At 44.4% G+C, this 72,089-nt stretch overlaps 1 long non-coding RNA gene across 1 annotated transcript; it reads left to right on the plus strand.

Annotated features, from left to right (window-relative positions):
• The first annotated feature begins 19,448 nt into the window (after nt 1-19,448).
• Nucleotides 19,449-41,244, plus strand: LOC120935331. Its single transcript, XR_005748421.1, has 3 exons — nt 19,449-19,513; nt 21,129-21,178; nt 40,790-41,244. It is a non-coding gene; the product is annotated as an uncharacterized LOC120935331 (long non-coding RNA).
• The last annotated feature ends 30,845 nt before the right edge of the window (nt 41,245-72,089 follow it).

A 72,089-nucleotide genomic window follows, 5' to 3' on the forward strand; every position in this document is an offset into this window, starting at 1 on the left:
TCATCGTAAACGTTTTAAACTTCCATTTATATTGTAGTGAGGATAAAGTAGTTACGTTTTTGTCTATCCATAACGAAAAAAGTCTCCTATTGGTGTATGCCTGGTTAAATCTGGTGTCGCCCAGGAATGAGGCAAGAGGGGATATAGGTGAGGAAAGAAGATGAGTGTCATTTATTTTCATCCATAATTGAAAGAGATGGGCCACAACTAAGTTAAGTTTAGAAAGCTTCCTATAAAGTACATTTTTGGACCATAATATGCCCTGGAGGTGGTATGGGAAGATAGAAGTAGTTTCAAACCTCTTCCATGGTATATTTTGCATCGGGGAGAACCATTGTGACAACTGGGAGAGTTTTGTGGCCAGATAATAATGACAAAGGTTGGGAAGGCCTAAGCCGCCCTTTGATTGAGGGCGGTGTAGGAGAGCATAGCTATATCTGGGTTTTTTACCTGCCCAGATAAATTTGTTGATAGATCTCTGGATCTCAATCCTAGTTTTGGGAACCAGTATGGGAAGGGAACGAAAATAATACAATAATTTAGGGATAATACTCATCTTAACAGCACAAACTCTGCCCAGAAATGAGATGTGGTAAGAGGACCAAGAGTTCATAAGATAGTTGACACGTGCGATGATTGGGGGGTAGTTAGCTTTGTATAATTGAGTGTATGAATGGGTAATATTGACTCCCAGGTATCTGAATGAGTCTGGACACCAGATGAACTGGAAGTTGTTGCTTAATCTAGTCTGTAATTCGGAGGGCAAGTTAAGTGATAGTGCTGAACATTTAGAAGGGTTAATTTTAAGACCTGAGATAGTGTGGAAAGTGTTCAAAGTGTCCAAGAGCACTGGGATGGTAAGGAGGGGTTCCGTAAGGAACACTAGTGCGTCGTCCGCGTATAGGCTAATCTTGAACTCCGAGTCCCCCTTGGTGTATCCACGTATGTCAGTGTTATGTCTGATGGCTTGAGCAAGGGGCTCTATGGCTAGCGCAAAAAGGAGGGGGGAAAGGGGACAGCCCTGTCTGGTTCCTCTGCCCAGCTGGAAGAACTCCGAGTTATTACCAGGGATTTTGATACGGGTCTTAGGGGCATGGTAAAGGGCATTAAAACCTTGTAGAAATTTGCCTGTGATTCCGAATTTAGGGAGAAGTTTGTTCAAATAGGACCAGCTCACACTATCAAAGGCTTTGTGGATGTCTAAACTTAAGAGGCAGGCCTGTTTGGAGTTCAAATTAGCATCCTGGATAATATTTGTCACCAATCTTATATTGTCCACTATCTGTCTTCCTGGGATAAAGCCTGATTGGTCGTGGATGATTAAGGGGGAAATAACTGTGGCCAGTCTGTCTGCAAGGATTCTACCAAATATTTTAAGATCATTATTTAAAACCGATATGGGCCGAAAATTTTGAGGGAGAGTGTGATCCTTATCTGGTTTTGGGATCAAGGAGAGGTTTGCCAAAAGCATCTCCTCTGGAAATTGATTACCCTCCAGGACATGGTTGAAAAGTTTCATGAGATTAGGGGCTAATAGGGGGGAGAATTTTTTATAGTAGGATGTTGTAAAACCATCCGGGCCCGGGGCTGTGGATACTTTAAGAGACTTAATTACTTGGGAGATTTCCTCTGTGGTACAGGGTCTGTTTAGGGATTTAGTTTGGTGGGGGTCTAAAGAGGGAAGACTCAGGTTGTTTAACCAGGAATTTGCTAATGCATCTGAGTTCGTGCCTGGGTCAGATAGTAGTTTTTTGTAAAAGTCTGTGAAAATATTAAGAACTCCTCGTGGATGTGTGACTAGGTTACCCTGAGTGTCACGCAATTTTTAGATATGAGTGGGATTAATATCTTGATTTAGCTTCCTGGCGAACATTGCCGATGGGGAGTTACTGTGTAGTAAAAATTTGGCCCTTGAAAACCTCAAAGATCTTTCTGTGTTGGCTGACAGGATAAAATCCAGGGCCTTACGTTTGGATTGGATCTGTTGTGTTATTTCCTGTGAAGTTGAATGTTGTAGTTTATTGTATAATTGATTTAAATCATTTGTCAGACTTTTAATGTCAGCCAGTCTTTCTCTGTTTTTAGTCGCTGTTATTTGGATGATATGACCCCTTAGAACCGCTTTATGGGCTACCCAGACTGAGGTAGGGGGAGTGTCTTCGTTGATATTGTCATCAAAATAATTATTGATATGGGTAGCAATGGACTCTTTATTTACTGAGTCTGTCAGTAAGGCATCATTAAGTCGCCAATTAAATGTTGAGGGGGAAAGGCCTATGTGAGATGTATCGAAAGATATAATGTTGTGGTCTGACCATGGGCATGGATGTATATGAGCGTGGGATGAATTGGCTAACAGAACAGGGGTGCAAAAGATGTAGTCCAACCTGGCGTAACAGTCATGTGGGTGAGAGTAGTGTGTAAAGGCTTTGATTCCTACATTATGAGCCCTCCAGGAGTCTATTAGTTGATTTTTATTGATGTGTCTATTAATTGTTTTAGAGAACGATTTTGAGGAGGGCGAGACTTTACTTCTGTCCAGTGCTGGATGAGCTGTCAGGTTAAAATCACCACCCAGGATTATATGGGGCGAGTGGTACCTTTCAAGAATATTAAAAAAGTTTTGGAAGAAAGTCGTTTGTGATTCATTTGGTGCATAAATAGATGCTATAGTAATCCCCCTATTATTGATAGTACCCTTTAGGATTATAAAACGGCTATCTGGGTCTTTAAAAATATGTTGTATGTCAAAAATAACTGAATTACGGATGAAAATTGCTACCCCCCGTGTTTTGTTAGAGAATGTGGTGTAGTGGTGCTGACCATATGTTCTATTAAAAAAGGTGGGGTGGTTGGCCGAAGCAAAATGCGTCTCTTGGAGTAAGATAATGTCCGCTCCTATTCTCTTGTAATGTTGGAATGCTTTCTTACGTTTATGGGGTGAGTTAAATCCCTGTGTGTTGTGGGAAATTATTCTAAGACCCATGAGTAAGCAATATATGGACTATCAACAGAGCAAATTTTTTCAGTACATTCAACCACAAGTTTTGAATCAGGCAATAATACAAAATTGTTATGGAAATAATTATGATCTCCGACCAGGGTATAACTGTAGGGACCAAGTGAGTCAGGCTTTCATAATCAATATAGAGCAACGAAATCATAACGAGTATCATGCATAAGCAATAAGACAATAAAAAGGTTTTGAACAGGTAACTGTCATTGTATGGATTTATCCATGTAGAGAGGGCCCTATTGGCCCATAGCATAAACCATAAAATTATCAAAACAACAGAACAGATTTTGGGGACAGGAAAAAGCCTGTCAAACATTTTACAACTGCTAGTTGTAAGAAGTGGGACAAAAATGTCCCTGGACCGCAAACCGCCCGAGTGGTGCCCCATCCTAGAACGGAGCAGCAGTCGAGAACAGTCGCGGAAGTGGGGTCAATCTTGCGACGACGGATGCTCCAGGCATCTTGAAAAAAAAAGAATAAACAAAGTGCAAATACTGATTAGTTAGTGCAGGGAAAAACAAAATAAAAAAAAGGAAAAAAAAGTGTGCACAGGGTGGGAGCCCCCACCCAAATGAACTGTACTATGAAGCGGGAAAAAAAAAAAATGTTACTCCAGGGCGTATAGAGTGTGATCAAAAAGTACTGGGGCAGAGTTATAGTCCTATCGAGCTCACGTTAGTTGGTGTTGGGACACAAGTGTGAACTTATAGAAGATATGTGGACCTACTTCATTATGGAATCTCTGCTGGTAGGTATTCAATAGCAGTTTTAAAGAACGAGTTCAAGGTGGGAGTCTGAAAAGTGGGATGATGAGTTGTCTTGTGTTGATGTCAAACTCTGAAAAATGTGAGAAACAACAGAAAAAAAACACAACAAAAATAATGACCAAAAACCAAGAAGAAACAGCGCATCAAAATAAGAGACCTCTCAGGATCCAATGGGGTTAATTCTGAAAAGCTTGGATTAATCTTCTTTGGTCTCTTTGGCTGCGTCTGGAGGACGGGGTTGACCAAATCGGTGAAGGTCTGGGAGTAGCAGGGGGTCTATTAGGAGGTTCTTGGTTAAGTAAGCCCAATTTCACCAGCAGTTCCTTTCCCTCTATGACGTTGTAGACCGTGTAAGTAGATCCATTATGTGGGATTGTTAGCTTAAAGGGGAATCCCCAGCGGTACCTGATCCTAGCTGCTTGTAAAACAGTGGTGACTTCTTTCATCCTGCGTCTCCTGTCTAGAGTCGCAGGGGAAATGTCCGGATATATTTGGATTCTTTTACCATCCATGTTAAGATTAGGGGAATTTCTGGAGGCCCGCATGATATCCTCTTTTATAAGGAAGTCTCTCATGCACATCACAATGTCCCTGGGTGGACCTTCAGGGGGAGGCTTGGGACGCAGCGCTCTGTGGATTCTGTCACAAAGAAAGGCAGATGGAGGTTTGTCTGGTAAAAGGTTTTGAAAAAATTTAGTTACTGCAGGCATCAAATCTATGACAGTTTCAGGGACCCCACGCAGCCTAATATTATGGCGGCGATTTCTATTGTCAAGGTCCTCAACCTGCGCCTGCATGAAGGCAAAGTTGTCAGCTAAATTTTCATAATCCTTTCTGAGATCATTGTGAGCCAGGGAGAGCTCATCGTGCTTTGTTTCCAGGAGATCAGTGCGGCTGCCAATGCTGGCAATCTCCTGGGATAGGGCTGCTGTGGATTTGTGCACTTCATGCTCGATTTTTTCCACAAGCTTATTAAATACAGCTGTCAGGCTATCATCCAGGTCCGCCTTAGATAAAGGGGGTTGTACTCACTGTTATTGTGTTGTGAGGGAGCGGTCATAGGTAAGTTAACGTCCGTGCAGGCTTGTGTCCACATGTGCTGCTGGTCGGCGCCATCTTGGGACGCCTTCTTGTTCCTCTGCTCCATTGTAAGGAGAAAGTTTGTTATGGAGTGCCCGGAGCCCCGATTCCGCTTCTTCCTAGCGGATGGCATACACTGAGTGTTCCCACGGGGGTGCTAGGTGAAACCACCAATAAGGGTGCTAAAATGCCCTGGGAAATCCGCCTAGAAGGCCCGGGTCTCGTGGAGCACGGCTCAGGCGAGTCTGGTCAGCATCGCGCCGCGCATGCGCCCCCTATACAGCCTTCTTAAGGGACACTAATATAGAGGACTCTTTAGCAGGACTAAGACTGGCCATAGATTATGCAATTTTCTTTCCTTCAACACATTCAGTTTTATGGTAGAATCCCTCCCGCTGCACTATTGTATTCTGACAGTGGGAGGTTTCCCCTCCAGCAGAAAAAAATGATTGCTGCTGCTGGCTATAGCCGGTGGCAGTTATCATACAAAAAAAAACGTCAGGCTGGTTGTACTAAAGGAAAGGAAAAGGTGGAACTCTGCATTGTTTATCTGCTGTTTATCACAACATGATCTTCTAGATCAGGGGTGTCAAACTCAATTTCATCATGGGCTGGATCAGCATTATGATTGCCCTCAAAAGGGCCGGTTGCACCTGTAAGATTAGATGTCCAGCGCATTCCCTCCCCTTTACATTAGATCTCAAGAGCCATCCCACCATCAGAAGTTGAGTCCCCCACTCTCCTAAAAGAGCACCCCCCTTTCCTTATGCTGCTGCTGGGAAGAAGCTGGATGCATTGTTTGAAAGCAGAAAGTAAGGGTCTGGAGTAGGACCAGAGGAGGGCTGGAGCTTTCCTGCAACTGCAGGAGAGGTGCGAGGGCCACATGAAATTGCCTTGTGGGCCGGATTTGGCCCGTGGGACTTGTGTTTGACACCTGTGTTCTAGATCCTCTTGATCCGATGGCTACAGTAAGCGGCGGAGGGCACCAGGGAGTGACCGGAGTGGGGGCCCTCTCCCTGCTGATAAAAGTGATCTTGCGGCGAATCTGCTGCAGAGACCACTTTTATCTTGAAGCGGACTGCCCGCTCTTGAAGAGGATATTGGGGTTGTGGTAGCTAGCTGCTACCAAACCAACGGTATTCCTCTTCAAAGTAGCCGCGTAAAACGACGGCGATCGGTCCGGAAGCGGTTAAACTGGTAGTTAACCCACTATAAAAAAACCTGCAAGACAAAGGCATAATAAGCTACTGTGCATAGCATAGTAGCTCATTATAAAAAACTCACTTTAGATCGAAGCCCCCGCAGTGGTCCCGGCACACTACTCTGCCCGGCGACATGTCTCCCAGAGTGATTTCTGGGTATCGCAGGCTCCGGTGCTGTGATTGGCTGGAGCCACGACGGCGTTACTCCCGCGCATGTGTGCGGGAGCTGCCAGTAACGGGACATCAGCTGATACAATTGCACAAACAAACCGTTGCTTCAGTGCGCATGTGCCGATGACGTTGACACATGCTGATACATGGGGATATCGCCTAAACTGCAGGTTTAGGAGATATCCATGGTAGCTACAGGTCAACCTTAATTTGACATGATTTCAGTTTCTTTCTGTCTCCTATACAGCACAAATAGGGGAGAGAAAACCTTGCTGCTAAAGACAAAGAGGGCAGCTGCTAGCACACAACATACAGATAATATGTGAGAAAAGTAAAATATTAAATTGTGCTGCGCTAATGAATACATCTAGACCTGTGTGGTCATGATGTGAACATGTACAAAAAAGGTGTGACCAAATATGCACAAAATATATAAATAGTGTATAAACACTATACTTGCGTGAAAAACCAAGTGACAATAAATGCATTCCAATATTAAAAAATATTATGAAAAGTGGTCATGAGTCACTTCAGAAAAGGGTCCATGTAAACGGGTAATGATGTCAATCAGGTGTAATCCTCGCCAGCAAGGTGAGATATGAGGCATGGAACAGTGATGATGATGGCAATCTTGATGATAAAACCAATATGTAAATAAACATAAATCCAGAAAAGGTATAAGATGGGTACTCTTACCGTGTGGCGTGGACCCAAAACCTCTCAGAAATGGGTCAACTAAGCAAAGGTAAGAGTGATGGTATCTCCAGCACCTCCAAAGGTCATCTCTGGTATAATCCGGAAGTTCCTCCCATCTGTTCCCCGATATTTTCCAGAAAAAAGCTCCAAACTCAATCACTGGTTCCCAGCAGCTCAATATTGTGGATAGCAAGGATCCAAAAAGAAGTATTATCCCTCCAGGGATTTACGTTATGGCATAAAAAGGAACAAGAAAAAAAGGCAGTGTAAGCATCAGGCAAACGGCCGTAGTTGAACAGCCAGTCCCTCACAATTAGGGCACAGCATGCCCAGCGCTTCCACATCTCCACTGGTGTATAGGATGAAACACCCATGCAGCTTCATTCGGATGCCCGTATCCATCAACAGGGTTCTCGTTGGTGTAACACTCGCACCGACATTAATAGGGAACATACTAGGCCCTGACACGGACTGTGCCAACTAGTACAGCGACATGGCTTCTTTTCTCTGTGATCTTGCAGCTTCTTTTCAGCTTCTTTCTTTTCTCACACACCCGTCTCACGCAGGAGGCAGGAACTTCTCCCCCCTTGGTCTTTTTTTGGTACGTAGCTTTGGCACACAGTTACCAAAGTGATCTGCACACTTAACCCCTTTCTTTCAAGAACACAGTCCAGCGCCCTCTTAATTGCAGACTCTCAGTAGAACAAAAATCTTTCAGTCCATTTGCGAGAAGGAAACGTCAAATCCCAGACAAGCCCCCACGTGGCGCACTACCACCGTAGGAGCTGCTGGTTTAAATTTGGGCCTTGCACGTTACCTCGCTCTTCGTTGTCTAGGGGATGAGATGAGAATCTAAGAAACTTCAATGTCCACACAAGTTGTAAATCCCTTTTCTGTCAGGTTTTATTTCACACAAACTTGTATAGATAGAGGGATGGGAGGTCAGGGGAAGGTTCAGGCACACAATGCAGATCACTGGGGAACTTCGAAATTTCCAAAGTCACACTCACCACTTTCCTCAGAGTGGGTATTGCTCACCCGGATAGGTCCCTCTCACTGGCCTAGCAGCCGGGATGATGCACGGACAAAAAAGAATACAGTCTCTGCCACAGACCTTTCTTTGAAAGTAGAAATAAACTGTTCCAGAATCCTCTGCCACTGGATTTAGTACCTGGATTTCCAGCCGTACAGTTTAGAGCCTTTAAGCCGACCCCGCAACACTGTAAGTCATCATAGAATACGGTGCATCCTCCAATAAAGTTACCAGGCCTCTCCCAAAATACCAGCCTTCCACTTGGTCCTCCCCAGGACAGGTCCTCCCCTGGTTTCCTCCATTGAGTGGCTTCCTCCAACAGGACAGACAGCACAGGATCACCTTCAAAGTGCTGAAAATGGACCATCAAATACCTGGAGAAAGGAGGGCCACGAGGCAAAGAGCTTAGAGAAAATGACATCTGCCCCTTAAGTATCCTTTCCCAGCATGCCCAGTGGGGAGACCACTCCCACTGGGCTGTTCCTGGGGGAAAAACACCCAATACACTCTGGCCTGCCTGTTTTCTAACATTGGCCTGTGGTGGTAAAAACAATGGGAAAACCCTCCAAGCACAGCCATAGCTGGAAAAGAGGCTGATTTAGCCTTAATCATCAGAGTCTGAGATAACTACCAGCTCAGACACCCACTAAATTTAATCATAGCGCCTGGTCATCAGGAGCAGGGCACTACAAGAGTGAAGGGGGTTAAAGACAAATGCATGCCACACTTTTCAGATATTTATTTGTAAAAAAAATTGAAAACCTTTTAACATTTTCCTTCCACTTAACAATTATGTACCACTGTGTTGGTCAATCACATAAAATCCCAACAAAATACATTTTTGGTTGTAACATGACAAGACACTGTACCTTTAACTCAGCTGTGAATTTGCACCAGGAAATAGACACAAGACCCTTTACTGGTAAATAAACTCTGTGGGCCAGATTCACAAAGAGATACGACGGTGTATCTCCTGATACATCGGCGTATCTCTGACTTAGGCCCGTCGTATCTATGCGACTGATTCATAGAATCAGTTACGCATAGATATGCCTAAGATCCGACAGGTGTAACTGTGTTACACCGTCGGATCTTAACTGCAATTTAAAAATGGCCGCGGGGGGGGGGGGGGGGGGGCGTTCTCGCTGATTTACACTGAGAAATATGTAAATCAGCGAGATACGGCAATTCACGAACGTACGCGGACCCGACGCAGTGTTGTTACGACGTTTACGTAGCGGTTTTCCCGGCGTATACTTACCCCTGCTTCTATGAGGCGCAGCCAATGTTAAGTATAGCCGTCGTTCCCACGTCAAATTTTGTTTTTTTTTACGTCGTTTGCGTACGCCGATTCTCAAACCCGATCGTCGAAACCACTGACGTCCTAGTGACGTCAGTGGGAGCAATGCATGCCGTGAAATTTTGCGGACGGCGCATGTGCATTTAAATCGGCGCGGGGACGCGCCTGATTTAAATAGTACACTCCCCCTAGCCGTGGAATTTGAATTCCGCCGGGGGATTTACGATCCGCCGCCGCAAGTTTGGAGGTAAGTGGTTTGTGAATTACCCACTTGCCTCTCAAACTTGCGGCAGCGGATCTTAAATCACATAGATCACGCAGATCTAAAGATCCGCTGATCTATGTGAATCTAGCCCAATGTATTGGTACTGGTTAGAATAAATAGTGGTTTGCGCATAATTGAACACACAGGCCCAGATTCTCAAAGGCGTTACGACGGCGCAACACCATTTGCGCCGTCGTAACTCCTCATCTGGCCCCGGGTATCTATGCGACTGATTCTTAGAATCAGTTACGCATAGATACCCATTAGATCTGACAGGCGTAAGGCTCTTACGCTGTCAGATCTAAAATGCAATTTTGTTTCCCGCCGCTAGGTGTCGCGGACGTCGTTTTCCCCGTCGCTTATGTAAATTAGCAAATTACGGCGATTCCTGAACGTACGCGCGCTCGACGCAGAGAATTTACGTCGTTTCCGTAGCCATTCCGACGCGTAAAGTTGCCCCTGCTATTATGAGGGGCAACCAATGTTAAGTATGGCCGTCGTTCCCGCGTCGAAATTTTTAAAAATTACGTTGTTTGCGTAAGACGTCCGCGAATGGCGCTGGACGCCATTTACGTTAACGTCTAAGCAAATGACGTCGGTGCGACGTCATTTAGCGCAATGCACATCGGGTAATTTACCCGACGGAGCATGCGCAGTACGCTCGGCGCGGGAGCGCGCCTAATTTAAATGGTGCCCGCCCCATTTGAATTGGGCGGGCTTGTGCCCAGCGATTTAACGATACACCGCCGCAAGTTTACAGGTAAGTGTTCTGAGAATCAGGCTGTAAACCTGTAAACCTGCGGCGGTGTAACGTAAATCACATACGTTACGCTGCCCAGGAGCAACGTAAATGTATGAGAATCTGGCCCACAGAAGGTAGGTTCAGACACATTCTGCTAGACAGTATAATTACTAAAGCCTAGGTAACTTAAAATTTAGTTCTTTACCACTAGACTGGGATTAACTCATAAAACAGCAAAGTTAGCAATAAACAGTGCATATAAGCATGAACTGTAACTTGAATAATAATACTATAACTAGTCTAGAGTGCACTCTCTAGAAGAATGGTTGGATATGCTGCAGTGTTCCCTAAAAGGTACCTTAAAGGATCACTAAAAGAAAATATCTTTTTAGCTAAATAGCTTCCTTTACCTTACTGCAGTCCTGGTTTCATGTCCTCATTGTTCGTTTTTGCTTTGAAGTTGCTGTAATTCTGCTGTAATCTCCACACTTCCTGCTTGTCTGGCTCCTTATAAAAAATCTCATGGGAGCTTCTCACTGTGGTCCAAGCTGTGTGTCTAAAACTCCTCAGAACCAATCAGATTCATTTAAAAAACAAAACACTGCCCTGGATTTGTTTGTTTTTGTTCTGTGTCTCTCTCTACTTCACAGAAACATGAAACCAGTTTAAAAACGAAAGTGAAACTGCAGGCACATTATATGATTGATTTTTTATCTATTTTTAATCATTTTTAAAAGGAATCAGTTAACTTTTATGTCTCTATACCCTGTAAACAGTAATTTCAGCAAAAAACATTTTTTTCCTTTAGTGACCCTTTAAGCATAAGCAATAGGTGAAGCTCTCCCTGTAGGAGCTACTAAGGGGCAGTCTTTAGTCCTAACTCTTCAACCGCCTAGCGTTGGGACCCAGTTGTTACAGTGGTGCACATGAGAATAGTCCCAGTCAAACCTGGGGGTAGCAATAAAGCTACTAGATGGCTATATGGTCAGTTCCTAAAAGGCTCATTCTCTCTAGCAGCAGATAGTAAATCCCCACAGCAGCAGCTCACTAGTCCCAGCGTTATTGCAGCTCACCTTCCAGTAACACACAGCAATTAGTCCACTCTCTGCTCTGCACCCAAGGATGTCAACACACCTGGACTCAGCACTCTGGATCCCTCTCTGGCCGATGTTATGCACTGCACACTGGCCAGTAATGTGCAATCACCATGCTTGTGCAGTCTCTGTAGAGCTTGAGAAAATGCTTGAGAAAATGCAGGTCCTTCCCCTACCCTTGGGAAATGCAGCTCTTGATTACAGTAGAGTCTCTCTCTCTCTCTCCTCCGGACTACAGTTCTCACAGTGCAGTGCTGCCTGGCTCAGTCTATTGAACTCTTACATCTCCTGTTCTTGTTGAGATAGCTGTTAACTAGTTCAGTACCATAGGGCAGCAGCTACAGAGAGCAGCGGCAGCCAGTGTCTCTCTCACTCTCCACTCTTAGCCAAGCACCTGGCTATACTTTAATTTGCTGCATGCTTGTTTTAGGTCTGAGATTTAAGGGTATTGTAGCCAAACACAGCCAGCTAAATAGCAGTAACCGATGGAAGCAGGTTAGCAAAGGTAAATTCTACATTTTTCTCCTGACATGTGAATTTAAACTAAAAATAAGATCCTAGGAAAATTTTTGCTACATAAAGTTGCAAAGCAGCATTGATCTGAAAAGGTGGAGGTCTCTGAACTGAAAGACATATACAATATATATATATATATATTAAACAACATTTTATGGCTGTCATATACAGTCAGTCATTGGAGGAAAATTACTTTAATTTGGGTTCCTATACTTCATAAGTAGAAATACCAGCCTTTAACTAAGTTGGACACTCCCACATACAGAAATGTGTTTACAACACACAAGGGAGTGTTGAATAAAACATTAACAAATGTCAAGCGTTTACTATATTAATCCTTGTGATGTGCAGAGTTCAGTGCTCTGCACCTTACTTGTACAGTGTCACTCTAATCTCCTGTTGATTTTTTTACTTGAGGTGAGAGTCTGTATATCATAGTATGGAGCAAGGGTTAGTCTTAAAGGAACACTAAAGTAATTTTTTTTTGTAAAAAAACAAACATGTTATACTTACCTCCACTGTGCAGCTCATTTTGCACAGAGTGTCCCCGAACCCTGTCTTCTGGGGTCCCTCGGCTCCTCCTCGCAAGAGCTTTCCACCTTCATGCGAGCAAGCTTGCATGGTGGAAAGCTTTTGCGGGCAGGCTCCCGTGATAAAGTGGCGGGCATAGCCGCTGACTGTATCACTCGGCCCCACCCCCTGGCACGCCGCGTCAATGGCTGCACTGCTATCAATCCGTCCTGCCTAGCCAATCAACGGTCAGGCTGGAAAACAAAGAGGATCACGGGGACGCACGCAGGACTTTCGAGGGGTGAGGTAAGTAAAACTACCGTACACTGCCTCCTGTGTCACAGGGATATCCACCTCCTACTCACAGAATCGCTGTGTATGGAAAGTGCAAAGCAAATGGCTGAAAACCCCTTGGAAAGGGGTATCTTTTACGGGAGCTGTGGTTGCACGAACCATATGCATAGCCTGTGCAAGACGACATCCAAGGACGCAAAATCCCCAGTCGGGCAGTCTCCAGGGTGTGACTGTGTACTGTGTTTGTCTTGGGGAAATCAGCCAGCCATTAACAAACCATATGGACTGCTTGCCTCATCTAAAGTCCCATTCTGCTCCTCTTCTCTTTCTCCTTGTAGAATAGTGATGGTACCCCTGAATTTTGGGAATTACATTTTGATTTCTGATGTTGGTAGACATATCACAATTTTTGGGGGACAATTATGATCATTTGGAAATACTAAACAACACACAAAATTGTGACTCATTTAAAATTTGCATCAGCAATGGTATTGTTTGTGGTTTGTGAAGACACCTGTGGGAGATTTTTGTGAGATGGACAACAACAAGTGAAAGAGACAGAGAAAAATATATTTTACCAAAACATGAAAACATTACACATTACTTGCATTCCTAAAAAAAAAATAAAAGAAGAAGAAGCAACATTGTTGCAAGGACAATTATTATAGAAATAAAATAAACAGTTCATCTCAAAATGTGTGCTGGTAAAGAGAGGGGGAATTTATCTCTTCTCAGACTTTCAACGATATTTCAGTTTATATATCACTTTTTTAAGCAGTTTAAAATCAAATTATCTTTAAACAATATAACACATATTTAAGTACTGTTGAGGCTATCATATCATGCTCTAAACATTATTTCCATGTGCAATTTCCATGTTTTTAGCAAGAGTAATGATTTGGATGGTGTCTGTTGTCTGGGAGCTATAGCGAATTAGATTTTTTTACTGAGAGCTATAGTGAATTCCATGTTCGTGCTAATTAGCGTGATTTGGCTATTTTGAGAGTATATATCATATTTTCCGCACCACAAGATGCACTTTTCCCCCCTAGAGATATAGGGGAAAATGTCTCTGCGTCTTATGGTGTGAATATACGTCAGGCTCCGCCCCCATCACCACTGGCTCCGCCCCTGCAGTCAATGGCTCTGCCCCCGCCGCCAATGGCCATTTTCCCTGCCATCACCGCCGGAAGAGAGGTAGGAGAGCGCGGGGACAGACATCCATAACCCCATGACACAGAGCATTCGGCTGCTCGGGCTGCTCTGTCTTCTGTCAGGCAGATAAGATAACATGAGGTCAGTCTGCATTTATGGCAATGGTCACTCTGCGTGTCACTCACTCTGCATTTATGGCAATGGTCACTCTGTATTTATGACAATGGTCACTCTGCGTGTCACTCTGCATTTAAGGCAATGGTCCCTCTGCATTTATGGCAATGGTCACTCTGCGTGCCACTGTGCATTTATGGCAATGGTCACTCTGCATGTCACTCTGCATTTATGGCAATGGTCACTCTGCATGTCACTCTGCATTTATGGCAATGGTCATTCTGCATTTATGGCAATGGTCACTCTGCATGTCACCCTGCATTTAGGGCAATGGACACTCTGCAATTATGGCAATGGTCACTCTGTGTGTCACTATGCATTTATGGCAATGGTCACGCTGCATTTATGGCAATGGTCACGCTGCATTTATGGCAATGGTCACTCTGTGTGTCAGTCTGCATTTATGGCACTGGTCAGGCTACATTTATGGCAATGGTCAGTCTGCATTTATGGCAATGGTCAGGCTGCATTTCATGGGCACTTGATAATATTTTAGTACACCATTTGGTTCAGAATATTTTTTTGCTGGTTTTCCTCCTCTAAAACCTAGGTGCGGCTTATGGTCAGGTGCGTCTTACGGAGCGAAAAATACGGTCGGGCATTCACATATTCGTGCAATCCCTCTGTGTCCTGTAATACAGTTTTTTTACTTCAACATGTGTAAAGAGGTTGACCACACTCCAATGAATGGAAAGTCCATTAAATTTTATTGCAAATAATCCATAATCCAAAACATCTCAAAAGAGGCAGGAAGCATAGATGTTAACACATTTCTTGCATGAAAAGCGCTAACATCTAAGTTCCCTGCCTGTTTTGAGCTGTGATGTTTTGGAATATCGATTATTTGCAATTTATTTTATTGGACTTTACCTATTTAATGGAGTGTGGTCAACCTCCTTAGGCCCCGTACACACGGTCGGACCAAACCGATGAGAATGGACCAAGGTTCAGTTTCATCGGTCCAAACCGATCGTGTGTATAGCCCATCGGTCTGTTTTCCTTCGGTCCAAAATTGTAATACATGCTTCAAAACCGAACCGATGTACCGCTGCCCGATCGGTCCAAACCGATGGTTAGTACAGAAAAGCATCGGTTCAAAACCCGCGCATGCTCAGAATCAAGTCGACACATGCTTGGAAGCATTGAACTTTGTTTTATTCAGCACGTCGTGTGTTTGACGTCACCGCGTTCTGACCCGATCGGTTTTTGGAACGATGGTGTGTACGCACATCAGACCATCAGGCCACTTAAGCAGTGAACCGATGAAAACAGTCCGTCGGTCCATTCTCATCGGTTTGGAACGACCGTGTGTACAAGGCCTCTGAGACCTCTGAGACCAGCATTTATTTTATATATATATATATATACAGTACAGACCAAAAGTTTGGACACACCTTCTCATTCAAAGAGTTTTCTTTATTTTCATGACTATGACAATTGTAGATTCACACTGAAGGCATCAAAACTATGAATTAACACATGTGGAATTATACATAACAAAAAAGTGTGAAACAACTGAAAATATATTTCATATTCTAGGTTCTTCAAAGTAGCCACCTTTTGCAGCAGACACATCTCTAGACCAGTGGAAATCTGTGCTTTGGTCTGATGAGTCCAAACTTGAGATCTTTGGTTCCAACCCCGTGTCTTTGTGCGACGCAGAAAAGGTGAACGGATGGACTCTACATGCCTGGTTCCCACCGTGAAGCATGGAGGAGGAGGTGTAATGGTGTGGGGGTGCTTTGCTGGTGACACTGTTGGGGATTTATTCAAAATTGAAGGCATACTGAACCAGCATGGCTACCACAGCATCTTGCAGCGGCATGCTATTCCATCCGGTTTGTGTTTAGTAGGACCATCATTTATTTTTCATCAGGACAATGACCCCAAACACACCTCCAGGCTGTGTAAGGGCTATTTGACCAAGAAGGAGAGTGATGGGGTGCTGCGTCAGGTGACTACCTCTTGAAGCTCATCAAGAGAATGCCAAGAGTGTGCCAAGCATTAATCAAAGCAAAAGGTGGCTACTTTGAAGAACCTAGAATATGAAATATATTTTCAGTTGTTTCACACTTTTTTGTTATGTATAATTCCACATGTGTTAATTCATAGTTTTGATGCCTTCAGTGTGAATCTACAATTTTCATAGTCATGAAAATAAAGAAAACTCTTTGAATGAGAAGGTGTGTCCAAACTTTTGGTCTGTACTGTATATATATATATATATATATATATATATATATATATGTATATATATATATATATATATATATATATATATATATTATATATAATATATATTGTCAGCATTTATTATATAATTGCTTCCTAAGGAAAGGTCCTTGACATTTATAACTGTAAGGGTTAGCAAATCCTTGGCTCCAGACCCTCCTGCTGGTCACATGATATGCACTCATCTCACACAAGATGTATAACTTACACCGGAGATGCTGTTTCATGTTCCTGTGTTATTAAAGGCTAATACGGAAGGATCCTTGACAAGTAAATTTGTTGATTTCAACAATGTGCCAGTTCCCACATAGCTGGCTAAAATAAGCATGTGCTAGCAATGTAACCTGGTATTTGCACAATGATTCCTGGAAGGAGAAAACTATATTAAAGGTCCTTTACAAAGCTAAAATGAGCCAGTGAGCAATTGAAATGGGACCAGGTATAAATGGAACACAAAATTAAATTTGCTGCTGCTAGTGAAAAATTATAATTAATATTTCCACACGAAAAACGGTGAAGCCTAGCTGGTTTCTAATAACTTGAACTATAATCTTATTGTCATTTGCTTTTCTTGGCTTTTAATGACTAAGCCCCAGCATGGTAAAACTGTACTCAAACATTGATTGTTGATGGTGTTTATGCCCACTGATATACTTTATTGCTGGCTTAAAATGGAACTCTAATCTATATAAAAATCTTCTGCCACATCTAAGTGCTACTACGTCATATAGGAAGCACTAGCGTATACTAGCCCAGTTCTGGAACTCCCTGCCTCTAAAGTTAAGGCTTGAAAATTATCTTCTTAAGTTCCGGAAGCTATTCAAAACTGAGGGCCAGATTCACAGTAGAAATACGCCGGCGTATCTACTGATACTCCGGCGTATTTTCAAATTTGCCGCGTCGTATCTTTAGTTTGAATTCTCAAACCAAGATACGACGGCTTTAGGCTTCGATCCGACAGGCGTACGGCTTCGTACGCTATCGGATCGTAGGTGTAATACTTTGGCGCCCGCTGGGTGGAGTTTGCGTAGTTTTCCGCGTCGGGTATGCTAATTAGCTGTTTACGGTGATCCACGAAGGTACGCGCGTTCGTCGCATTCTCTTACGTCGTCGCTAGTCGGCTTTTCCCGGCGTATAGTTACGGCTGCTATTTCATGGCTTATATTTAGAATGCCCATGTTAAAGTATGGCCGTCGTTCCCGCGTCGAATTTTAATTTTTTTTTTTGCGTAAGTCGTCCGTGAATAGGAATGGACGTAACGCACGTCGCCGTTCAAAAGATTACTTCGGTGCGACGTCATTTTGCGCAAAGCACAGCGGGAAATTTAAAAACGAAGCATGCGCAGTACGTTCGGCGCGGGAACGCGCCTTATTTAAATGATACACGCCCCATTTGAATTAGGCGGGCTTGCGCCGGACGCATTTACGATACGCCGCCCCAAGTTTACAGGCAAGTGCTTTGTGAATCAAGCACTTGCGCTTAAAACTTGCGGTGGTGTAACGTAAATGGGATAAGTTAGACCGCCGCAAATGTACCTGAATCTGGCCCTGAGCTTTGCAGTCAAGCCTCTGGAATTACATAGGCTTTTTTACAGTTTTCTAGTCTGCTAACTTCTTTTAAAATTATGAACTGATCCGCTGGCTGATGTTTTTTGGTTGTGGCTGCATTGTTGTTCTCGGCGCATCGAGGCCTACGGGTAACTGACTGCGTTTCTGTACTTCTTTGTACTTTTAAGGATTTTTAACAAATAAATAAATAAATAAATAATATATTACCAAAAGTATTGGGGTGGAGGAACTTGACTGGCCTGCACAGAGTCCTGACGTCAATACAATAGAACACATTTGGGATGGATTAGAGCAGAAACTGCAAGCCAAACCCTCTCATCCTTATCAGTGCCTGACCTCACAAATGAGCTTATGGAAGAATGGTCAAACATTCCCATAGACACGGTGGACACCTTGTGGACAGCCTTCCCAGAAGAGTTGAAGCTGCTATTGCTACAAAGGGTGGGCCAACACAATACTGAACCCTACAGACTAAGACTGGGATGTTATTAGAGTTCATGTGCGTGTGAAGGTAGGACTTTTGGTTATATAGTATATATAATACAAGAATATATCAAATTCACCAGTATATGCATATATTACAAGGTTATATGCACTAAGCAGTAAAGCCATTATTTGCAGAGAAGTGACATTGGTTGGAGCCAGAGCAGTGTAATATAGAATGATAACAGAGTTTGTTACTGTTGCACAAACCTGACTTAAATTCCTGGTCATGCGGATCAATATCCTACAACTTATAAATCCAATGAATACAAATTTTTATTTTTCGAATTGGGATTTTTGATTGGTACTGAATGACACATCAATCCATTTGTCTGAGGCCTGTTACAATAATAATGGGCATATGCATATATACCGTATATACTCGAGTATAAGCCGAGTTTTTCAGTGCATTGTTTTGTGCTGAAAATGCCCCCCTCGGCTTATACTTGAGTCACCTTTTTGCGCCTGATCTCCCAGAATTTGGGAACCCAGTTCCGGCCGAACTCTTCCTCTACAAGTGTGCAAAGTTTGTTGTCTGGGGGACCTATGGCTGGGAGCACTGATTTTTCAAATCCGGGTACCCCTTCCATAGACTCCCATGTTAAACGTCAGTCTAGTCATGGACACAGTGAGGCATGGACACAGTGAGGTATGGGCACAGTGAGGTATGGACACAGTGAGGCATGGACACAGTGAGGCATGCACATGGACACAGTGTGGCATGGACACAGTGAGGCATGCACACAGTGAGGCATGCACATGGACACAGTGTGACATGGACACAGTGAGGCATGCACATGGACACAGTGTGACATGGACACAGTGAGGCATGCACATGGACACAGTGTGGCATGGACACAGTGAGGCATGCACATGGACACAGTGAGGCATGCACATGGACACAGTGTGGCATGGACACAGTGAGGCATGCACATGGACACAGTGAGGCACAGTGAGACATGCAGATGGACACCCTAGTCTTATACTCGAGTAAAAAAGTTTTCCCATTTTTTTGTGGTAAAATTAGGTGCCTCGGCTTATATTCGGGTCGGCTTATACTCGAGTATATACAGTATTTGCTTTTTAGGCACATACCATCATTGTTGATGTTATAGAATTTTCTCCTTCATTTTTGTTCATCTTCCTCCCCGCAGACATCATGGCTAATGGAGAAGTTAAAAGTTCAACGGAGCGCATAGAGATTTGAAGCTCATGGTAAATATTTCATCACGTGTTTTTTGCATATATTTTACTAACAAATAATTTCTGTTAATTAGGGTAAATATTTATATGTGGTGAGGTCAGAGCCAGGAGGTGTTACCATTTTGTATTTTATTCATTGCATGTGATTTTTTAATATATTTCTGTATAACAAACCAATAATTTAGGTAAATTAATTGATTGATTGTCATTAACCTTTTTTTTTTTGTATTTATTGCACACATCTGTAATCGATTTCTACAGCTTATACTTGATCTAAAGAACTTATATTAGAAGACTAACATTCATTAGTCATAACATTAATTAATGCATAGAATGCAGTTACTTTTATTGTTAGTGAATCACAAAATCAGTGGTCCGTGTGGTCACATCATTAAAAGTCCTGTAGAACTTCTTGGTACAATGAAAAATTATTACCGTATATACTCAAGTATAAGCCGAGTTTTTCAGCACATTTTTTTGGGCTGAAAATGCCCCCCCCCTGGCTTATACTCGAGTCACCTTTTTGCGCTTGATCTCCTGGATTTTGGGAACCCGGTACCGGCTGGCCGTAGGTCCCCTGGACCCCAAACTTGGCACACATGTAGCCCCTATTCCTCTACAAGTGTGCAAAGTTTGTTGTCCGGGGGACCTACGGCCGGGGAGCACCGATTTTTTAAAGCCGGGCACCCCTTCCATTTTAAACAGTCTTTTCTCCGGTGACTTTGGGGACCCGGTACCGGCCGGTCGTAGGTCCCCTGGACCCGGCACAGTGAGGCATGGACACAGTGAAGCATGGACACAATGAGACATGGACACAGTAAGGCATGGACACAGTGAAGCATTGACACAGTGAGGCATGCACATGGACACAGTGAGGCAAGGTGAGGCACAGTAAGGCACAGTGAGGCATGCAGATGGACACCCTAGGCTTATACTCAAGTCAATACGTTTTCCCATTTTTTTGTGGTAAAATTAGGTGCCTCGGCTTAAATTCGGGTCGGCTTATACTCGCGTATATACGGTATTTATTTTAAAGCAGACTTTTACCCCCTTGCATGAAAATTCACATGCTAATATGAAATCACAATCATCAACATTAATTTCTTTAAAAAATAAAAGATTTTTGTTTTTACATACTATTTTGTGTTTCCACTTTTTTGGTTTCCTTAACCACTTTAATACCGTGCACTTACATCCCCTTCCTGCCCATAATTTTTTCACACAGAGATTTCTTTTGTTGGTATTTAATCACAGCTGGATTTTTTATTTTTTTTGCCAAAAAAAATTACGCCCAGTCAGTATAATGAAACCATCGCCCGCCCATCAAAATTATGTGCGATGGTTTCATTATACTGACTGGGCGTAATTTTTTTAGCTCTAGGCCAGACGGAATGTGGTTAAAGACTCCACCTTTGTCGAGAAAACAACATTCCCCCTTGGGTAATCAATGTACATGTCTGTTTTTCCGTATCTTTGTGCAAAATTAACGTGAATGGGAGTGATTTCAAATTATCAATCAGCTGCTGCACTTGCAAGGTTCTAATGAGGAAAATGGCAGAGTCTGCATCCCTTTAGACGTAATATCCCTTTGGGAGTATCTTACCAAAAATTATATTTTTTGTTGCAGGGGTTCCCAAAGCCTGACTTGTATCATAGTGGAGACTTCTGGGAAAATCAGTAAGTCAATCACACAAGCAGAAATTTACATTTTGAGGGGGATTCCGTATACTAATTGTGTACAAAACACCTCCAGGTTGCCATATTGCATGGCATTTTACAGAAATATACAATTTAATTATGATATAACTTGTTTACTAATTGTACATGCTATATACATTTTTTTCATTTTGCTATTTTTCCCCCCACTGTGGGGCCTCGCAGATGCCTTCAGGGAGATCTTCCTAAACTAAGAGATCTTGCAGTAGTGTCATACTGAGCATGTGCGAGAGGAAGTGTATGATCTCAAGGAGAACGTTTTTTTTAAACCAACAGATGACTATTATTTCATACAGCACATGTGCAAGCTGAGGCGTGATGTCATGCGTGACTTCTCGCCCCTGCTCAGTACAATACTACTGTGAGTTAAGGTGCAAATGTTCTTGGTGGGGAACAAAAAAGAAAAGCTGGTTGAAGATGATATTCATTTTCAAAATGTTGCTTCAGAAGCAGAATGTTGTAAATATTGTAGAAATAATAGGATTATAGAAATTATTTTGAACTAGACTCTGTATTATTATAAAAAAAGAAACATTGCATTATGTTAGCTTATAATGAAAAATATTTTGTTCCTAGTAAAAAAGAGCTGTTATGTTCAAATTATATGCAAGTTTTTCCCCCCTGAAACATAGGGTAGTACAGCTAAATATCACTGTATAATAGGATTTTAGATACCCCTCCAGTAAGCACTAGGGATGAGCCAAACACCCCCCTGTTCGGTTTGCACCAGAACCTGCGAACACACCAAATGTTCGTGTGAACTTTAGAACCCCGTTAAAGTCTATGGGACTCGAACATTTGAAATCCTATGGGAAGACCTGACTTGCTACCTAATCAACTGTAATATGCTCCTCTCCTTTTTAATATGATCGAATATTTGTAAGATTGTTAAGTGGTCTTGCATAGCAAGAGCACTTATTGTTATCTCACATATATATTATTATTATTCTTATAGCCAAATTTGCCCCCCTAACTCCTCCCACAGTTTTTACACTACATAGACGAGTAATATATCGAATCGTGCGGATTGTTCCCGATCGGTGGGCTATTACTGTGTGGAAAATTTCGCCGAACCGTTCGCGAAATATTGTAATTTTTGCGGCAAAATTTTCCCATAGGAATGAATGGGGAGCGGTAGAGTGTGGGATTTCTAAAAATGAAAAATCATTACATGATTTGCAAACTGCGACCACACCCTCATTTTCAAGCCGACCTACACAAATCTTATATCAAAACGTTCAGCTATCCCTGCTGCCTCCACACGTGTTCACGGCTAAGTGATTGATCAAACCGTTTTCACAATATGATAATTTGTTTGCAACCTACGCCATCCATTATTTCAATGGAAGTCAATGGAGGTCAAAGTTTAGAAAACTAAAATCATCTTTGGAATTTGTAAACTGCGACTGTGCCTTCAATTTTATTATTTCAGAGACATACTATACATCAAAATGTAGGTCTGGGTCTTGTGATTCGTAAAATATAAAGATATTCGCTGTACGATTCATAGTTTTTAAAATACAACCATTTGAATAGGACAAGTATTTAAGAAAAATCCAGGATCTGAGTCTCTGCTTAGAGGCTGCATGCTTATGTTTACATTGGTTTGCTAGGAGACGCTGAGGTAATAAAAACTCCTCACGCACAGCTGTAAGGGGATTCTATAGCTCCTCCCACACAGTTGTGAGGCAGTTGTGAGGTGTTTTCTGTGAGGTAAATACCTTCATACACACAGTTGTGAGGTAGTTGTGAGGTGTTTTCTGTAAGGTAAATACCTTCATACACACAGTTGTGAGGTAGTTGTGAGACGTTTTCTGTGAGGTAAATACCTTAATACACACAGTTGTGAGGTAGCTGTGAGGTGTTTTCTGTGAGGTAAATACCTTAATTTGAAGGACAAGTATTAAAAAAAAAATCCTCAATTTCTGCTGTGTTTACAGAGAGCCTGCAAACCAAACAATTGGTTTCCTAGGAAACGCTGAGGAGTTTAATAACACCTCACAAACAGCTGTGAGGTGAGTTGGCTCCTCCCACACAAGGCTGAGGGAACTTTCCTCTGCTTGCAAGGGTCTCAAACTGGTGGCCCTCCAGCTGTTGTAAAACTACAAGTCCCATCATGCCTCTGCCTGTGGGAGTCATGCTGGTAACTGTCATTCTTGCAATGCCTCATTGGACTTGTAGTTTTGCAACAGCTGGAGGGCCGCCAGTTTGAGACTCGAGTGTGTTTGCATATGTTTACATTGGTTTCCTAGGAGACGCTGAGGTAAAATCCTTCATACACACATCTGTGAGGGCTTTCTATAGCTCCTCCCACACACTGTGAGGTGATATGGCTCAGTTTTTTTTGGCTCTGCGTAACTTCTGCATGCTCTGCATATAGCAACCATACATAGCAACCAGTCCATAGAAACCAGTCCATAGCAACCAGACCATAGCAACCAGTCCATAGCAACCCTCCATAGCAACCAGTCCATAGCAACCAGTCCATAGCAACCAGTCCATAGCAACCGTCTATAGCAACCAGTCCATAGCAACCAATCCAGAGCAACCGTCAATACCAACCAGTCCATAGCAACCAGTCCATAGCAACCAGTCCATAGCAATCAATCCATAGCAACCAGTCCATAGCAACCAGTCCATAGCAACCAGTCCATAGCAACCAGTCCATAGCAACCAGTCCATAGCAACCAGTCCATAGCAACCAGTCCATAGCAACCGGTCCATAGCAACCAGTCCATAGCAACCATCCATAGCAACCAGTCCATAGCAACCAGTCCATAGCAACCGTCCATAGAAACCAGTCCATAGCAACCAGTCCATAGCAACCACTCCATAGCAACCCATCCATAGCAACCGGTCCATAGCAACCGGTCCATAGCAACCGTCCATAGCAACCAGTCCATAGCAACCGTCCATAGGAACCCGTCCATAGCAACCAGACCATAGCAACCCTCCATAGCAACCAGTCCATAGCAACCGTCCATAGCAACCAGTCTCTAGCAACCACTCCATAGCAACCACTCCATAGCAACTGTCCATAGCAACCATTCCATAGCAACCGTCTATAGCAACCACTCCATAGCAACCACTCCATAGCAACCACTCCATAGCAACCACTCCATAGCAACCGTCTATAGCAACCAGTCCATAGCAACCAGTCCATAGCAACCAATCCAGAGCAACCGTCAATACCAACCAGTCCATAGCAACCAGTCCATAGCAACCAGTCCATAGCAATCAATCCAGAGCAACCGTCCATAGCAACCAGTCCATAGCAACCAGTCCATAGCAACCAGTCCATATCAACTGTCCATAGCAACCAGTCCATAGCAACCCGTCCATAGCCATCAGTCCATAGAAACCAGTCCATAGCAACCGGTCCATAGCAACCAGTCCATAGCAACCAGTCCATAGCAACCGTCCATAGCAACCAGTCCATAGCAACCAGTCCATAGCAACCACTCCATAGCAACCCATCCATAGCAACCGGTCCATAGCAACCGGTCCATAGCAACCGTCCATAGGAACCCGACCATAGCAACCGTCCATAGCAACCAGTCTCTAGCAACCAGTCCATAGCAACCACTCCATAGCAACCACTCCGTAGCAACCACTCCATAGCAACCAGTCCATAGCAACCCTCCATAGCAACCAGTTTTTGATGGGGCAAATAGGATGGTGCAGTTTTGATGGGGTAGTTTTTAATGGAGCAGTTTTTGATGGGGCAATGGACTGAACTGGCTCGACACACTGTTGGATCACATTTACATCTCCAGGGGCACCGTCTCCAGTCAGGAGTATTGGTGGAGGCAAGACCACGCCGCACAATTTCCCCAGAAATTGTATCTTTTCTAGTTTAAATTAATCTGTAATAAAATGTGTTACTTTTTTATGATATTTGTATTGACTTACTTGGGTACCGCAATAATCCCACTCCCTCAGCTCCCTTTTGAATTACCGTATTTTCCGGCGTATAAGACGACTTTTTGGATGCAAAAAAATGCATCCAAAGTCGGGGGTCGTCTTATACGCCGGTGACAGTCTCCGTCTGCTGCGAGTGTCTATGATTTAAAAGACGCTCCTTCTCCTCAGAGTGTCCTGTGATAGGCGGAACACAAATTTCCGGCAGCGCCTCTGTTCTGTGTTCCTCCTATCACAGATGCCTTCTCATCCTCGGACGAGAGGACGTCCGTGATAGGCGGAACACAGAACAAAGGCGCTGCTGGGAAAATTTGTGTTCCGCCTATCACAGGACAGTCTGAGGAGAAGGTGCGGCTTTCAAATCATGGACGCTCGCAGCAGACGGAGACTGTCACCGGCCTGGAAGTCAAAATCATCAAAACGTGAGTGATGGCACTGTTGGCACAGTGGGGGGAAAGTGATGGCACAGTGGGGGGAAAGTGATGGCACAGTGGGGGCAAGTGATGGCACAGTGGGGGCAAGTGATGGCACAGTGGAGGCAAGTGATGGTACAGTGGAGGCAAGTGATGGCACAGTGGGGGCAAGTGATGGCACAGTGGGGGCAAGCGATGGGGGCAAGTGATGGCACAGTGGGGGCAAGTGATAGCACAGTGGGGGCATGTAATGTAATGTAATGGCACAGTGAGATTTGAAAAAAGCCTGTTTCTGTCAGCGGTTCTGGCTACCCCTCAGGTTCCAGAAAGACTAGTAGGAAGGGGGTAGTCTTATATGGTGTGTATATCCCAAAACCAACATTTTTCCTGGAAAATTAGGGGGTCGTCTTATACGCCCAGTCGTCTTATACGCCGGCAAATACGGTAAATATTTAGGGGATGAGGTGCCTTATCTAACGTGGACATATCAGCCACTCCCTCCTTCTAAAGCTAAATGTATCATTTAATGATGGATCAGTTAATTTTTGTGTAATGTCAAATTGCTAAAGATTGATTAACCACTTCCCACCCGGTTAATAGACAATTGATGTCCGGGAAGTGGTTCTGTAATCCTGGGGGGGGGGGGCGCGTAGCGCGGCGATCGGTGATGGGGGGTGTCAGTCTGACACCCTGCATCTCCGATCTCGGTAAAGAGCCTCCGCCAGAGACTCTTTACCACGTCATCAGCCGTGTCCAATCACGGCTGATCACGATGTAAATAGGAAGAGCCGTTGATTGGCTCTTCCTCACTCACATCTGACAGATGCAAGTAGATCGGCGGCTCTCATGACAGGTGGGGTTTGCGCTGATTGTTTATCAGTGCAGCCCCCCCACGGGTGCCCACACTGGACCACCAGGAAAGCCGCCAGGATCACCAAGGAAGTCCCAAGCATGTGGATGACCAGGTACATCCCACATGGCCATCTACATATGTAAATTGATGCCAAATATGTGCCAATCAGTGCCCACAAATGGGCACTGATTGGCACCATTGTGAAAGACTGCAAATCAATGATGCCCATCCAGTGTCCATCAGTGCCACCTATCAGTGCCCATCTGTGCCCACCTATCAGTGACCATCAGTGCCCATCCATGCCACCTATTAGTGCCACTATATGTACCAATCACTGCCACCATAAGTACCCATCAGTGCTGCCTATTGGTGCCTATTGGTGCCCATTAGTGCCACCTATGAGTGCCCATCAGTGCCACATACCAGTGCCACCTATCAGTGCCCATCAGTGCCGCCTTTCAGTGCCCATTAGTGCCGCCTATCAGTGTTCATCATCAGTGCCACCTTATTGGTGCCACCTCAACGGTGCCCATCGGTATCGCCTTATCAGTGCCCGTCAGTGCAGCCGCCATATCAGTGCCCGTCAGTGAAGTAGAAAATGTACTTATTTACAAAAAAAATAACAGAAACAAAGGCCGCAGAGGTGGTCAAATACCACCAAAAGAAAGCTCTATTTGTGAGACCAAATTGATAAAAAAATGTTTTGGGTACAGAGTAGCATGACCGCACAAATGTCATTCAAATTACGACAGCGCTGAACGCTGAAAATTGGCTTGGGCAGGAAGGTGCGTAAGCAGTGGCGTCACTAGGGTTGGTGTCACCTGGTGCGGTAAAATATGGTGTCACGCCCCCCCCCCCCCAATAACATTTTTCAAATATTTTTTACCCTACCGTTTGCTCTCTGTTCTCCTTTCTTCCCCTTTTCTCTCTCTCCCTATCCATCTTTCTTGTTCGTTCTATCCCTTCTTCTTTCTCTCCATTTTTCTTTGTCCCCTCCCCCCACCTCTCTTTTTCCAGAACCGGAATTTACATCTCAGGAGCCTATAGGCCAGGGGCGTACCTAGAGCATTTGGCACCCGGGGCGGATCCAATATCTGGCACCCCCCCCCACGTTAAAATGTAAAAACACCCCACTGTGCCCCCTGCATACCTCTGCATCCTTCAATATCTTTTTGTTACTACTGTGTACCCCTCTCCACAACTGCACCTCTGGACCCCTTTACATTACACAGCACCCTGCACCTCTGGACCCCTTTACATTACACAGCACCCTGCACCTCTGGACCCCTTTACATTACACAGCCCCCTGCATCACTGGACCCCTTTACATTACACAGCCCCCTGCATCACTGGACCCCTTTACATTACACAGCACCCTGCATCACTGGACCCCTTTACATTACACAGCACCCTGCATCACTGGACCCCTTTACATTACACAGCCCCCTGCATCACTGGACCCCTTTAAAATTACACAGTACCCTGCATTACTGGACCGCTTTAAAATTACACAGCACCCTGCATCACTGGACCCCTTTACATTACACAGCCCCCTGCATCACTGGACCCCTTTACATTAAACAGCCCCCTGCATCACTGGACCCCTTTACATTACACAGCCCCCTGCATCACTGGACCCCTTTACATTACACAGCCCCCTGCATCACTGGACCCCTTTAAAATTACACAGTACCCTGCATCACTGGACCCCTTTAAAATTACACAGCACCCTGCATCACTGGACCCCTTTACATTGCACAGCCCCCTTCACCTCTGGACCCTTTTACATTACACAGCACCCTGCACCTCTGGGCCCCTTTACATTACACAGCACCCTGCACCTCTGGACCCCTTTACATTAGACAGCACCCTGCATCACTGGACCCCTTTACATTACACAGCACCCTGCATCACTGGACCCCTTTACATTAAACAGCCCCCTGCATCACTGGACCCCTTTACATTAAACAGCCCCCTGCATCACTGGACCCCTTTACATTACACAGCCCCCTGCATCACTGGACCCCTTTACATTACACAGCCCCCTGCATCACTGGACCCCTTTAAAATTACACAGTACCCTGCATCACTGGACCCCTTTAAAATTACACAGCACCCTGTATCACTGGACCCCTTTACATCTCACAGCCCCCTTCACCTCTGGACCCTTTTACATTACACAGCACCCTGCACCTCTGGGCCCCTTTACATTACACAGCACCCTGCACCTCTGGACCCCTTTACATTAGACAGCACCCTGCATCACTGGACCCCTTTACATTACACAGCACCCTGCATCACTGGCCCCCTTTACATCTCATAGCCCCCTGCACCTCTGGACCCTTTTACATTACACAGCACCCTCCATCACTGGACCCCTTTAAAATTACACAGCACCCTGCATCACTGGACCCCTTTACATCTCATAGCCCCCTTCACCTCTGGACCCTTTTACATTACACAGCACCCTGCACCACTGGACCCCTTTACATCACATAGCCCCCTGCACCTCTGGACCCCTTTACATTACACATCACCCTGCATCACTGGACCCCTTTACATTACACAGCCCCCTGCATCACTGGACCCCTTTACATCTCATAGCACCCTGCATCACTGGACCCCTTTACATCTCATATCCCCCTGCATCTCTGGACCATTTTACATTACACAGCACCCTGCATCACTGCACCCCGTTTACATTACACAGCCGCCTGCACCTCTGCACCCCTTTACATCACATAGCCCCCTGCACTTCTGGACCCTTTTACACTACACAGCCCTCTGCACCCCTTTACATTACACAGCACCCTGCACCTCTGGACCCTTTTACATTACACAGCACCCGGCACCTCTGGACCCTTTTACATTACACAGCACCCTGCATCACTGCACCCCTTTTACATTACACAGCCACCTGCACCTCTGGACCCCTGCATGTTACACAGACCCCCTTCAGTGCAGACACCCCCTCAGTGCAGACACCCCCCCAGTGCAAACAACCCCAGTGCAACCCCCCCTTAGTACAACCCCCCCAGTGCAAACCCCACTTAGTGAAAACCCCCTCAGTGCAAACACCCCCTTAGTACAACCCCCCCCTCAGTGCAAACACCCCCCTTCAGTGAAATCCCCCCAGGTGCAAACACCCCCCCCTTCCCATTCAGTACCTCAGATCATCGCAGGCAGCGCCACGGCACATGGACAGAAGGTCCCCTCGGCCCCTCCCCCTCTGTACACACAAACAGAGAGGAGGGGGCTGTGCCTGTGTGCCGACTGCCGAGCACCGCTAACAGCCCGTGGCTGTGAGAGGAGGGGATGGATGGTGCTGCGGTGTCACCCCGCAACCCCCCCTCCTCTTGTACCGCGGCGCTCAGCGTTTTTTTTTTTTTTTAATGGTGTCACCCCTCTAGTGGGTGTCACCCGGTGCGGGCCGCACCCCCCGTACCCCCCTAGCAACGCCTCTGTGCGTAAGTGCCTGGTATGGAAGTGGTTAATTAGATCATAATGTTGGGATTTAATGACAAGTGCCTGAGAAAAGTTCTGTCTCAATGGGTGCCATTACCCGTAGCAACCAAAAGCTTCCATCTTAAATGTTTGCATATGGCTTAGAAAATAAAAAGTTTAAGTTTATTGGTTGTGCTCCAGTTTAGACAAATGTGCCCCGACACTTGTTATTAATTCCCCTCCTCTCTTTTTTATTCGAACAAAAATCTTATAGGGGCAGCAATAAAATACAATGAACTATTCTAAAATATATTCGTTCTGATTCTGATTTGTTGATTTTTGCTGATTCTCAGGCATTTGTTAGCTTAATTTGCTGATGAATGAACATACTTGTGTCATTCTTTAAATTGTCCTGTCTATAGGCATTGTTGGTATTCATATTTTCCATGAATTGACAACTTACCATAACTGCATAATCAGCAGCATTTTCCATCCTGTAGTAGTCAAGGCCAGGGTTGTGTATGCACAGTCCCTGCCACATCTATCATGGCCTGACCATTTATCTGTACCAAGAAGATGGGTGGGCTGGCTGTCATAGACTGTTGCAGAGCTGGTTCACTAGTTTGGAAAAGGCCAGCTAGTAGGAATTACAAGAAGAAAACATGCAAAACAGAGCTGAGCATCCCAGAACCATCTGACCTGAGAAATGTTAATAGCAAGAGTAGACTGAAGAGAGTTGGAGCAGCAATGCATTCATTGCACTGTGTTTTTAATTTGTGGTCTTCCCACCACCCCATCACTCTCCTTCTTGGTCAAATAGCCCTTACACAGCCTGGATGTGTGTTTGGGGTCATTGTCCTGTTGAAAAATAAATGATGGTCCAACTAAACGCAAACCGGATGGAATAGCATGCCGCTGCAAGATGCTGTGGTAGCCATGCTGGTTCAGTATGCCTTCAATTTTGATTAAATTCCCAACAGTGTCACCAGCAAAGCACCCCCACACCATCACACCTCCTCCTCCATGCTTCACGGTGGGAACCAGGCATGTAGAGTCCATCCCTTCACCTTTTCTGCGTCACACAAAGACACAGGGTTGGAACCAAAGATCTCAAGTTTGGACTCATCAGACCAAAGCACAGATTTCCACTGGTCTAATGTCCATTCCTTATGTTCTTTAGCCCAAACAAGTCTCTTCTGCTTGTTGCCTTTCTTTAGCAGTGGTTTCCTAGCAGATATTCTACCATGAAGGCCTGATTCACACAGTCTCCTCTTAACAGTTCTAGAGATGTGTCTGCTGCAAAAGGTGGCTACTTTGAAGAACCTAGAATATGAAATATATTTTCAGTTGTTTCACACTTTTTTGTTATGTATAATTCCACATGTGTTAATTCATAGTTTTGATGCCTTCAGTGTGAATCTACAATTTTCATAGTCATGAAAATAAAGAAAACTCTTTGAATGAGAAGGTGTGTCCAAACTTTTGGTCTGTACTGTATGTTATTTTGAGCCCACCCTCACCGTCATTTCAAGCCATCATTGCAAGCCCCCCCCCCTCACCACCATTTCAAATTCAAACCATCATTTCAAGCCCCCCCCCCCCCCTCACCATTGCAAGCCCCTCACGATCATTGCAACCCTCCCCCTTCATCATTATAAGCCCCTCATTGCAAGCCCCCCTCACAATCATTAATTGCGAACCAATCATGATCATTGTAAGCCCCCCCACCTCACCATCATCATTACATCATCATCATCATCATTATCAGCCCCTCATTGCAACCCCCCTCACCTTTGCAAGCCCCCCTCGCCATCATCAGCACCTCATTGCAACCCCCCCTCACCATTGCAAGCCCCTCATTTCAAGCCCCCCCACCTTCATCATTACATCATCATCCCCTCATTGCAAGCCCCCCCACCATCATCATCATCATCATTACATCATCATTTCATCATCATCAGCCCCCCCCCCCCCCCACCATCATCATCATCATCATTACAGCATCATGTTATCATCATCAGCCCCCCTCACCATCGCAAGCCCCCCCCCTCACCATCGTAAGCCCCTCACAGCCTTTCTCCTTACTGTGTCAAACTGCTGTCACGGTCCCGCTGTGTCACGAAGCTCAGTGTTGGTAACAGTTCTGGCGCGCTGCGATAAATGTCCTGCCCTCGTCCTCCTAGACCAGCTTATGTGATAGACAGAACACTGGCTCTATCACACAAGCTAGTCTAGGAGAAGGAGGAGGGAGGGACATTTATCACAGCGCGCCCGAACTGCTAACACTGTGATCTCCGTGACACAGCGGGATCGCTGTGTTACAACCTGCCGTGTAATCGGCGTTGCCTGTCGGGTGGGCCGGTTAAAAGTCCTCCGCGGGCCGCATGTGGCCCGCGGGCCGTAGTTTGCGGACCCCTGCTCTAAACTGACTAATTAAGACGATCACTAAAGTGCAGAAGTTTCTGCTAGAATAGTCATTGTCCCAGGACAGCAGTCTGCTCTGCTTTATTATAACCTGCTACTGGGAGGGAGTTGAGTATACTGTTCTAGATTGTAAACTCCAACGAGCAGGGCCAGCCCTCCAATTCCTCTTGTATTTAATTGTAACGTAACTGTACTGTCTGCCCTCATGTTTGTAAAGCGTTGCTCAAACTATTGGCGCTATAAAAAATCTTGTATAATGATAATAATGATATATAAAGACTTTGCTCCACTTTAAGCCATGCTGCCATTGTAGATAAATTGCAGGACAATGGAAAAAGACATGTAAAGTATATGTAAGGATATGTGTTTTTAGTATGTTTGGCATCAGGCCTCATTGTATACAGCTTCCTTATGCAAATCTTTTATGTGAATCTGTTGCTAAATTTCTTGTCTGGGGATCTTGCCAGTTACAGAACTCCCTGTCGCAGAGTGACGAGGGTTAGCTGCTGCCTTGCAATTAGCAGCAGTATTGTCAGTTTGTCATGTGTGTTGCTTCATCTGATAGACAACCAACCAACCAAATGAAGGAGCTTGCACCGCAGGCTAACAACATTGCTGCTGTTTGAGGGGTGATGGCTTAGCACTGTCAACCTGCAAGAAGAAGTGTTGTTACTGGTAGGATCTCCAGGTAAAAAACTACAACAAATTGACAAAAAAATATATTTCTCAATCAAATTGCAAAGTGAGACATAATACTAAAAATATATTTAGTATTTACTTTATGTAAATCAACATTGTTTATGTCACCATGCATCAGTGCAGTAAAGTGTTTTTTTTTTTTTTTTTTCAACTGTATAGTCTGCAGTTAGATCATGGCAGATCCAAACATTTTTTAATGCCGTTGACCTAGGAAAACCATGGAAATATCCAAATACTTTCAAAAAGACAGACTTATATTCTACAAGTATACACACGTGCATATATCCATTATACTGAAAATGCATGTAGCTTCAAGCAGAAGTGTGTGAACAGGGCTTAAATGACTAAGATGTTCCCAACCAATTTAGCCTCAATGCTTCTGTGCAGTTACCTACATGACATGACAGGTTTTACAAGTTAGGGATGGACTGGCCTCTGCGTTCTCACTAATGTCACTAATATATCATATGTCACTAATATAACATAATTTAAGCCAAAGCTTTTGGCCATGCAGTGGGCTGACACTTTTGAATATTTTACATTTATATTCAGAAAACTAGACTAGCAACCTGTCCATCATCGGTAAATATGCAGCTTTTTTTGCGGGATAAAACAGCAAACCCCTAGTTAGGTGAATTTAGACCTTAAATGTAGGGATGAGCTCCGCGTTCGATACGATCGTATGTTCGACTCGAACATCGCCTGTTCGTACGTTCGACGAATTTCGAACAAAACGGGTCGTTCGTGCCAAATTCGAGTGACGCGCGTCCGCCCATAATTCACTGAGGCGTTGCGCGCTGATGATTGGTCAAGCATGCACCATGACACTGCATGCTTGGCCAATCACAACGTGCAAAAAACGAAGAACCACAATTGGCCAAAGCCAGGGTGGCTTTGGCCAATTATGGCTCAGGGGGTTTAGTACACGCTATAAAAGGCAGCCTGCAAGGCGGCCTCGTGTAGTGTGTTCCGGCTTTGTTAAAGAGAAGATCAGTCAGACAGTTAGAGAGATAGATAGAGACACAGGGCCAGATCCACAAAAACCTGGCGCAACTTAAAAAATCCCATTTAAGTTACACTGCCTTAAAATTTCTACCTAAGTGCCCGATCCACAAAGCACTTACCTAGAAATTTCAGGCCGTGTAACTAAAATTCCGCCGGCGCAAGGCGTTCCTATTCAAATAGGGCGAGTCCCATTTAAATGAGGCGCGCTCCCGCGCCGGCCGTACTGCACATGCGCGAAGTTACGTTACGCCGAGTTTTGTGGATCGCGCCGGCTTAAAAAAGTTGCGTTGGGAAAAAAAAAAAAAAAAAGACAGCGTCGCTCGGCATGCATTCCTGAGGGAGAACTCCATGCCAATTTTCAAAGAAAAAACCGGCATGGGTTCACCCCCCAGGAGCATACCAGGCCCTTAGGTCTGGTATGGGTTGTAAGGAGACCCCCCTACGCCGAAAAATAGACGTAGGGGGTCCCCCTACAATCCATACCAGACCCGTATCCAAAGCACGCTACCCGGCCGGTCAGGAAAGGGAGTGGGGACGAGCGAGCGCCCCCCCCCCCTCCTGAGCCGTGCCAGGCCGCATGCCCTCAACATGGGGGGGTTGGGTGCTCTGGGGCAGGGGGGCGCACTGCGGGCCCCCCCACCCCAGAGCACCCTGTCCCCATGTTGATGAGGACAGGACCTCTTCCCGACAACCCTTGCCGTTGGTTGTCGGGGTCTGCGGGCGGGGGCTTATCGGAATCTGGGAGTCCCCTTTAATAAGGGGGCCCCCAGATACCGGCCCCCCACCCTAAGTGAATGGATATGGGGTACATCGTACCCCTACCCATTCACCTGGAGGCAAAAAGTTAAAGTTATTAAACACACAACACAAGGGTTTTTAAAATAATTTATTAGTCTGCTCCGGAGGCCCCCCTGTCTTCTTTAGCTCTAATACCAGGGGGGGCTTCTTCATCCGCTCTCCGGGGGTCTTCTCCGCTCTCCGGGGGGGTTTCTTCTTCCGCTCTCCGGGGGGGGGGCTTCTCCGCTCTCCGGGGGTCTTCTTCTATCTTCTCCCCTCTTCCGCTGTTGACTCGGCGAACCCCGGTTCTTCTGCAGCTGTCCGGTGCCTTCTTCTTCAGCGCTGGCTGCCTGCTATCTTCGTGTGTTAGCTCAATTACTAACAGGCAGCCGGCGCGGTCTTCTGTGACGTCAGGTTCTTCTTCTCCCTTCTTCCGATGTTGCCTCGTCGCCTCTTGTCACTGTAATGATGGAAGCGCGCCTTGCATCCCATTTATATAGGCATCACCGTCCCATCATGCTCTGGCAGGTACCCACGTGGTGGGTGCCTACCCACGTGCACCCACCACGTGGGTACCTACCGGAGCATGATGGGACGGTGATGCCTATATAAATGGGATGCAAGGCGCGCTTCCATCATTACAGTGACAAGAGGCGACGAGGCAACATCGGAAGAAGGGAGAAGAAGAACCTGACGTCACAGAAGACCGCGCCGGCTGCCTGTTAGTAATTGAGCTAACACACGAAGATAGCAGGCAGCCAGCGCTGAAGAAGAAGGCACCGGACAGCTGCAGAAGAACCGGGGTTCGCCGAGTCAACAGCGGAGAGCGGCGAAGATAGAAGAAGACCCCCGGAGAGCGGAGAAGCCCCCCCCCCCGGAGAGCGGAAGAAGAAACCCCCCCGGAGAGCGGAGAAGACCCCCGGAGAGTGGAAGAAGAAGCCCCCCCTGGTATTAGAGCTAATAAAGAAGACAGGGGGGGCCTCCGGAGCAGAATAATAAATTATTTTAAAAACCCTTGTGTTGTGTGTTTAATAACTTTAACTTTTTGCCTCCAGGTGAATGGGTAGGGGTACGATGTACCCCATATCCATTCACTTAGGGTGGGGGGCCGGTATCTGGGGGCCCCCTTATTAAAGGGGACTCCCAGATTCCGATAAGCCCCCGCCCGCAGACCCCGACAACCAACGGCCAGGGTTGTCGGGAAGAGGTCCTGTCCTCATCAACATGGGGACAGGGTGCTCTGGGGTGGGGGGGCCCGCAGTGCGCCCCCCTGCCCCAGAGCACCCAACCCCCCCATGTTGAGGGCATGCGGCCTGGCACGGCTCAGGAGGGGGGGGCGCTCGCTCGTCCCCACTCCCTTTCCTGACCGGCCGGGTAGCGTGCTTTGGATACGGGTCTGGTATGGATTGTAGGGGGACCCCCTACGTCGATTTTTCGGCGTAGGGGGGTCTCCTTACAACCCATAACAGACCTAAGGGCCTGGTATGCTCCTGGGGGGGGAATCCATGCCGGTTTTGTTTTTACAAATTGCCGTGGAGTTCTCCCTCGGGAATGCATACCAAATGGCGTCGCTTGAATGGGCCTTTACATGGTGTGACTAACTTTACACTTTGTAACACCAGCCCTAGTTTTACACTTGCAAACTAAAACTTACGGCGAAAAAACGAGGCTGAAAAGCTTTGTGGATCGCCTTAAGTGCTAATTTGCATACTAGAAGCGGCATTTCGACTCGAAATGCCCCCAGCGGCGGATGCGGTACTGCATCCTAAGATTCGGCAGTGTAATTCAATTACACATGCCGGATCTTCTGCCTAACTTTGGAAAACTGCTTCTGTGGATCAGTTCCAAAGTTAGGACAAGGGATACGATGGAGTAACAGCAGTTACTCCGTCGTATCTCTTTTGTGGATCTGGCCCACAGTGTCTTTTCTACCAGATAGATAGATAGATAGATAGATAGATAGATAGATAGATAGATAGATAGATAGATAGAGCAGGAAGGCTAGTCAGTTTAGTTAAATTTACAGTGTGTAGAGGATATATATACATCCCTAGGAGTTGTACATATATTTATACACTGTATAGCTTAGCTAGATCAGCTATTCCTATTGTTAGGCAGTAGATTGTGCTTGATGCAGTGCTCTAACATGTTGTATTGCCTGCATAGTGTTTAGTTTACACCTAAACATAGTACTCAGTGTTAGTGGACGTGTGCTATTTAATTGCACATACCCACATTTGCTGTAACTGCGCGTGTGCTGTTTAATAGCAACTAACGCATTTGCTGTAACTGCGCGTGTGCTGTTTAATAGCACCTAAACGCATTTTCTGTAACTGCGCGTGTGCTGTTTAATAGCACCTAAACGCATTAGCTGTTACTGCATGTGTGCTGTTTAATAGCACCTAAACGCATTAGCTGTTACTGCACGTTTGCTGTTTAATAGCACCTAAACGCAGTTGGTGTAACTGCATCTTTGCTGTTTGATAGAACCTAAACGCATTAGCTGTCACATGTCACATGTCGCATGTCACTGTCGTCAGCGCCCCCCGCTTCTAATTTTTAATGTGCCATGTCATTTTGGTTAGGGCCCCAAGGAGGTCAGGAAATGGCACTGGGTCATGTAATGACCTGGGGGGAGTGGTGGCGGGGAAGCTCATGCTATTTTTTTCAATGATGTGTATCCATATTGAAGGGGCCAAACATTACTTGAAGCCGCAAGCAGTATTAAAGTTCTTTTTTCTTATAGTAATCTCATGCTGTGCAGGGACATTTATAAACACGTGCCACTACTATAGACACCCAGCAGTTATGATATTTAAAGGAATTTTTCATTTTTTTTCACTTTAAGCATCATTTAAATCGCTGCTCCAGAAAAAATGACAGTTTTTAAAACTTTTTTTTCCATTGATACATGTTCCCTGGGGCAAGACCCGGGTTCTGAAAGACGTTTTCCAACATTAAATTGAATATTGGTCTTTAAAATTATCGTTTTTGAATTCGAACGTTCGAGTCCCATAGACTTCAATGGGGTTCTAAATGTTTGCGCGAACCCGCGGTCTGTTCGAATGTTCTGGTGCGAACCGAACGCGGTTTTGTTCGGCTCATCCCTTCTTAAATGGAACTCTAGGCAAATAAAAAGACACAAGTTTATGCTGTTCTGTAATAATGTATACACCATTAAATGTTTATTTTATTCATTGTATCTTAATTAGACCTGGTATCAGCATCTTGCAGTCTGAAGTAGTGGAAGAACTGAAGTGTAAGAGGAATGAGTGTGAGCTCATCACTCTGTTGCTTCTTCCATTGTTCATTCATGGGCTGGGACAGGTCTAGGGCAATCTGGGCTCAGCAGATGGGTTGAATGATGCTGGCCATTGGCCAGAGGACATCTAGCAACAGACCAAATTACCGCAAAGGCAATTTTGCATCAAAAGCTGGTTTTGTTATTTTATCTTTCAATAGGCTATTTATTTTTATCTTATTTTTGTCTAGAGTTCTGATTTATTCTCTAAATGATTGAGCTTTATGTGGGATATGAATGATTCTTAATCTCAAAAGGGCCACCATTTTATAATTGCCACCTCTTTTTGTGTTTGTGGTCCTCTGGTTGTTGTGCCACTATTGTATTGTTTGTATTGTACACTGCATAATAAAGAAATTTAGCCTGGGAACCAAATGTAATAACTGGCCATATTACATTTAAAATTCAAAATGTGTTGGAACTTCATTAGTCTAGGGTGGCCATACTGTATATGTTTCAGTGTTTGTAAGTTATATATTTCATCTGGCGTTTCTCACCACAGTTTGATCATGTAGAAACCATCTCCTGAGTGGTCATAAGTACTTGTATTATACGTGGCTGATTGAGAAGAAATGTAATCTGGACAGGCACAGGTTACCACCATTGTGCCCTAATATTGGCACCCCAGTGTCAAGGGGATCAGTCTTTATGTATACAATTACCAAAAAGCAAACCATTCACAAATTGTAATCTCCACACAAGCTGTAATATAATGAAGCCTTTCGTCTTTGCTGTGTGTGCTTTTATTTAGTTGTATGTTCTCCCTGTCAATGAGAAATGTCAGCTCAGATTTGTAATGCCCTTGGAGGCTAAAGCATCGTTTGTCTAAGTTTAAGGGCCCATTCACAATACTGTGTTGCTGTAATGCATGTTATACGCATTACTGTTCAACTCAACTGCGTTGCAGGTACATTAACACACTACTCTGCATTGTGGGGCACTTATTCCTCTAAAAAGGATGCAGGTACTTTTTTGTATGCATCATTGCTTTAAAAGCTCATTCACTGCGGTGTCCAATGCACTAGAATTTTAAGGTGTAAATGGGCCCTAAGGTTGATAACTGATACCCTTTCTGGGCTAATAGAGGAAGGTAAAACTGTCAGCTAAAAATGCTTAGCTTTCTTTCAAATAGTACTGACCGCACCGTTAATAAAAAGTGCTCTATGAATGGTGGAGGCAGACGTTTCATTCACCCGCTCATCCTCCATTCATAGAGCACTTTTTTTTTGCTAAGACTAAAGTACAGCTTCTATGAATAGAGGAGAGGAGGGGAGCTAAAAACCCAGGCATAGTCATCATATGAGGTGGAAAAGGTGGGCATAGTTGATAGTTGGCCTCCTTGAAGTGTGCTTATGACAGGTCCAGTGCCTCTATTAACTCAGGGGGTCTGGGAGACAGAGGATGAAATATTTCAACTAAGATAGAAGCCATCAACACTAGAGACTTTTGATTGATTGCAAGTACCATCTCTTCTGCAAACTGAAAAAAATGAAACTTAAAGCGGAGTTACGGCCACAAGTTCACTTTTTAAATATAAATACCCCTGTAATACACAAGCTTAATGTATTCTAGTAAAGTTAGTCTGTAAACTAAGGTCTGTTTTGTTAGGTTGTTACAGCATTTAGACACTTTATAAAATAGAAATCGACTGGGGCCATCTTAAGTGTGGGCATCATGAAGCCAGACTGTATGACTTCCTGGATTTCAGCCTTGCACATGCTCAGTGCTGCATAAGCAGTGTCAGATCAGGTTTCAGTCACATGATTCTTTGAGACTGGGGAGTGCACAGACTCCTGGAAAGTTACACCCACTACATTCCCAGGAGTCTGTGCGGTGTAGGTTAGGAAGCTTAAGCACCTAGGTGCAGGAAGTGGGAAGATTAACTATTCTGCCTAGCAACAACACTTTGAAGGCATCTAAAAAAAAAAATTTTTTCGTAAAGGACTAATGAATTTTTTTTTAAAACTACTGATGTAATGTTATATTTATGGGTGGAACTCCACTTTAAGCCAGCCATAGAGGGTTTGAAGCTCACCAGGTTCAGTAGAGACTGACCAGGATTCAATCCATCTATGGGCAGGCTGATTATACCCAAGTCGATCAGTCGACTTGGGTATAACCAGCATGTTAGATTCCTAGCATGTGATTTTTGCAAGAGGCTATAGCAGCTAGCAATAATTATTGTGTTCTTCCAGCAAGAACGACTCCCGGTGCCCCCCTCCCTCACCAGGAGAAAACAATAGCTCAGCAGGAGGGATTCCGCCATCAACAATTACTGGTTGCAGGAAAGAAAATTACATAATCTATGACCTGCTTAGGCTTTAACAACTGATAAGATTACATAATTAGTTCGTCAGGTTGAAAAAAGATACAAGTCCATCTAGTTCAACCAAAAGAAAAAAATACATAAATAGAAGAAATCTTCATAAACAGAAAGAAAAACGGCATACACAGAATACATACAGTATATGTAAAAAGATTGCAAAGGTTATTCTTTTTTTTTTTAACACTTTTCAGTTTTCATGTTTTTCTGAAGGTTTTAAGGTATTACTGTAGATGATTGTCATTTCAACTAATTTAGACAAACCAATTTATAAGTTATAGCTAGGTGAGCTCTTAATAAGAATTCTACAATTACCAAGTTCAGGTTAAGCAGCACAACACATATGATATATTGTATATAGCACTTGGAATGTGGTGGATTATTCACATTGTGTTTTGCAATTCTTCAACAGAGCATCTGATCTGGAATGATCCCCAGAAAACAAGACAGTACGCATTCTGCAATATTTATCTGATATTTATTTTTGTATACACACAGTAAGACGTTCCACAGAGATTAATGCTTAATGCTTATATATAGACCATCAAGATCTGAAGTGACTTGATGTGGATTAGAAGGATTAGAAGATTATAAAAATGGGTGTAACACTATAGGGACACATATATTGTAATACTTGGTTTTAAATTCTCAAGCCATCAGCTATTGTTTTCACATGTTTTTCTGTATGCTGATCATCGTCAGCGGATTTCTGAATATAGTGATCAGTATAAGAAGATTGCGCACCCTGTAATCACAAAGATTTTGGAAACTATGGTACTATATACATGATGTAACAATCATATATTTTTTATTGCATTTAGTTTTTTGAAAATAAAGGTGTGACAAGAGCAATTATTGTTTTGCTAAGCTCATGGTTATTGGAGTATCAATATGTCAGCTTGGTGTAACTTGAGCCCTCCGTTATGAGAGAAAAATAAGCAAACACTAATAAGATTCATTCATACGCAGACTGGCTTTATTTTATTTGTTTTGAATATCATTTGTTTGGTATATAATAAACGTGTGTCACCAGAGGCGTATCTTAAAGCTTGTGGGCCCCAATGCAAAAGTTGACCTGGCCCCCCCTCCACTTCCACCCATCACTTTCACTGTGCATGCAGATACACCCACCGCATGGCAAGATACTCAGTGGCTCAGTGGCTTAAGAGTTTTGCATTCCAGAGGACAGGTATCACTGCTCAAGAATCAGAGGACAGGAATTACCGCTGGAGAATCAAAGGGCAGGGATCCCCACTGAAGAATCAGAAGACAGGAATCACTGCTGGAAAAACCCCTGGCAGGTAACTTGGCAGAGCTCCTTTCCCATACCAGCACTGTATACAGCTCCTCCCCCCCACACTACACAGGGCTGAAATCACATTCCTTTACACACAGTCTGTCAGAAGTCACTGGGTGTATCTGGCTTTTATGTTGCCATTCTGACCTGTGAAATTCTCTTTTTGGGACGGCAGTGTAGTTGCAGTAGGCAGATACACCCTGTGCAAATCGTGGCTGTGTTGTAAAGGAATGTGATTTTAGCCCTGTGGAGGAGCAATATAGAGTGCTGTAAAGGGAAAGGAGCTCAGCAGCTGGGCATACCATCCAGGGTGAAGGGTGTGGTCAGGGGGCTTTGGGGGGGCAACTTAGATCTGGAGGGGCAAAGCCATGTGACACAAAATCTGGAGCCTGCAGCCCCTCAGGAGGTGTTAAGGGATTTGTTTTAGACATTTCTGAAGGTTTCTCTGTCAGTGTTGGCAGGTGTTGGGGGAAGGACCCCTCCCGGAGGTTTGTGTCTTTTCCCCAATTGTCAGGGAAGTGGGGTAAGCGGACATCCCCGGGTGGGTAAAGAGAATCCCTCAGCAGTGAAATCGGCCCCATAGTGGCTCCTCTTAACTCGCTGAGCTTGGTTACCATTCCATGTTGCCAGCACAGACTATTCCCCATCCTGGGCTGTTCTCACCCCATGCTTCTCTCCATTCATGAAAATGGCTCACAGCATCTCCCCAGCCAATGAGAACAGAGGTGTGTGGACTCTGAAAGGTAAAGTGGAAGCCTAGTACTGGAGCATGGCTGTGGGGCTCTAGCGTAGACCGAAGCTGGACTTTGTGGAGGATATGATACTATGACACGGAGGCTGCAGGGGCCCCCTGGAGCTAAGAGCGGCGTTGAGATTGTGACCCCTGCAACCCCTTATGCTACGCCCATGTGCAGGGCCGCTGATAGGGCAGTACAGCCAGCCCTGGTGTACGGGGCCCGGCCCTATCAGCTGCATAGAGGGGCCCGGCCAGCATTACAGCTCATTGCTGCATTAAATAAAAACAAAAAAATAAAGCTTGGTAAACTTCTCCCCCGCTCCTCCTTGTGTTATGGAGCGGGGTTATACCATTTTCCTGGGCAATGTCAGGGCAACAGAGGGGCCCAGGTGCTCACAGAGAAGGGACTATTTCTTCATTTTCGGGAGCGGATGTATATGCAGCAGGTCACTACTCACTGAATTAGTTCCGGCCGGCGGAGTGATACTATGATTTAGGTGCTGAGATGCAAGGAGGCTGACATGAAGGAGAGCCTGGCTGCAGTGGACACAGTGAGTAAAGAATAAAGCATAGAGTCCTTACTGTGTCCTTAGAATAGAACTCAGCAGGTTATCATTAGCATTACAATAGTCTTTACAGGCAGCACAGTTATGTAAGTAGGGGCTCTATCATGGCTCTGTGTCTCATGGCTGCTGACTTTGTTATGGCTGTGCTGTGTTACAGTCTGTTATATATCTGTTATATACAGTACAGCCATAAGTTAACAAAGTCAGCAAACAGCCATGTCACATCCAGCCATGATAGAGCCCCTGCTTACTGTGCTGCCTGTGATGATATATTGTAATGCTACTTCAGTTGGGGGGAGCAGTAAACATGTGCAGTGGAGCTGCATTTTACCCCATCACTGCAGCAATGATCAGATATAATTTTTTTAGCCCCAGTGATTCGGCAGAAAGTAAAAAAGAGGACCTGTCATGGCTCTGCTATCACGAGGGATGTTATTAATTTCTTGTGAAAGCAAAAAAACAAAAACAAATGAAACCTTCAATGTAATTTTATTAACAAAATGCTTACGCGCAATTGCGAACGCACATGTTGGCCCCCGCACGCACAAACAGCAACAAACCTGCCTTTTGTTTTATAACAGGGTTAGGGGTGGGGTCAAAGGTGTGGTCGAAGGGGGCCCCGTCAGGTAGGCTGTACGGGGCCCCATAATTTCTAACAGCGGCCCTGCCCATGTTTCACACATATTAAAAAGGGCAAATATTCTCAGGGGCTAGATTTAAAAGCAAATCCAGACCAATTTTTTTTGAGTTTTGGGAAAAGGTTAGAACCTTTGTCAGACGTTAACTGTTGTGTCTACTGGGGAGATTTCACCATTCTTCCTGCTTTGACAAATCTCCATAATCTACACAGGATGTAAGGGGAATTCTCCCCTATAGGTTCACAAAAAGCAGTTAAAACCTTATTCTCCTCTCTGCTATTACAAGATATTTTTATTGTTGTCTGTGTTCTTGTTTGGGAGATTTCCCCTCACTTGCTAACATGGCTTACACCCCTAAATACACAGAAAGTGAATTATTCCCAGTGATTTAAAAACAGTATAGGTTCCAAAGCTCCTCTGCTCCTTCCAAAAGTTAACAAAAAAAAAAAAAAAAACGTTTTACATTCAGAAAAGACAAGGAACATTTTAATTTGCTTAATAACACAGCCCCCAGCCTGCTTCTGTGAACTTGCACAGCCAAAATCCCCCTCTTAGAGACTACATGTCCCCTAATTCCAAGTGCCACCACACATTCACTTCACAGCTAGTCCTCAATGGATGCCTGTGCATATCAAATAGGCAGCCTGTTAACATAGGCTTGTGGTCTCTCTACTACAATACACATGCAAAGAATTAATGAAATGGCTATGGTGTACATCACAGATTTAGCATATACGTTATATTCCACAAATGTCACATGCTTCATATTACATATTCTTCATTTACACTACAAGATGGTCAGTCTTTTTGCATGCTCTCATGCTTCATCAAAACTGTGGTGAAAAAAAAGATGATGTGCATATTCAAAAATGTGATGGAAGCATATTCTAAAATTACAATACATTGTTGCCAGTGGTTGAGTTACTTTGAGGGGACAGCAAATGTACACTGTTATACAAGCTGTACACTCACTACTTTACATTGTAGCAAACTTTCATTTCTTCAGTGTTGTCACATGAAAAGATATAATAAAATATTTACAAAAATGTGAGGGGTGTACGCACACCTCCAAAAAAGCCATTCCGAAGACACCCCGCTATGTGTGCCTATATATAAAAAGGTAATGTGCACTTACATAAAGCACCATGCTTAAATAAACCCAGTTCAAATGAACTCCATAAGAATAATAATAATAATAATAATAATAATAATAATAATAATAATAATAAAAAAAAAATCCACAGGTGTCCACTTTAAAAGATTCTCAAGTTGCACAAAAAGCAAGGGAGGGTAACATGATGATGAATAGGGAGTCTCCTATAAAAAAGGAACAAAAATATCCAACAATAAAGGGAGGACTCTTCCATCCATACATTCCAGGGAGCCATTTGAGGAAACATCCCTCCCAGCTTTACCTCACATGGCCAATATCTTAGTAGCTGATGGGATTCACATTGCAGTTGCTAGATTCCCTTGTACACCAAGCACCTACTTCCTACAGTGTTTCCCAGAATGTGAAGGACATAGTAGCCCCACTGCCAGATAATTATACTCCCCATCGTCCATTCAATTGACAGGGCATGCCGCTGGTCATTAAGAAACGGCCCTCCTTACTTCTCAACCGGTGTGTGCTCCATCCTGGAATGCACATCTAGGGCCAGATTCACGTAGCTCAGCGGATCTATAGATCCGCTCGATCTACGTGAATTAAGATCCGCTCCCGCAAGTTTAGGAGGCAAGTGGCTAATTCACAAACCACTTACCTCCAAACTTGCGACGGCGGATCCTAAATCCCCCGGCGGAATTCAAATTCCGCGGCTAGGGGAGTGTACTATTTAAATCAGGCGCGTTCCCGCGCCGATTTAAATGCGCATGCGCCGTCCGCGAAATTTCCCAGCGTGCAGTGCTCCCACTGACGTCGCTAGGACGTCAGTGGTTTCGACGCTTACGTAAACGACGTCCGTCCGTATTCGAGAACGACTTACACAAACGATGTTAAAAAATTCAAATTCGACGCGGGAACGCCGGCTATACTTAACATTGGCTGCGCCTGATAAAAGAAGGGGTAAGTATACGCCGGAAAAGCCGCTACGGAAACGTCGTAAGAAGACTGCGTCGGGTCAGCGTACGTTCGTGAATTTGCGTATCTCGCTGATTTACATATTATTTATCGTAAATCAGCGGGAACGCCCCCGGCGCCATTTTTAAATGGAAAAAAAGATCCGACAGTGTAACACAGTGTAACACTGTCAGATCTTAGCCCTATCTATGCGTATCTGATTCTATGAATCAGGCGCATAGATAGGACCAGTGTAAGTCAGAGATACGATGGTGTATCTGTAGATACACCGTCGTATCTCTTTGTGAATCTGGCCCCTAGTGTATATCTTTTATGGCATACACCTGCTCCTCTTCAGAAAAAAACTGAAGACGGAGCTGTTCGTCCAGGCTTATGGATACATTTTTTCTTTCTTTTCCCTCTCACAGTCCGCCCCCTCATTGAAGGGGCCACTTGTCTCTCTAATAACCATGGGGGTTATCCACAAAGCCGCGGCGCAACGTAACTTTTCGGATTTAAGTTACTCCGCCGCAAAATTCCCAAGTTAGGTGCCGATCCACAAAGCACTTACCTGGAATTTTGTGGCGCTGTAACTTAAATCCGTCCGGCGCAAGGCGTTCCTATTCAAATGGGCGAGTCCCATTTAAATTAGGCGCGCTCCCGCGCCGGACGTACTGCGCATGCTCCGTCGGGTAAATTACCCGACGTGCATTGCGCTAACTGACGTCGCTCCGACGTCATTTGCTTAGACGTTAACGTAAATGGCGTCCAGCGCCATTCACGGACGTCTTACGCAAACGACGTAGAATTTAAAATTCGACGCGGGAACGACGGCCATACTTAACATGGCTTAAGACAACTAGGGCTTAGCCCTAGTTTTACGCGGCGGAACTCGACGTAAACGACGTAGATTTAGAGCGACGGGCCCGTCGGAACGTTCGTGGATCGCCGTAACTGGTCATTTGCATATTCTACGCCGGCCGGAATGGCCTCGCCACCTAGCGGCCAGCCTAGAATTGCATCCTTAAGATCCGACAGTGTAATTCAATTACACATGTCGGATCTTCGTCCTAACTATGGGAAACTGAGTCTGTGGATCAGTTCCATAGTTAGGACCAGGGATACGACGGAGTAACAGCAGTTACTCCGCCGTATCTCTTTTGAGGATCTGGCCCTATGATCCCGGAACGGCCCTGACTATTCAGACATCTATGATGTCTTCTACCCTTCTTCTAGTATCTCCACTGCCCCTTTTTCTTTTTTCTTTTTTCTCTCTTACACTCCACGGCTCTTTCCTCTTGCTCCCCTAAGGGCTGGATACCATTTCCTTTCACCGCCCTCTCTTCTCTTTCCTCTCTCTTCCTCACCAGGGATTGATTCATTCCTCTCTCTTCCTCACCAGCGGCGCTTAGACACTCACTTCACAGTGGGCATTTGGCGCCTAACCAGAGACATCCCTAGGGGGGGCCAGAGGGGGCCCTGACCCCCCCAACACCATGTGCCCCCCCAAAAAAAAAAAATGTTTTTTGCAATTTTTGTACTTTGCTCCCCGAGAGGGAGAGCGTCCCCAGTCAGCTCTGCGGGAGATTCCTCCCCCTCCATCTGCTCGCCGACACTGCATAATGCGAGCGCTCACACAACCAGATATTCTAGCCTGGACCGTGTTTAAGTGTGTGCACTGCAGACTGCAGTACACTGTAATCACTGAACTACATTATCTCCATCCCTTCTCTCCCCCCCATCTGTCTCCCTCCCCCTCTCCTGTTCTTTCAAAACATTCACAATTTACTTTCACTTTCAGTTAGGCAGATAATATACGGTGCAAATTTCTGGGACAGGACAGCTAGGGATCCCCACTGTGGCAGAACACCAGGGCCCGGTGGCAAGACAACCTTTGCAACAATGATAGTTCTCCCACTGCTTTGGACCCTTATATTTTCTTGGTGTGCTGGTGACATATATCTCTTGTTTTCTGCCACCCTGGGGGGCCCCAGTATAGTAGGAAGGGAGCTCACTGCAGAACATGTGAAAGGGCCCATAGTGGGATCATAGTAAAGGGCCCCAGGATATATATATATATATATATATATATATATATATATAATTGCATTTTATAGTTGGCCCCCCTACTTTTGTCCCTGTCCCCCCATGTGCCCCCCCTAAATATGAAAGCTGGAGACGCCACTGCGCCTAACTAAGTTAAAAAATCAATCAATCAATCCAGAGTCACCAACACAGGTGCCCATCCACTGTACTCTCTCATTGTGCAACCCCCACGTCTGTGCAATAGTGACAATGTTAGGCTGGACTGATGTGTTGAGGCCCATAGGATAACACCCCTGCCCAGCTCTCTAAACCTCCTCTACTAAATTAACTCTATTAAATTGCATATACATAAAAAGGTAATTAGTGGCTTTGTTACCAGGTACTTGTGGTGGGCCAAACAATTCCATTAGCCTATAGAGAACAACAAGTTGTATATTTGTATATAATGGTTCTATTTGAGGTGATGGCTTTTTTTGGGGGCCAATATATCTATTATTATTTTTATTTATTGTCATTTTAGATAATGCTACTATTGCATATATGCATATCATCTATTCCACCTAGGTCCTGGTGAGCAAGATAGAAGGAGGTTGTGGGTCTTTCCATCTTAGAGAGATGCATGACTTTGCGGCATTAAAGAGATGGCATAAAATAGTCTTATACATTTTGTTGGGGTTGTCAGAGAGTTGCAAATTTAGCCATTTTTGCATGTTTTCTTTTTTGTCAATGCGTCCCAAGTTTATGTGTGTAACATTTAAAGCAAGAATTTGTTTTTGAAGGATAACAGCACCTTTGGACATGGTATAGTTACCTTTTAAATATTTAAGGTAAGTACACAGGTCAGATGCTATAATTGCTAATAAAATGTAAAGGTTTAATAACACTTTAAGCTTCAGCTTTAATCCAGCACTTAATTTTGTATACCAACAGTTTATAGGAATACTGCAGTCTGACAATACAGGTTGCTTTTGTCTGATGTTTAGGTATGGACAAATCTGCCCAGATCTGATTCCCTGGGATTTGCTGAATCCTGTTTGAAATTTGTGAAACCTGAACTTAGCAGTGAATCCCACTGAAGTCTATAGGGGTTGAATCTTGATACTGAATCCATCCATTTTCAAAGCTAATAGGTAAGCTATTCCAATGGTTTCAAATTTGTTCAAGTGCAGAGTGTGTTTCAGCACTACCCCTTCTATGAGTCCAATAGAGTCTTTCCCTGACGTTTTATCATTAACCGTGTTTTCTGAATAGCATTAGCTTTTCAGTGACTAATTTTACCTGTTGCAGATATTCGAAAACTTTAGGACCAAGTCAGCCCTAAAGCAGTGGCAGTGTCCACAAACATTACGATGACTTGTCACTGACTCATTCCACACCTTCTGATTAGTCAGAACTAAATGCATGCCTTTCATTGAATGGGTGTAATTTCATTTTTGTACAGCTGGTTTACTTTAGCTGTACACAAATGTGTAATATAAGGCATTTCCTTATACAGGCTGCCATGTAATTTAGCTCAAACCCATATATCAAACTAAGGCCCCTTTCACACGGGCGGACCGCTCATCGGTGATATGTCCATTGACATTGTATCCACTCCGATCCACTAAATTCAGGTGGATGGAAACCCTATTTTCAGATCAGATGAAAACAGACAGGCGGTCCGTTTTCATCCGATCCCCCATAGAGGAGAGCGGAGCTCTGACACGTCAATCCCTGCACAGTGTACAGAGGCAGACCTGTCATCCGCCTGCTCAACAGAGCGATCCCTGCTGAGCAAAGCGGAGTCCGTACATGGACACGTCTGTGAGAAAGAGGCCTAAGGATGTGCAAATCTGCCTGGGTTCAATTTGGGGAGGGTTAGTTGAATCTTGCAGGAAGAGAGAGCAGCGCCACTGCTCTCACTCACAGCATTGGAGAGTAGGGATGAGCTTCGAGTTCGAGTTGAACATGAGTTAGACTTGAACATTGGCTGTTTGCCACTTCGGGAGAATTCTAGTGCTAATTTTAAAGGTTAATTTTGGGACCCCCAAAGCATCCTCCTCATGTTGATGGCATGTGGCCAGGTAAGGTTCAGGAGGGGGGGTACTCTCTCGTCCCCCCCTCTTTTCCTCCAGCCTGCCAGGTTGCGTGCTCGGATAAAGGGTCTGGTATGGATTTTTGTGGGGACACCCACGCCATTTTTTTTATTTTGGCGCGGAGTTCCCCTTAAAATCCATACCAGACTTGAAGAGTCTGATATGGATTCTTTGGGGGAACCCCACGTCTTTTTTTTAATTATGCAGTGTTCCCCTTAACCAGTTCCCGACGGCCGTACGAATATGTGCGGCCGCGGGGTGGTTCTAAATCTCTGACAGGACGCATATAGGCGTCCTCCGCTCTTCCAGGCCACTAGAGGGCGCGCGAGCGCCGTCGGCGGCGCGCGCGTGCCCGCCGCATTCCTGAGATACCGATGCGCGTGCCTGGCGGCCGCGATGTCCGCCAGGCACTCGCAATCGGCGGTTACAGGGACAAGGACATGGATCTCTGTGTGTAAACACAGAGATCCATGTCCTGTCAGGGGAGAGAGGAGACCGATCTGTGTCCCTTGTACATAGGGACACAGCATCTGTCACCTCCCCCAGTCACCCCCTCCCCCCACAGTTAGAACACACCCAGGGAATACATTTAACCCCTTCCATGCACCCCTTTTTTGTTTATAGCGCAAAAAATAAAAACCGCAGAGACGATCAAATACCACCAAAAGAAAGCTCTATTTGTGGGGGAAAAAGGACGCCAATTTTGTTTGGGAGCCACGTCGCACGACCGCGCAATTGTCAGTTAAAGCGACGCAGTGCCAGAAGCTGAAATTTCACCTGGTCAGGAAGGGGTATACGTGCCCAGTAAGGAAGTGGTTAATATCCATACCAGACCTGAAGGGCCTGATATGGAATTTGGGGGGACCCCCACACATTTTTTTCCAACTTTGGTTCCCTGCACAAAATGTTATTTTTGAAGGAAAAAATGAATTGTCGGGTCCTGGCAATACAGATAAAAGTCATTGAAAAAAATGACAGGGGTTCCCCTTAATATTCATACCAGACCCAAAGGGCCTGGTAATGGACTGGGGGGGGGACACCCCTGTCGTTATTTTCAATGACTTTTCTCTGTATTGCCGGGACCGACAATTTATGAATAGCCGCTAGTAGTTTTAAATGACTTTTTTTCCTTCAGAAATGACACTCTGTGCAGGGACAATTCTAAGAACGGGAAACATGCGCTACTTTACAGGCATACTTTAGACACCTCCCAGGTACGACATTTAAAGGAATATTTCACTTTTATTGTTTCACTTTAAGCATTATTAAAATCACTGCTCCCGAAAAAACGGCTGTTTTTAAAACTTTTTTTTTGCATTGATACATTTCCCCTGGGGCAAGATCCAGGGGCCAGATTCTCGTACATTTGCGGCGGCGCAACGTAACCCGTTTACGTTACACCGCCGCAAGTTTTCAGTGTAAGTGCCTGATCCACAAAGCACTTACCTGTAAATTTGCGGCGGTGTATCGTAAACACGTCCGGCGCAAGCCCGCCCAATTCAAATGGGGCGTGTACCATTTAAATTAGGCGCGCTCCCGCGCCGGACGTACTGCACATGCTCAGTTTAGAAATTCCCGCCGTGCTTTGCGCGATGTGACGTAATTTTTTAGAACGGCGACGTGCGTAGCGTCCATTCATATTCCCGGACGTCTTACGCCAAAACAAAAAAAAATTGAAATTCGACCCGGGAATGACGGCCATACTTTAACATGGCTCGACTAAAGTTAAGCCATGTTAAAGCAGGTGTAACTTTGCGACGGGAAAAAATTACTAGCGACGACGTAACGAACGCGAAAACCTTCGTGGATCACCGTAAATCCTCATTTGCATACCTGACGCTGGAATACGACGCAAAATCCCCCCAGCGGCGGCCGAAGTTTTGCATCCTAAGATCCGACGGTGTAAGTCAATTACACCTGTCGGGTCTTAGGGCTATCTATGCGGAAATTATTCTATGAATCAGCCGCATAGAACGGACAAGAGATACGACGGTGTATCAGGAGATACGCTGTCGTATCTATTCTGTGAATCTGGCCCTCGGTCCCCAAACACTTTTTAGGACAATAACTTGCACATTAACCTATATAATTTGCACTTTCGATTTTTCATGTTCGTGTCCCATAGGCTTTAACACTCCTAAACACTCCCTCATAAATGATCTCATAAAATGACACTTAAATGTTTTATGCGGAATTAAGTTACAAAAATAAATATTAACAACAACTTTATCAGTGCTCATCAGTGCAGCCTCAGCTGTGCCCAACAATACAGCCTCACCTGTGCTCATCAATGCAGCATCACCTGTGCCCAACAATGCAGCTCATCTGTGCTCATCAATGCAGTCTCACCTGTGCCCAACAATGCAGCCTACCTGTGCCCATCAATGCATCCTCACTTGTACACAACAATGCAGCCTACCTGTGAAAAACAATGAAGCCTAACTGTGTCCAATGATGCAGCATACTTGTGTCCATCAATGCAGCCTACCTGTGACGGGAGTCACTTTGGGCGGGGGGGACTGGTAAACCCATAATCCCTTGGAGAGGTTGGGAAACCCTTGCTTCAGCTCCCCATGCACCTCCTATGTCTTAGTCACCCTGTGTCTATTAGGGGCACCCCAGTCTGATCTGTACTATTTAAACTCACTGCACAACCAGACTGAAATGTTGTGTGTATATATTGTGTATTGTCTCATACTGTTGGGGACTCTTTGCTCTTTTGCTAGATTTGCTATGAGAGGGGAGGGGGGAATTCCTCCAACAGCTCTCCCTGCTAATTGGACAGTCTACTGATGAAAAGTTTAAATATCTCTGTGTACCTGTCTTTCAATAAACAGTTCAAGGTCAGCAGCCAAAATGAGTACTGTCTAGTTTGTGGTTGCAAGTGGTTGGAAGATTGATATCTATATTCAGACTGGAAGGAAGCGGTGTATGATGAAAGCACTCAAGTGGAGTGTGGGACATTTCATTACATTGGTGGCAAGCAGTGGGAGGTTATCCCTTGATAAAAACAGTGCTATTGGATGAAACATGTCAGGTCAAATATCATCGCGGTGACGCCAACATCGTCACTGGTAGACTGCGTCACATGGATGCATGCGCTCTGCGCTCAGATGGGCTCTGTTTTATCAACACACCTCTGAAGCCTGCCTCTGATATGCTCATTTGAGCTGTGTAACTAGCGGGAGAAGGCAGCCACCACCAACCAGGAAGTCTGCTAAGGACATCCATGCTCCTCAGAGGCCAACGGATAGCATGAGATTTCATCCCCAGAATGAGGGCTATTGTACCTTGTCGGTATATCCAGCCGCTCTGAATATACAGCGGCCTGCTGTGATTGGCTCCCTACCAACGGGAGAGGAGGAACTTAGGAATTCAGGACGATCCTTTCCATATCCAGGTTTGGTGAGCGGACTGCTGGTCCATATGCAAATGCACTATGCTGGTGTTACATGATTAGCTGTCATAGCTCTGTGAACTTGTTGCATTACCCAGCTGCCTGCTATTTTTGGACTTGCTCTGGATACTTTGCTGCTACCCTGCTTCTGCTTCTACCCCATTGACTGCTTTGCATTCACAGCCTTTCATTACAGGATTTACTCTGTTCAACTGTGCTGTTTTAGTAGTGTTTGATGTCATCTACTCATGTAAGCCCTTTGCGCACAGCCACTTCCATAACTACTCGAGTGTATTCCCCATAGGGGACCTGGCCAGCCCATCTGGCTGATCCACCAAGTTTGCAGTATAATCAACTGGATTTTATTTTTCAGCTGGTCATCCTGCTAGAGTAGTTTTAATATAGACAAAGTTGTCTTATTCATTTTAATTGTATTGGGTGATGGGTTTTGAGTGCCTGTTGTTATTAATGTAATTGCTATATATACATTTTCTACCAATACATTTCCATTTTTTCATGCGGTGTGGTCCACCCATGGTCTCTTTATCCGGGGAGTTCCTCTTTCTTCTCCCTGGTGGGTTTGTTTTTAGATTGTCCTAACATTATACTCCAGGACTGTGTCTGCAGATGAATACCTGGAGCTCAGGCAGCAGATTCAGGTTGAACTCTGGATTGGAGCCCCTCAGGTCACTGGTATGCTACAGGGCAAGTGCTTTCCAATGCCAGAGCAATGAGCCCGTGACCAACAGAAGTTACAGATGACATTCCTGGGAGAGTGGCCCCAGGACCAATGGTTGTCCAAGTTGGACAGGCTGGTCCAGCAGGAGATAGAACTGGACAATCGTTATCAGGCTCTGCATTGGCATGCAGTGCCCAACAATGCAGCTCATCTGTGCTCATCAATGCAGTCTCACCTGTGCCCAACAATGCCGCCTACCTGTGCCCATCAATGCATCCTCACTTGTACCCAACAATGCAGCCTACCTGTGAAAAACAATGAAGCCTAACTGTGTCCAATAATGCAGCATACTTGTGTCCATCAATGCAGCCTACCTGTGACGGGAGTCATTTTGGGCGGGGGGGACTGGTGGAACCCATAATCCCTTGGAGAGGTTGGGAAACCCTTGCTTCAGATCCCCATGCACCTCATATGTCTTCGTCACCCTGTGTCTATTAGGGGCACCCCAGTCTGATCTGTACTATTTAAACTCACTGCACAACCAAACTGAAATGTTGTGTGTATATATTATGTATTGTCTCATACTGTTGGGGACTCTTTGCTCTTTTGCTAGATTTGCTGTGAGAGGGGAGGGGGGAATTCCTCCAAAAGCTCTCCTTGCTAATTGGACAGTCTACTGATGAGAAGTTTGAATATCTCTGTGTACCTGTCTTTCAATAAACAGTTCATGGACAGCAACCAAAATGAGTACTGTCTAGTTTATGGTTGCAAGCGGTTGGAAGATCTGATATCTATATTCAGACTGGAAGGAAGCGTTTTATGACGAAAGCACTCAAGCGGAATGTGGGACGTTTTGTTACTCTACCTGTGCCCAACAATTCAGCCTACCTGTGCCCAACAATGCAGCCTACCTGTGTCCAACAATGCTGCCTACCTTTTGTCCAACAATACAGCCTACCCATCAACGCTGCTTCACCTGTGCAGGGGAAGAGAGGAGAGGAAGAGGATTGCTGGCCGGATGATCAGAGAGCAAGGAACATCACTATAACAGGTTTCATTTGAATTGCTGTGTGTTCCCAGTGCTCGCCATCCCATACAGCCCCGCCTTCGGGCCCGGGTACTTTGATATACGTCACACATCCCGGCATTGGACGGGTGATCTCTCTGTCAAAGTACCCGGGCCAGGAGGCCAGGCTGTACGTGACAGCGAGCAGCGGGAACACACGGCAATGAAAATGAAAGCTGTTACAGCAATGTTCCCCGCTCTCTGATAAACCGGCTGCCTGCTCTCCTCTCTTTTCTCCTCTATGATTGCTGGGAGAATGGCTCCTATTCAACCCCACCTGTTGGCGGTGCTCGCTCCTCCGCTCCCAGGCAGCCCACCATCACCAACCATCATCCTCCACTAGGCGAATGGAAAATTTTAAATTTGAGGGCTGTGTTACCCCAACATATGTGCCCACTATATCATGTACAATCCCCCCCCCCTATATTGGGAGGACTAGTGTATTGCTGTTTTTACTACCATAGCTCTATAGGCGAACAGGGATACACACACCCCTTATCACTTGGAGTCCTCCCGCCACTCCGGGGTGCACACCAGTCTGACCGTTCTGCCAGGTTACTGAGAAACATCCTGCCATTCCTCCACATGCTTTGGTTCCCAGCCTGGACATTATGCAACAGCTTTCAGACACAGCAGTGTGCAGATAGCAGCAGGGTGCTTGACACAGAGATCGATGCAGGACAAGTGGTAGTGAGGTATACATAATCAGGTGAGGTCTTTATGCAAACCCTCACCTTGTAAAACAATTCATTTAGTTTCAAATATAAATAAAAGCCAAAACATCTGTGTATACATATAAAAAAACATTGTAAATACCTTTATACATATAAAAAAACATTGTAAATACCCTTTTGTTTTAATGTTTTAAACGTATCACATACCCTCCGTTCTCAGTTGTATAAGGAGCTCATAGAAAAATAAACCACAAAGAATAAAGCATCTACTATGGGTCCCATATAACTTTATTGAAAATGGGACATATATTCATGTAAAAATGACATGCCAATGATATAAACACAATACCCTTGGGTAATCTCCCTTCCCTTAACATCCCCATACCCACTCACACCCCTGCCCCATAGAATCCCAACACCCACCCACCTCCTAGTTCTGTGGTTCCACTACCCTTGCCCCTCCCCCTTACCCCCAGCCCCCCCCCCCCCCCATGTCAAAGCCGGAGTCCTATAGGAGTCCCACCAAGTATGTAGCCATTATAATCACTGTCTGAAGGTAATGATGACAATACTCTAAAAGTCCACCTCTCTCAGCATGTAACCCCTGTCGCATTAATTGGGTACTGCCTGCTGGTAATGTTGTAGCTTGGTATGTGTTATGTTTTTAAAACAATCATTTTTAAAGGCGCAGTGATTTTAACCACTTAAGGGCCAGGCCTATTTTTTACACTTATAGCCAGATTCACGTAGGCGAGCGCAACGTTAGGCAGGCGTAGCGTATGGCATATACGCTACGCCGCCGTAAGTTAGAGAGGCAAGTGCTGTATTCACAAAGCACTTGCATCCTAAGTTACGGCGGCGTAGCGTATATGGGCCGGCCTAAGCGCCTAATTCAAATGTGGAACAGGGGGGCGTGTTTTATGTAAATGATTAGTGACCCGACGTGATTGACGTTTTTAACGAACGGCGCATGCGCCGTCCGTGGACATATCCCAGTGTGCTATGCTCCAAAGTACGCCGTTTCAACGTGAACGTAAATTACGTCAAGCCTGATTTGCGTACGACTTACGCAAACAGCGTAAAAAGATAGGCCTGTTCCTACGTCCATACCTTGCATGGGATGTGCCACCTAGGGAGCAGCTTTATCTTTACACCGGCGTATCTCTAACGTAAACGGCGTAACTAATTGCGACGGGCGCACGTACGGTCGCGAATCGGCGTGTCTAGTCATTTGCATATTCTACGCCGAACTCAACGGAAGCGCCACCTAGCGGCCAGCGTAAATATGCAGGAGACTTACGCCGCTCGTATCTTAGCCTAATTTAAGCGTATCTGGTTTCCAGAATACGCTTAAATTTACGACGGCGTAGATTCAGAGTTACGACAACGTATCTACTGATACGCCGGCGTAAACCTATCTGAATCTAGCTATTAGTGTTTACCAGTTAAAACATTTTTTTTTGCTAGAAAACTACTTAGAACCTACAAACTTTATATATCATTTTTCAGACACCCTAGAGAATAAAATGGCGGTCGTTGCAATGCTTTATGTTACACCGTATTTCCCTAGTGGTCTTACAAATGCAATTTTTGGGGAGAAAATACACTTTATTTCATAAAAATATAAGAAAAAAAATTAAAGATAGCCCAATTTCTTTTATACTGTGAAAGATAATGTCACGCCAAGTAAATTGATACCCAACATGTCATGCTTCAAAATTGCACCCGCTCGTGGAATGGCGACAAACTTTCACACTTAAATATCTCTATAGGAGGAATAGAATCCTTGCGTTGGCCCCATTGGTATCACTTGCTCCCTCCTAGAGGATTTGTCTCTATTATACAGAACTTATTATACCCCTAGTAAACTTTTTCAGTTTGGCCGTAGACCTGATACAAGCTGCCCCAGGTGTGGGGAGATAGAGTGTGATTTGATCCACATGTTCTGGAGATGCCCGAAATTGTTTCGCTACTGGAGGGAGGTCACAGGAATAATCAATCGAGTGTTTGGAACCTCCACAGAGTTGGAGGTGAAGCATTGTCTCCTGGGATTAGTAGAAGGAGGGGGGGACCCAGGAAACACCCAGATCGTGGTCTTGAGAAGCATATTCCAAGCACGGAAACTGATTTCCCTGAGATGAACTGGTGAAAGGTGACCTAATGGAAATTTAGCCTGAGAGGAATGAGTGTGAGAAACGGATGATGACGAGAAAGAGGAGGGTTCGATAAGGACGATAGAAACAGATGGAGCACTAGATGGGCCCACCTGTAAGAGGTCAAAGGCCAGTAAAGAGATAATCAAGCAATAGGCCATCAATAGATGCTCTTTTTTATGTATGTCATTATATGCGGGAGGGAAGAATGGGAGGGGGAGCCGGATACACGAGGGTATGATTGCCATGTTTGTATAACGCAAAAATCTGTAAAAAATAAAAAAAATGTTTCAATAAAGAAATAAAGTTTTAAAAAAAATCTCTATAGGTGACCTTACCAGTTTTGAGTAACAGAGGAGGTCTTTTGCTAGAATTATTGCTCTCGCTCTAAGGATCGTGTGTGGTTTACACATGCGGACGAGACTTACGTATGAGTTCGATTCGGCAAGTGAGCACACAGGGACGGGGCGCTTTAAGTTTATTTATTTATTTATTTTTTTACACTGTCCCTTTAAAAAAAATCTAATGTGAAAAAAATAAGGATTCCTCTGATGAAGTCATGTGACATGACGACACGCGTCAGGAACATCGTACGCGACCGGAAGTGACATGGGTCCGTCGTCCCCCCTGTCCGTTTTGATGCCACTATACCATCGCTGGTCTTTTAATATATGCATGTAAGCGCATATTTTTTATTAAACTCGTTTTTTAATTTGATATACTTCACCATGGACTTCTTTCTTTGTTCCGGGTTGATTGGCCATATCTGATTCGGTGTTGGAGCCTCCATTTTATTGAAGCCCACAGTTAGAGTCTGGAAATCACTATACAGAAGCCACCATTTGCTGGAGAAGCTGTCATTCAGCCATTGAAAGCTGTACATTTTCAACTTGCAGGTAAGCGCTCTGTGAGCTCATTTACCAAGAAGATCTACATTTGAAATTCCTCCTGCTTATGGATTAAAGCACTCATTATATGGACTAATATATGTGATCAGTTCATTATCCTTTGCACTGCCAGCAGCACTCATTATACGGACTAATGTGTGTGATCAGTTCATTATCCATTGCACTGCCAGCAGCATTTATTTGCACTTTATATTTGATATTTAACAGCAGTTGCTGTTCTTTATCCTTTTTCCTTGGATAATATTTATTGACACTGTCACTTGGTCAGTTGGTTTTATTTTGTTTGCACTCATACTGTATGGTTGTTCTATCTCACATCACCATCACAGTTTTTGTATTCACTCACATTGCATTTGATTGGGAACACATTTAAAGGCACCCACACACCCACCTAGTATATTTATTTCACATTAGACGTGCTTGAGATAGCGCTCATCAATACATTTATTTTTATTTCCACATTCATAGTGACTTGTACACTTTCAGATTAGAGCAGCGGTCTCACCCCATTTGCACACCACCATCATCATTATCTTCTGTATATAAGATTTTTCCCTTATTCACTTGGTCAGCGCAGAAGACTTACTTAACCCAGGACCTCTTTAATGTGGGATCTGGGGTCAAAAAGACCTCAGATCTCACATTTACACTAAAACACACCCTGACTTTGGCCAATCATTGCTCTCACTGTACATCGCGCTGTGATAGGCCAAAGCATACAGGTCATGTACATCCTTTGGCAAATCAGCAACCTTCAATGCACTGCGAACTTGTGGCGGGCAAACATCCCGCGAACCTACGAGGTTCGAGTCAAACTTATGTTTAACTCGAGCTTCGGGCCCATCCCTATTCACAGGGTGTCTGGGGACAGAGGAGATGGAATATTATGAAACTAAGGTACTCTTGGTGACCTGGAGACAAAGAGGTTAGAATGGAAAATGTCTGAACCATGGATTGGTCTTCATGGGGTGATACCAGTGTAAACAAGCCCTTAATAAATGAACAGATATATTAGCTCTAGGTTTGTGGTGAACTACAAAAAAAATCTTTATGCTTGGGGTTGTTCAGTTGGATTGTTATTTATCTATACAAGAAGTGCCAGATCAATTAAAATTAAATAAAAAAAACATTGCATAATATTTAACAGAGAACCTTTCCCAAAACATTCACACTAGCCTAAATATATTCCCATTTAAATGTAAAAGTCGTAGTGAAAGATTCAGTTAAATCATCTAAATTTGCTTGGATGATTCTAATAAATCTATTGAAAGACCCTTGCTTAGGTTCAAAAGGGTAAACATCAGGCAGCGTATGTTATTTTAATCTGGTTATGGCTTAATTATCTGTACTGCAATTACTGCTGGAAAATCCCTTAAAGGCAATTAAGGCTGATCACTGTTAAAAAGAACTAAACTTGCTTTCTAAGCAATGCCCTTTAAAAAATAAGTACGTTTTATTCTTGACTAAGGAGAGCATTTGCATTTCAATTACCAATGCTTCAAATTAGCTCATTTATTATATGTGTCCCTTAATCATATGCGTGTGTGTCTGGGATGGGGATGATGCATCATCATTTTTTTTTTTTATCAAGCAGTATGCAGATGAATTCAACATCTGAAAAATGTCATATTAAAATGCAGTTAGGATGCTGTGCACTTATGATTCCTTGAAGCTATTACATTAAAATCCTTTAAAGGCACCAACAAATGTAAAAGACCATTGCAGAAGACATTTAAATAATTACATCTGCCTGCCAGTGGAGCTTATGAGGTGCTGTAGGTGATTTTAGTCACATTAGTGCAACAACACAGATAAGTACTGTATGAGGACAAGTTTTTAGAGGTCTCTGCTTGCATTGCTTTGACTAGAAGAAGGAATGGACCTCCGAAAACCTTTACCTGCAAAATAAACTGTTAATTAGAAGAAAGAAAAAAAGTCCAGTACTGAAGTGTGGTAGAATGCAGGTTAAAATTTTCCTATGTGGGTTGCAAAGAAATCTGTTAGGCCGCGTACACACCATCGGTCCAAACCGATTAAAACGGACTGAAGTTCAGTTTCATCTGTCCAAACCGACCATGTGTACGGCCCATCGGTCTTTTGTCCTTCGGACAAAAATGAGAGAACTTGCTTTAAAATCGAACCGATGGACCGCTGACCGATAGGTCCAAACCGATGGTTAGTACACAAAAGCATCGGTTCAAAACCTGCGCATGCTCAGAATCAAGTCGACGCATGCTTGGAAGCATTGAACATCGTTTTTTTCAGCACGTTGTGTGTTTTACGTCACTGCGTTCTGACCCGATCAGTTTTTGAACTGATGGTGTGTACGCACATCAGACCATCAGTCTGCTTCAGCGGTGAACCGATGGAAACGGCCTGTCGGACCATTCTCATCGGATGGACCGGTCCTGTGTACGCGGCCTTATTGTTAGGTGTCATAAAATTGAAGTCACTTTTACACTGACCATTTATAAATGCAGTCAAAGTTTGGTCGATAGTTTTTAAGCCAGCTCCTTTAAAAAGTTGATTGAAAAATCGACCTTTCTCAAGATGGGCAACCCACAGCTACATTTAGATATCTTCCCTGCTTCAAATGTACTTGGATCTATAAGTATCTACCAGATAAACAGAGCATGGGCTGCAATTAGAGTTGGGAGTAGATCAGTTTTCTTTTGCAGAATGTTTCAATAGCCAAATGCTTATGTGTGCCTCCTATGAAAGCTGCAGTCCAATCATTGTTTATAATTTAAAATAGATGTTGAATCGCACCTGTAAAGGAAATTTGTAAGTTCTGTGTAAAATTGTATTCTACTTTGTATGTAATGTATTGCACACTGCCCTCACTGTGCACACGGCACTAATAATGTTTTCAGTACATGTTTGCATTCTTTTGAGTCCTGATTAGAATTAGTCTGCCTATGTTACGCCCCTTGTTACCATAAAAGTACAATTGTAATATTAATTTGATACCTACGTAATCATGTGTATTAAAACCTTCCATTGCGTCATAATAAAGCAGAACAGGTTTTTAGAGAGATGCTGAGTGTATCCTTTGTGTCTGTTCCCTACTGCTGTAGTTATTATTAATTTGGAACCACTAATCAATATGAGGATAGGCGTTGCCTATCTATAAAATGTCCAGCTCAGGTGGCGAGCTTTACCTAGGAGGTGATTTACAGGTGACCCTGAGGATCCGAAACGAGGAGCTTGAGACGATCAGGGAATTTCTGATAATCAGCAGGCTGAGGTATGCCTTTTGCTTACTTTTGAGTTATCAGACTTCCTTTTTCAGTAAGGCATTTTCATGACAAAGGGTACCTATTTTACTCCCCTTAATCGAACTGTATTGATTGGTGGTTATATGTTATGTTGTCACTGTCTACTGTCCATTGGAGTGTTATAGATGAGAAAGGGAAGAATAGTTATGTTCACAGGTACATGTAGTACACATCTGCTAGATAAAGTAGTTTAGAGGCAAGAGGTTGTAGGAACAAGTATAGAAGACTGGCCAGTCATTATGGGCATTAAATTAAGTAATGGAATGAAGGGTAAGAGACCCTCAAAAATGCCCAGTGCAAGAGAAGCGCTATAAAATATATGAACCGTAGGTGTGGTTTATAGCAACCGTGAGCCCTGGTTCACACTGGGTACGATTTGGAACGATTTGAGATGCGATTTGACATGTCAAATCGCATCTCAAATCGGCGGCAGTTGTCGGCAATGGCACTGTCCTAATCAGTGCGACGCCGCATCTGCGATTTCAAAAAGTAGTTCCTGTACTACTTTTTGTGATTTCGGGCCGCGATTTACATTAAATTGCGGCCGAAATCGCGGGAAAATCGAACCTAGGCTAAAAGTACTGTATGGCTGTGGGTACTTTCTAATCTCTCCACTTGTCCCACGGCCCACCCACCTTTGATTTTCTTGGCCAGTTGTTTGCCACTGACATAAGCTAACATTGGAGATGTGTTTTTCCTTTGCCCCTTCAATGCTCCGCAGCTGGAATCATGCATGTCTAATATTTATTTATTTATAGTAAGATCTTTTGTCAAGCGTTTCGCAGTACGAGCACTGTAAAAATCCTAACTTGGTTTGCGAGTGTTGTCTCGCAAAACGAGCAGGAATCAGGCCAAAGCGTTGTGCAGTACCGCGTTTGGCCTGAGGTGGAGGGCGTGTTTTTTGTCTCCCGCCAGCGCATCGCCTCAGTGTGAAAGCCCTCGGGCTTTCACATTGAGTCTGCAGTGAAGGAGTTTTTCAGGCAGGATAGCAGCGCTATTTTTAGCGCTGTACCACCTGAAAAACTCCTCAATGTGAAAGGGGTCTTAATGTGTAGAAATTGATATAACCCAATTTTTTTATTAATACTTTTCTTTTCTTTTGACTATTCAAAACAACACTTAGAATAATTTAAAAGTTATATAAAATGTTTAGTACAGTAAATTACTTAAATCACTTAACAGTTTATGCAAGTTTATTCTTTTTTTACAGCCTTCAGCTTATTTTGTGGTCAAAATTGCTTCTCCTAAATGCGATTTTAGGGCGTTCAGACAAATATCATCTAAACTCCCCTGCTATTAAACTGCTAAAAATGTGCAAGGACCTATACAATAACATGGAGGGGAGTTTAAAGGCAGAAACAAAAATGTCTAAACTCACAAAAACTTGACACTTCAAAGTGGAGAAGTAGAATGCATATTAATTTGATTGAAAACAAATTCCAATTTTATAAATTTTAGTTAATAGACATCAATTTAAAATATTATATAAAAACCAACACAAATAAATGCATATGGTCGTTGTTTCAACTCTACATGTTACGCTATAATCATGGCTTCTTCAGGAGCTTTTGTAAGACTTTATGTACAGTATCACTATAAATAAACAAATCAGTAAGTAAGTAAACAAGAAATATATATATCAAAGGTTCAGAATATACATAGAGACCATGTATGGTCTAAAATTCTTTAATTTTCATATATTACATTACAAAAAAAAAATCGCCTTGGAGCATATTCCTACTAATGAAAGGGGAATTGATGTTGACAAACTGCTCATACAACGAGAGACTAAATGGATTTTAACTTGTCTGACACAAAATATCCGGGGTTGAATGATGTTCTTAATTTTAAGCCATTTCTCTGAATTTATTTGTATTTCTTAGTACTTAATTAGGCTGGCCAAAAGCTTTTTTTGATGAATTTCCATCTCAAAGAGTGGATTTTCCTGTGGTTAGCAGTCTGCATTCCTAAAGTGTACATGAAAATGATTGTAAGGGTCCTCTGATGATTGTTACTCTGCTCTGGTTTGTGTCTTATGGCTCTGTGTGGATTTCCATGGCCGCGGGACTAGCTTAGTGGAATGGGTGGTCATACGGACGCCCAGGGCGTCACTCTGGGTATGCGCTTTGAATAACCCTATGGGTATCACTGCATGTTCAGGTGGTTCCCGAATGGTCTCCTTCTCCTTTGTTTTCAGTCTAATTAATATGCACCTTAAAAATCCTATTTCTACCTCTCCCTTTGAAATGTTTCTACTATGGGGAGGTGGTGCATGTGAATAAGATTGGTTAAATCTTTTTTTTTTTCAACAAAAACGTTAGTTTAACAGCAGCAGTGTGCATGAGGCCTTAGAGTTAGGGTCAGGGTCAAAGGTTCAGGGACAAAGGTCAGAGTCATTTTAAGTGGGATAAAACTTTTTTTTTTTAAATTAGTATCAGTGTCAATTGGTGTCAGTGTCAGTTTCAGTGTGTCTTAGGTACAATAAAAAAACATAAAATACAAACCATTGTTTCTGGGCCCTACTATGGGTGCAAACAAAAATAAAACATAAAATACACACGTGTGGTATTAGTGTGACTGTCAGGAGCAAGATCATTTATTTTGGGTTGTTCTTTGGTAGGAGGTTATGGTAATTGCAAGAAATATATGGCTAAATAAAAAAATATATATTTAAGGGTAGTTTTCCTAAATCCATTTCCATTTATCACCAAATAAAAGTCCAGTTTGTCCTGAAAAAATACAGAGTATAATTTACCTCGATACACTAAGTAGTTGCAACGATATGTACAGTTCTACTAACACATGTCAAAGTTGCAAAATTGTGTTCAGACGTTATTTTTTACCCTCTATCATGAAGGGGTTAACAAACGTTTTGTGATGTGTTTAGACTTTGGTTTGATTGGGTATTCTGTGCTGGTAAAAAGGATTTATTTTTTATTTCTTCGTTGTGTAGAATGTTGCACAGCAGGACTTTCTTGATCTCTTCTTAGATTGTAGATGAATGTACTATTAAATTACAAAGTCTTCAGACAGTCGTCGGTATCTGAATAGTAAAAGTCAAAATAAAAGGGAGCACATCTGAGCATTTATCTTAAGGTCACTTAAGGTATTGACTGTTCGGCCAACTCATGGATCAAACCCCTGAATAGCAACCTGTTCACTTTCCATTTTATCTCCATCTTTTCCAGATAACCTATTACTGAGTTTGCTTTTTAAATAAGCTGGTTTTCATTTAAAGAGAAACTTTAATTAAAATAATAAACATGCTATACTTACCTGCTCTGTGCAATAGTATTGCACAGAACGGTCCCTTGCTTCCTCTTCTCTATGTGCCCCAATAGCAAGCTATGTGTTATGGGGGCACTCAAGTGGGTTCCCCGGAGCCAGGCTGTGTGTGTTTCGATAGGCTCGTGCTGCTGACTGATTCTCCTGCGAGAGTAAGGCCCCTTTCACATAGGGTGGATCCGCTCAGTGGACTTTGATAGCTCAGTGGGGGATTGCTTCATTAATCCATGCTGAGCAGGTGGATGACAGGTCCATCTCTGTTCACTGTGCAGGGACGGACCTGTCAGAGCCATGCTGTTCTCTATGGGAAGATCGGATGAAAATGGTCAGCATGTCCGTTTTCATCGGATCCCATTCCACCTGCTGGATGGATGGTGAATGTATCGCCATCCGTCTGTTTTCAGCAGATCTTGTCAGATCGGATGGCAGGCGGGTGTCAGCGGACACATCTCCACTGACATCCGCCTGCCCATACAAGTCAATGGATGGCCTGCTCTCATCCGCCTGAAAATCGTACAGGTGGATCTTTGCAGGCCGATCGTGTGAAAGGGGCCAAAGTGTTTAGGGAGGGGCACAACAAGTCATAAAAAGTTTTTATTTTTAATTACTTCAGCTCAGGTAGGTTTACCTCCCTTCATGACCAGGCCATTTTTTGCGATACGCCACTGTGTTATTTTAACTGACAATTGCAATTGTGCAATGTTGTACCTAAACAAAATGTATGTTCTTATTTTCCCGCAAATAGAGGTTTCTTTTGGTGGTATTTGATCACCTCTGCAGTTTTTATTTTTTGCGCTATAAACAAAAAAAAAACAGACAATTTTGAAAAAAAAACAGTGGTCTAGATTCACGTAGGGCGGCATAACGTTGTGTGGGCGTAGCGTATCCGCCGCCGCAACTTAGAGAGGCAAGTGCTGTATTCACAAAGCACTTGCGTCCTAAGTTACGGAGGCGTAGCATAAATCGGCCGGCGTAAGCATGCGTAATTCAAAGTAGGCAGGTCGTGGCGTGTTGTATTTATATTAAGCGTGACCCCATGTAGATGCATGGCCGAACGAACGCTGCATGCGCGCGCATGCTCAGTATCACGTCGTATTTACGCCAAAAGATACGCCGGCTCAATGCCTGTGATGTGAACGTAACCTACGTAAACGACGTAAAAAGATACGCTTGTTCCGACGTCCATACCTTGCATGGGCTGCGCCACCTAGAGACCAGCTTTATCTTTACGCCGGCGTATGTCTTACGTAAACGGCGTAACTAATTGCGACGGGCGTACGTACGTTCGTGAATCGGCGTATCTTTCTCATTTACATATTCAACGCGGAAATCAACGGAAGTGCCACCTAGCGGCCAGTGTAAATATGCACCCCAAGATACGACGGCGTAGGAGAATAATGCCGCTTGTATCTTGGCCAAATCTATGCGTAACTGATTCTATGAATCAGGCGCATTAATACGACGGCGGCCATTCGGACTTACAACGGCGTATCTGGAGATACGCCGTCGTAAGTCTTTGAGAAGATGGGCCAATATTTTTTACTTTCTGCTTTAAAATATATCCAATAATAATAATAAAAAAAATCTAATTTCTTCATCAATTTAGGCCAAAAAATAAGCCCCAATAACCGTATATTGTTTGACTTGTGCAAAAGTTATAGCGTCTACAAACTAGGGGATATTTTTTTTTTTTTTTACTAGTAATGGCGGCAATCAGTGACTTATAGCGGGACTGCAATATTGCGACTAACTGACACTAATACAGTGATCAGTGCTAAAAAAATATGCACTGTTACTGTACTAATGACACTGGCAGGGAAGATATTAACATCATGAGCAATCAAAGGGTTAACTGTGTACCTAAGATGTGCTTTACTACTGAGGGGGAGGTGTACTAGGAGAAGGCATAGGTCAGTGCCTCAGCTTAACAGAGGCACAGGATCCATGTCTTCTTGTTTACTGCCCGGCGGGTGTCGACGGGCAGTTTAATCACAGCAGGAGCAGGTCGGCGGGAGCACACGCGTGTGCCCAAAGCCTGGGGGTGTCAGATATTGTACTAGGAGATAAGAGCCACTTTGTCACTGTATATTTACAGTATGTAGTCGGCAAGTGGTTAATGCAGTGAATGCATTAAGATAAAAAAAAAAGTTTTAACTTTAGAACCATTTTAATCTGCCTTTGTGTCATGTTTGGGCACGGTTACATATTTGGAATGGTTATGGTTTAGGCCTATGCTTCTCAACAGTCATGTATCCATACCACCCAACTGTCCTGGATTTACCATGAACGTCCCGGGGGTTGATGTAAATCCCAGAGTCCCGGGAAAAACCAAGCCTGAGTCCCGGAACGGGGCCCAGTTCCGGAACAAGTTCCAGAACTTGGCTCCAGGGACATGCCCAGCTGGTCCGCACTAGCCTGGGCACCAGTAGCAGCTGCCCAAGCATTGTGCGGGATGTCTGGGGTCCTGTAAGCCACATCCACAGCTCTTCATGGCAGCCGGCATCTCTCGCAGCCAGCTGCCCATCTGGGTCAGTGCAGAGCCCTGTGAACCCGCCTCCTCCCCGACTCTGATGTCTTACTGTATACCGACAGGAGGCGGAGACAGCAGAAGGGACATGGCTCTGCATGCACTTATCTAAGGTGTGTGAATACTTTCATTAATACATACATGTGTCTGCATGTGTGTGTCCATATGTGTATGTGTGTCTGTGTCCTTGTGTGTGTGACCATGTGTGTGTCCGTCCATGTCTGTGTGTGTTTTGGTGGGGTTTGGACTGTACACAACAAAGAACTATCCTTAGAATGATTGGGGGAGGGTATGTGCTAGGGGTCACTATCAGAGAGAAAAATTGTGCTAGAATGGGGGGTGACTGGGGGAGGGGGGTGACTGGGGGAGGTGACCGATCTGTGTCCCTATGTACAAGGGACACTGCATCAGTCTCCTCTCCCTGACAGGACGTGGATCTCTGTGTTTGCACACAGAGATCCACGGTCCTGCACAGTTACTGGGCAATCGCGGGTGCCATCGCGGCCGCCGGGCACGCGCATTGTGTTCCCAGTAACGCGACGGGTGCGCGCACACGCCCCCTAGCAGCTTTAAAAGAACAATGGAGTCTTCCGCCCGCCGTCATTTGACGGCGTGCGGTTGACAAGTGGTTAAAAGTCAGCAGCTACAAAAAGTGTAGCTGTTGACTTTTAATAAACAGACACTTACCTGCTCCACGGACCAGCGATGCGGCCACCCGGAGCTTTGCTCCTCTCCCCCCCCCCCTCTCCGGCCGGCGCCTCCATTTATAGTGTGGGCACCCGGCCGTGACAGCTTTCGACTTCATGGCCAGGCAATCACTGCACATGTGCGAGTCGCGATGCGCTCTATGAATGGACAGGCGATCTCCTGGGACCCAGCACGTGTCCCTAGAGATCACCTAAAGGGAGGGGCCGCCTAAGGCGAGAAGAGAAGAAGCAGAGGCAGTCCCTGGGCAGAAGGAGGAAGTGGGACAGGAAGTCCCACTCCTACCAAAGCCCCCGCTCCCCCCCAAAATTATTTCATGCCAAATGTGGCATGTAAGGGGGTGAAGAGTGCTTAAAGCGGAAGTTCCACTTTTGGGTGGAACTCCGCTTTAATATATGTTAACATACATTTTTAAGTCAGTGCTTTCATAGTTTGACAAAATGACTCAGTCATGCAACACTATAACCAAATACATGTATGTATTGGGTACATACATAAATACATCCCCACTGTGTTCACAACATCCCCCCGCAGGGCTGTAGTCCCAAGGGAGGGGGCGAGCACGCTGACTAACCCCCAGCCAGAACAGCTCGGATGATGGGGGTATGCTTACTGAGGAGAAATTCAGACAAAGAAAAAAAACATTTAGAAGGGAAATCGAAGGAAAAGGTTAGCGAACCAACAATGGACTAGCTTAAAGGAACCTACCGTATTTATCGGTGTATACCGCGCACTTTTTTGCCCTGAAAATCAGGGCAAAATCGTGGGTGCGCTATATACGCCGATACCCGCTTCCTGCGCTTAGTTTGAATGCCTGCGCCGACATATACCGAGCGCAGTACACTCGGGTACATTCGGCCAGGCTTGACTTCGCTCATAGTCACGCTCTGTGACGTTTATGCGTGAGAAGCCGAGCGTGGCCAAATATACCCAAGTGTACTGCGCTCGGTATATGCCAGCGGAGGCTTCAAACTGAGCGCGGGAAGCGGGGATTCGACACGGAGACAGTGCAGGAGAAGCCGGGAGGACAGCACCGAGGCCGCAGATGGACGCCGGACCGGACGAGGCCGCCGATGGACGCCGGGCAAGACACCAAAACTGTAAGTAGTAAAATGTAATAAAATGTTTTTTTACAGGATTTTAGGGTCAACATTAGGGGTGCGCGATATACGCCGGAGCGCGCAATCCCCCGATAAATACGGTATTTAGAAAATAAAAAACAAACCTTTACAACCCCTTTAACTCCCCTCTCCCTTTAAAAAAAAATCTACAATCATTGGTGCTGAGAGGTACTCTACCCCTCTCCAAAAAAAATCCCACATTCAATGGTGGTCAATGCCACTTTAAACCTGCACCTTTAATCCGCTGTGATCCTCCTTCTAGCTGTGCTTACAAGCATTCAGCCTGTTCACAATAAAGAAAGGGGAGCTGTCTCCCATGTGAATGTCTGTAACCACTAAAATGTTTACCGTGCCGTACGAAGAACCAAACGGGTGAAGCAGGCGCCTGGCAGCTGAGTAAAGAAAGTGGCGTGCTTAGTGAATTGAATGTGAAGACAGACCACAGACCACAATTTGTTCCAATTCTAGCTTAAAAAAGTTTTTTTTTGTTATTGCTTTGACCTTATTGGGTAACTGTACTGTGAGGGTATATCCAGCTTAAGCTGTTTTTAGGTTTGCAGCATGGACTGGGTTCATTGTATACCCTATTTAAACCTGAGGTCAGTGTCCAACAATCAGCTGATGAAGGAGGCGTGGTCTTGCCTCTAAAATGCATTCTAATTGGCCAGCACGTGGGAGGGGGTACCCAGGTTGAACACCTCCACACCGAGAGACCCTGCCGGCGTCTTCCCGAGTTTCCTCAAGGCTTCAGCTCCCGTTGACACCTGGCGCTTTTGGCTGATATCCTAGGATTCCTCAGCAGTTTCTTCTTTCACTGCACCCATCAAGCACTATGCATGTGAGTGCATTTCACTTTGTTGTAAAATATGCAACTTTGTAATAAAACAATGCTGCACTAATAGTGGCTTGGTGCTTCGCTTTCCTTTTTCCCTGAGCTGTTGTTTTAACAGTCTCCGAGTCCCCAGCCTGCACCTGATGCAGCCTCGCCATCACTTGCAGCTTAACACCAGAGACTTTGCAAACTGGTTTACCCCTAAAGCCGTGTACACACGATCGGTTTGTCCGATGAAAACAGACCGATGGACTGTTTTCATCAGACAAATCGATCGTGTGTGGGCCCCATCGGTCTTTTTTCCATCGGTGTTAAAAAAATGGAACATGTTTTACATTTTTTCTATGGATAAAAAAACGATAGAAAAATCCGATTGTCTGTGTGGAACTCCATCGGAGAAAAATTCATGCATGCTCAGAATCAAGTCGACGCATGCTCGAAAGCATTGAACTTCATTTTTCTCGGCTCGTAGTAGTGTTTTAAGTCACCACATTTTGGCATGGAATTTAGTCTGATAGTGTGTATGCAAGACTGATGAAAGTCAGCTTTATCGGTAATCCCACGAAAAATTCCATCGGATTAGATTCCATCAGAAATTTAATCGTGTGTACAGGGCATTAGACTCACCAAGATTGACTCATATTCATCTCCTGGATTGACTTTTTTACAAATAATTAACAATACTTTGGAGCTTTATACACTACTATGCTGTTTATAGGTTTTTGCAGAATCCTTTTATAACGGAGCACCATAAATATGTATCTACCACTCCACAATTTAAAACATATGACAGTAATGAAGTGGTAAAATGTAAGCAGGGAGAATGGAAGAGAACCTCTTGTATCGGTCATGGCAAAGTTGAGGACCTAGAAATTCTGCATCACTGATCTCTCTACTAGACTTTTTCTCCTTAGATGGATGCTCGTTTTGTCTAGGGGAATCGGGTAGATGTTTTAAAATATGAGCAGTACTTACGGTTTACGAGATGCATCTTCTCTGTCGCTTCCGGGTATGGGCTGCGGGACTGGGCGTTCCTATTTTGATTGACAGTCTTCCGAGAGGCTTCCGACGGTCACATCCATCGCGTCACGATTTTCCGAAAGAAGCCGAACGTCGGTGCGCAGGCGCAGTATAGAGCCGCACCAACGTTCGGCTTCTTTCGGCTACTAGTGACGCGATGGATGTGACCGTCGGAAACCTCACGGAAGACTGTCAATCAAGAAGGAACGCCCGCTCCCGAAGACCCATACCCGGAAGCCGACGGAGAAGATGCATCTCGAAAACGGTAAGTACGGCTCATATTTTAAAACAACTAGCCAATTCCCCTAGACAAAACAAGCATCCATCTAAGGGAAAAAGAGAAAAAAAAACTTCATTGGGTGAACTCCCGCTTTAAGGGATGTAAGTAGCCACACAAATACACAACCCAGCATTTACTACACATAAACCCAAAAGTGTAACTAAAGGCAAACCTTTTTTTAGTTTTGAATAAAGTGGAGATACATTCGAACCCTTGTTATGTTTTTATTGCTGTCTGTGTCCCCATTAGGAAGATTTACCCTCTCTATTGCTTCACTTTGAAGGGATTTCCTCTCACTTCATGTTTTTGCTATGGGACAGGAAATTATGGGACATAGATGGAAAAAAACTGACAGGAGTTATAAACCTAC

This window comes from Rana temporaria, chromosome 4 (assembly GCF_905171775.1).
Source record: "Rana temporaria chromosome 4, aRanTem1.1, whole genome shotgun sequence".
Lineage (NCBI taxonomy): Eukaryota > Metazoa > Chordata > Amphibia > Anura > Ranidae > Rana > Rana temporaria.